Source organism: Lytechinus variegatus, chromosome 6 (assembly GCF_018143015.1).
Source record: "Lytechinus variegatus isolate NC3 chromosome 6, Lvar_3.0, whole genome shotgun sequence".
NCBI lineage: Eukaryota > Metazoa > Echinodermata > Echinoidea > Temnopleuroida > Toxopneustidae > Lytechinus > Lytechinus variegatus.
The window spans coordinates 507,963-579,439 of record NC_054745.1 but is presented as its reverse complement, the minus strand read 5'-3'; the positions used below and the strand labels follow the sequence as shown (position 1 = coordinate 579,439).

The following is a 71,477-nucleotide window of genomic DNA, read 5'->3' as shown; positions in this document are numbered from 1 at the left end:
ACATTACACTTTACAGATAGTCTTACAGTCACAGAACTTACAGTATGTAGTTCCCAACAGGGATAGTAGAAGTAATTATATAATATTGACTGGCCTTGAGGGAGATACCAAATATATTTCCCAAACTAGTCTCATATTGACGAGGGCAATATGGGTCTAGTGAGGGAAATATTTTTGGTATCTCCCGAAAGTAACGCCAGTCAATATTATTATTATTACATGTACCTGTTCAACACTTTCTGGTACATTAAATTATATTGATAGATTATAACTAAATTGTTGGACTTAACTTGGTCAAGCCTCTAGTGTCAATTCTGCACTTTACCATTATGACGTACTTACAAGCGCTCGGATCCAGCATTGTCTTTATTATGACGTATATTGTTAGTGCGCGGATCCTTATGAATCCTATCTCTTTATACGCATCCACAAACGCGCTTGGGATTGATGAGCTCGGAATACGGATATTATGGACCGCTAATTATTGTACGTAGGTGCAGTAAGAAAATTACTCTTTTCAGGTAAGAGGGGTGTACGAATATTATGGTCACTCGTCATTCAGCTGATCGCTTACCGAGCCATTGTGACGTAGTTTGTGTTGAGTTAATCAGTTAGACAGACAAAATACGCGTTTATATCATGTCTCAAAAATGCCTCATTCAGGTAATAATGGATATTATGGCATAGGGAGGCTAAACAAGCAACAATAATGTATGTATGTACATGTTACGACATTTTAAAATTTCGCTTAATTTCACAAAACAGTTATATGCACATCCCGTTGGGTATATGCAAATGAGGAGACTGATGACATCATCCACTCACTATTTCTTTTGTATTTCATTATAAAGGGAATAATCTATTTTTCTCCTCTTTGTCAAGTGAAACAACGATTAATTCCTCCCTGAACATATGGAATGGGTATTGTTTATAAATACTATATGATTCAGTCAAGTTGGTCCTTATTGTCAAATCTATAAAGAATGAAATATTTGGAAGTGATATCATATATGTGCCTAGAGTATAATCCATGCACGATATGTTATACAGGCAAGTGTCAGTCGTTTTTTTTTTCATAGAAAAACGGAATGAAAATGAAAGAAATAAAGAAAATAATTAAAAATAATAATACTAAATAAAATTGTTACAGTACCCTACTTTTTATACAGTGGGTGGCAAAAATAGTCAATCATGACATATTGCCAAATAAAACAACAAGGAATGGTATGGCGCTAATCAACTACAAATTTAAACTGTAGATCGAAGTAAAAAGGGAAAGAAAATAACAAAATGAAGAAAAAGAAGAGAGATAAATACCTTGTCATTTCATTCTCCTTGCATCTCAACAACGGTTCCTCCTGGAAAATTTCAATAAATAGAAAATTACACTAGTTAGACTCGAGTATGAAATATGAAATTAAAGGCCTACATGAAAATTTAAATAAATTTAACAGCTTGTTTTTGAGGTGCTAGCTATTTCTTGGTCACATTAATCAGGAAGAAAGACGTGGTATTATCTCTGACAATGTGGTGAAAGCGGATGCCGCCTTGAAATTTTCAAAGGTCAAATTACTGACGGAGATCACAGCGCTACTCTCTTACATCGTTTATGATGATATACATCTTCTTTTCAACCTCGTGGTGATAGCGGTTGCGCCGTGAACTTAAAAGTTGTATTATTGACGGAGTTCGTTGCGTTACTATCTTACATCGTTTATGATGATATACATCTCTCTTCAACCTCGTGGTGATAGCGGACCCCGCCGTGAACTAAATAAGGTCGTCTTATTGATGGACATCACTGCGCTACTCTCTTACATCGTCTAAGACTAAGATGATAGACATCTTCTCTTCAACCTCGTGGTGTTAGCGGACGCCACCGTGAACTTAACAAGGACGTATTATTGACAGACATCATTGCGCGACTCTCCAGTCTTACATCATACGAGATCAAGAGATCATTCCAATAATTCTAAATAGCTACATGTAGCACTAGCACCTCACATAAAAATACTTATAAAAGATGTCCCGCCGATCGTTTTTTTGACATGTGATCTATGAGAATTATTTTCATTTTATTTTCCTTTGCTCGGAAGATGCGTCATTCGTTTATCTTTCTAATAAAAATCTTTATTTTATTGTAAAGCAGTAACACCTCAAAACACTTTTAAAACATGTTTCAAACGATTGCGCATGTTGGCGACTTCCATTCCAATGCATTCGAGTACGGACATTACTCTACTCCATATTCCACGGACAAATACTAAAGCAGGTGTAATGCTTTTCAGACATGTGCCCCAAGACTCTGGAATGACCTTCCAAGATATATGAGACTTTCTCCATGTTCTCCTTCTTTGGAAGTATTTAAGAAACATCTCAAGACTCAGGGGCCCGTTTCTCAACACCTGGACAAGTTATCCACCAACCACGGAGTTAGTTCCAATCTTACTAAATCCGTTTCTCGAAAGGCTCTCTAACTAAAATACCTTGATATCGATATTATCGGTAAAAAGAGCAGACGAGACGTAGCCTTAGTCACAAAATAGCACAATTTTCAAAAGAAAAAATTACAACAAAATTGCAAATATTGTGATGAATTGGGAATTTCATCTTTAAAAATAATTATAGCACAGGTGTATAATGCACCATACATACTTAGACCATGAAGACTAGAGCATTCAATTGCTGTGAATATGGAATTATGAATAATTGATCTCGTGACTAAAAAATCACATGTGGACGTTGAGATGGGTACCCCCGGGATATCCAATTTTAATAGTTTACGAAAGTAACACCATAACGGTTTTCGTTGTAAAATGATGATAATTATACGGTATTTTACGATTCCAAACATCATCAAAATATAGTTTAACAGTTTTCTTTTAAATCTTAGATACTGAAACTTACGATTTGACAAATTCTATGCATAAATTAGAGATAGAATTTATCAAAATGTTAATAGGGGTCTGAAAACGACAAATACGAGTCCATTTATGGATGGCCTGACGTGGTAGAATCTTTATCGATTAAATTATTTTACCCACGTGATGCCACTACATCATTAAGAAAGAAGTTGTGACAGGTTCGGAGGTGTCATAAATATTTAGTGAGGTTGTTGTACCCGATCTTGGTAAAGAGGGCTTCGTGAAACGGTTAGCGGACAAGTAGCTCACTATCTCCGATTTAGTCAAGAAGTTAGACTTATGACGGTGTTGAGAAACGGGCCCTGCTTTTTAATCAATAATATTTGTGTTAATAATACATGTAGGCTATTAGTTATTATAATTTTTTATTCCATAACTAAAAGCGCTGCCTGTGAAACGATTATATATTGTAAGAGCGCTATCTATTAACTAAAGGCCCTATTATTTAATTATTAATTATTATTTATTATAGTTGTAAATCATTCAACGTAAGGTTACTCTCAATGAAGTAACCTTAGTAAATGATTTTTACTCTCTAGAAGAAGCCTCCTGGTTTGACGGCGGCAGTACCGGGTAGGCCTAAATGTACCATGGGTGAACCACCATCTCCTCCCGACTACCAGCTACCGCACCACTCCGGAGTTCACCGGGAGTTGTAGCCGTAGCAGTAAGCGTAGGCCTCCTTGCAGGCGACAGCCGAGCCCGCGTCCGGCTTGCCTTAGCTTGGCCCATGGCAGTGCCCTGCCGGGCAGTGACTTTCGCTTTTGCGAAGGCAGTGTATACAGCCACACGCGTGTGTCTTTACCATCCAGCCACACGCGTGTGGTTATATCCAGAACACCTATCTGTGGATACCGCCACATGCCGCCAGTAATAACAGTAAAACACGTACCGCGGTATGTAGGTCTGACCGTCTATATCACGATCAAAATAACCTCATTTCTTCATTAAATTCTTACATTCTAAACCCCTTTGATATCTTTAAATCATTTCAATTTCATTTCTCACCGTCTTCTTTCCTTGCTTCTTGTCTTGTTACAAAAGGCCGCCTGTTAAATAGCAAATCTCCACACTTTTTCTACTTGTGTCGATTCTCTACTGAATCTAGGCTATGTGCGCGTACGTACGAAACCCAAACTGTGTATGTCTACTATACTGCGCTGCGCTAACGCTGTATGGGTCTGCCACCGCGAAGGAAGCCAGAATCGACACAAGTAGAAAAAGAGAATTTGCTGTTAAACAGACGACCGTTGTAACAAGACAAGAAAAGCAAGGAGAGAAGACGGCGAGAATAAAATAGAAACGATCTAAGGATATCAAAGGGGTTTAGAAAGTAAGAATTTAATGAAGAAATGAGGTTATTTTGATCGTGATATAGACGGTCAGACCTACATACCGCGGTACGTGTTTTACTGTTATTACTGGCGGCGTGTGGCGGTATCCACAGATAGGTGTTCTGGATATAACCACACACATGTGGCTGGATGGTAAAGACACACGCGTGTGGCTGTATACACTGCCTTTTGCGAAAGCCTAAAAATTACGGCCGAGTTCCTTCTTCTTCAGACTGAAGTCAATCACCCGAAGGTTTTCATTTCTTACTTTACGATTGATTTTGACGTGATCACTCACCTTGAATCTTAGACATGATGATATTCCTTGAAAAAAGAGGTTGATACAAAGTTTTAGTGGCCTAAAAAAGAGCTAACTGTGTCTGCTGAAATCGCAAGTCATGAATGGCGCTGCCTAGCCCTGGCGGCCTAGCCGATCGGACGTCGCGTCGTGTACGCTAACGTAGGCACTAGGTCGTATACGTGTAGCATAAACGCATATCATGTGTTTCTTTGTATTTCAGCCAGGCATGCAGGATTGTTTGAGTGTAGGATATAGATCAGATAAGATCTCTACCATTTCTTGAATACGACTGGCTTTTATTCTACAAATGTGGGTGTGTCCCTGTAGGTGACTTTCAGAGTCAATATGAGCAAGAGAATAAAGGGTGGGGAATGGGGGGGGGGGAGGGGGGGAGGGTTCATAGTAAAGCACTGCATTGTAATTTTTATTGTGACTACCAATGCATTGACTCTTCAAAGAAACAATCAATAGATAATTAAACATAAAAGAAATAAATAGATAAATAAATAAATAAATAGATAAATAAATAATAAATACATACGTACATAAAACAAGATGATGAATGGGAATATGAATAAATAAATACATAAATGAATAAGTACATGAATGAATAAATAAAGAAAGAAAGATCGAAAGAAAGAAAGAATTAAGGGAAGGAAGGAAGAAAGGAAGAAAGAAGAAAGAAAGGAATAAATAAATAATGAATAAAAATTCATAGCTATTTTAGACGGGGTCCACCCGCCAGTCATAAGGACCACTGGTCATAATACCCGCTAGTTATAAGGACCGCTAGTCATAATAGTCATAAGGGTCGCTATTCATAAGGGCTTTGTTCATAGAGGTCGCTAGTCATAATCAACGATGGGGGTCGCCATTCATAATCAAACATGAGGGTCGCTAGTCATAATAAAGGAAGAGGGTCGCCAGTCATAAGGAGGAAAAAGGTTCGTTGATCATAAGGATCGCCATTCATAATAGTGGATGAGTGTCGCCAGTCATAATAGTAGAAGGGGTTCGCCAGTCATAATAATGGATGAGGGTCGCTATTCATAATAATGGATGAGGGTCGCCAGTCATAATAATGGTTGAGGGTCGCTATTCATAATAATGGATGGGATCGCCAGTCATAATAGTGGATGAGGGTCGCCAGTCATAATAGTAGAAGGGTTCGCCAGTCATAATAATGGATGAGGGTCGCCAGTCATAATAATGGTTGAGGGTCGCTATTCATAATAATGGATGGGGATCGCCAGTCATAATAGTAGAAGGGGTTCGCCAGTCATAATAATGGATGAGGGTTGCTATTCATAATAATAGATGAGGGTCGCCAGTCATAATAGTAGAAGGGGTTCGCCAGTCATAATAATGGATGAGGGTCGCTATTCATAATAATGGATGAGGGTCGCCAGTCATAATAATGGTTGAGGTTCGCTATTTATAATAATGGATGGTTCGCAGTCATAATAATGGATGAGGGTCGCCAGTCATAATAGTAGAAGGGGTTCGCCAGTCATAATAATGGATGAGGGTCGCCAGTCATAATAGTAGAAGGGGTTCGCCAGTCATAATAATGGATGAGGGTCGCCAGTCATAATAGTAGAAGGGGTTCGCCAGTCATAATAATGGATGAGGGTTGCTATTCATAATAATAGATGAGGGTCGCCAGTCATAATAGTAGAAGGGGTTCGCCAGTCATAATAATGGATGAGGGTCGCTATTCATAATAATGGATGAGGGTCGCCAGTCATAATAATGGTTGAGGGTCGCTATTCATAATAATGGATGGATCGCCAGTCATAATAATGGATGAGGGTCGCTATTCATAATAATGGATGGATCGCCAGTCATAATAATGGATGAGGGTCGCCAGTCATAATAGTAGAAGGGGTTCGCCAATCATAATAATGGATGAGGGTCGCCAGTCATAATAGTAGAAGGGGTTCGCCAGTCATAATAATGGATGAGGGTTGCTATTCATAATAATAGATGAGGGTCGCCAGTCATAATAGTAGAAGGGGTTCGCCAGTCATAATAATGGATGAGGGTCGCTATTCATAATAATGGATGAGGGTTGCCAGTCATAATAATGGATGAGGGTCGCTATTCATAATAATGGATGGGGATCGCTATTCATAATAATGGAAGGGGTTCGCCAGTCATAATAATGGATGAGGGTCGCTATTCATAATAATGGATGAGGGTCGCCAGTCATAATAATGGTTGAGGGTCGCTATTCATAATAATGGATGGGGTTCGCCAGTCATAATAATGGATGGGGTCGCCATTCATAATAGTAGCAGGGGTTCGCCAGTCATAATGATAGATGAGGGTCGCTATTCATAATAGTAGAAAGGGTTCGATCGCCAGTCATGATATGGATGAGGGTCGCCAGTCATAATAGTAGAAGGGGTTCACCAGTAATAATAATGGATGAGGGTCGCTAGTCATAATAATAGATGAGGTTCGCCAGTCATATTAGTGGATGAGGGTCGCTATTCATAATAGTAGCAGGGGTTCGCCAGTCATAATGATAGATGAGGGTCGCCAGTCATAATAGTAGAAGGGGTTCGCCAGTCATAATGGTAGATGAGGGTCGCTTTTCATAATAGTAGAAAGGGTTCGCCAGTCATAATAATGGATGAGGGTCGCTAGTCATAATAGTAGATGGGGTTCGCCAGTCATAATACTGGATGAGGGTCGCTATTCATAATAATGGATGAGGGTCGCCAGTCATAATAGTGGAAGAGGATCGCCAGTCATAATAGTAGAAGGGGTTCGCCAGTCATAATAATGGATGAGGGTCGTCAGTCATAATAATGGATGGGGTTCGCCAGTCATAACAATGGATGGGGGTCGCCAGTCATAATGGTAGAAGGGGTTCGCCAGTCATAATAGTGGATGAGGGTCGCTATTCATAATAGAACAAAGGGTTCGCCAGTCATAATAATGGATGAGGGTCGCTATTCATAATAATGGATGGGGGTCGCCAGTCATAATAGTGGATGAGGGTCGCCAGTCATAATAGTAGAAGGGGTTCGCCAGTCATAATAATGGATGAGGGTCGTTTGTCATAACAATGGATGAGGGTCGCCAGTCATAATGGTAGAAGGGGTTCGCCAGTCATAATAGTGGATGAAGGTCGCTATTCATAATAGAACAAAGGGTTCGCCAGTCATAATGATGGATGAGGGTCGCCAGTCATAATAGTAGAAGGGGTTCGCCAGTCATAATGGTAGATGAGGGTCGCTATTCATAATAGTAGAAAGGGTTCGCCAGTCATAATGATAGATGAGGGTCGCCAGTCATAATAGTAGAAGGGGTTCGCCAGTCATAATAATGGATGAGGGTCGTTTGTCATAACAATGGATGAGGGTCGCCAGTCATAATGGTAGAAGGGGTTCGCCAGTCATAATAGTGGATGAAGGTCGCTATTCATAATAGAACAAAGGGTTCGCCAGTCATAATAATGGATGAGGGTCGCCAGTCATAATAGTAGAAGGGGTTCGCCAGTCATAATGGTAGATGAGGGTCGCTATTCATAATAGTAGAAAGGGTTCGCCAGTCATAATGATAGATGAGGGTCGCCAGTCATAATAGTAGAAGGGGTTCGCCAGTCATAATGGTAGATGAGGATCGCTATTCATAATAGTAGAAAGGGTTCGCCAGTCATAATATGGATGAGGGTCGCCAGTCATAATAGTAGAAGGGGTTCACCAGTAATAATAATGGATGAGGGTCGCTAGTCATAATAATAGATGAGGTTCGCCAGTCATATTAGTGGATGAGGGTCGCTATTCATAATAGTAGCAGGGGTTCGCCAGTCATAATGATAGATGAGGGTCGCCAGTCATAATAGTAGAAGGGGTTCGCCAGTCATAATGGTAAATGAGGGTCGCTTTTCATAATAGTAGAAAGGGTTCGCCAGTCATAATAATGGATGAGGTTCGCCAGTCATAATGATAGAAGGGGTTCGCCAGTCATAATAATGGATGAGGGTCGCCAGTCATAATAGTAGAAGGGGTTCGCCAGTCATAATGGTAGATGAGGGTCGCTATTCATAATAGTAAAAGGGTTCGCCAGTCATAATGATAGATGAGAGTCGCCAGTCATAATAGTAGAAGGGGTTCGCCAGTCATAATGATAGATGAGGTCGCCAGTCATAATAGTAGAAGGGGTTCGCCAGTCATAATGGTAGATGAGGGTCGCTATTCATAATAGTAGAAAGGGTTCGCCAGTCATAATATGGATGAGGGTCGCCAGTCATAATAGTAGAAGGGGTTCGCCAGTCATAATGGTAGATGAGGGTCGCTTTTCATAATAGTAGAAAGGGTTCGCCAGTCATAATAATGGATGAGGGTCGCTAGTCATAATAGTTAATGGGGTTCGCCAGTCATAATAGTGGATGAGGGTCGCTAGTCATAATAATGGATAAGGTTCGCCAGTCATAATAGTGGATGAGGGTCGCTAGTCATAATAATGGATGAGGGTCGCCAGTCATAATAGTGGAAGAGGGTCGCCAGTCATAATAGTAGAAGGGGTTCGCCAGTCATAATAATGGATGAGGGTCGTCAGTCATAATAATGGATGGGGTTCGCCAGTCATAATAGTGGATGAGGGTCGCCAGTCATAATATTAGGTGTTCACCAGTCATAATAATGGATGAGGGTCGCCAGTCATAACAATGGATGAGGGTCGCCAGTCATAATGGTAGAAGGGGTTCGCCAGTCATAATAGTGGATGGGGTCGCTATTCATAATAGAACAAAGGGTTCGCCAGTCATAATAATGGATGAGGGTCGCTATTCATAATAATGGATGGGGATCGCCAGTCATAATAGTGGATGAGGGTCGCCAGTCATAATAGTAGAAGGGGTTCGCCAGTCATAATAATGGATGAGGGTCGCTATTCATAATAATGGATGAGGGTCGCCAGTCATAATAATGGATGAGGGTCGCTATTCATAATAATGGATGGGGATCGCCAGTCATAATGGTGGATGAGGGTCGCCAGTCATAATAGTAGAAGGGGTTCGCCAGTCATAATAATGGATGAGGGTCGCCAGTCATAAAAGTAGAAGGGGTTCGCCAGTCATAATAATGGATGAGGGTCGCCAGTCATAATAGTAGAAGGGGTTTGCCAGTCATAATAATGGATGAGGGTCGCCAGTCATAATAGTAGAAGGGGTTCGCCAGTCATAATAATGGATGAGGGTCGCCAGTCATAATAATAGATGAGGGTCGCTATTCATAATAATGGATGGGGATCGCCAGTCATAATAGTGGATGAGGGTCGCCAGTCATAATAGTAGAAGGGTTCGCCAGTCATAATAATGGATGAGGGTCGCCAGTCATAAAAGTAGAAGGGGTTCGCCAGTCATAATAATGGATGAGGGTCGCCAGTCATAATAGTAGAAGGGGTTTGCCAGTCATAATAATGGATGAGGGTCGCCAGTCATAATAGTAGAAGGGGTTCGCCAGTCATAATAATGGATGAGGGTCGCCAGTCATAATAATAGATGAGGGTCGCTATTCATAATAATGGATGGGGATCGCCAGTCATAATAGTGGATGAGGGTCGCCAGTCATAATAATAGAAGGGGTTCGCCAGTCATAATAATGGATGAGGGTCGCCAGATATAATAGGATTTATTTATTGCAAACATTTCTTAATTACTTTGGCGCAATCTATCAAAATGTATCACTGCAAGGAAAAGACTCCCTGCAGATTATTCAAATCCAAACGTTAACATATATATATCTCAATTAATTATGATATCAAATTATTTGGGATAAGATTAGATAGGCCTATCCAGCCATAATGATTATGCATTCTCCTTTGGCGACTTGCTGTTTTGAAATTGACTGCGGTATGGTTTCGAAGTGGGAGGGGGGGGGGGGGACTCGGGTTAGGTAAGTTCGAAATGTTTGTGTGTGTTTGTGGGGGGGGGTAACATTGTACTGGTTTATTGAAAAGGAAGGCAAGGGGAGGGATTGAGCTTCTCATGAACCCGGTTTCCTGGGTCAGTCAGAATATCACGGAAAAGTAATATTACATTTCAAGATGTTGAAGGTCAAGTCGCAAGAAAAATGTTGACTTAACGTTAAAAATTTCTTATAGATTTATTTGTTTAATCATTTATCAAAACATTTTTATACAGAATAAAATGTTCAAATAAAACACTGTTTTTCAACACGGTCCTGTTATATCAAGAATATGAAATAACAATAAAAATGCATACAAACTTAATTAAGTTAAAATACTGAATATGCTTAATTTAAAATAAAATTGCAAAAAAAATAGAGAGAGTAGGAAGAGAAATAGTGTGGTTAAGTATATGGCAGAAATAGAGAGAGAGAGAGAGAGAGGGGAAAGAAAGGAGTACAACAGCATAATACAGAATTAACTAGACAGTTAAGTATACAATAAAATATGGATAAAAGGTCAGTCTACTGTTAATTTAAAAATACTTGTTTTTGTACGACCTCTTGAAATGTAGGAGGTTAGAAATATTCTGGAGTTCATTTGACAAGGAGTTCCATGTCTTTATTGCACTAAATTTAAAGGATTGCTTGAAACTTTCAATATTTGGCTTATAGGTAATACAGCATTCAGTGAATCAGCATTACGTGTATCCATGTCTATCAGTAAATAGTTCAATATCATTACAGAGTCTAATAGGGGCAAGTCCATATATACATTGGTAGAAGCTAAAATACATTAAAAAATCCCTCCTTGTATCAAAAGATTGTCATAATTTCAGTTAAATCTGTACAACTAATAGAAAATCATATTCTTTCATTACAATACGTGCCGCTCGCCTTTGCAGTCTATTAAGTTCCTTTTTTTCACTGAACAATTACCCCAAACGGAACGAGCATGATATATACATGACTGATTATTTTTTTCAATAAAGTATTATGTAAGTCTGGTTTAAGAGTTTTACTTAAATGTCGTAAAGCATTTAACTTATTGATCTACATAGATGTTTGACATGAACATTTCATATGAGATTATTATTAACTTCAACACCTAAATATCTTACAGAATTAACTTGTTTGAGTTGCCATTAAGCTTTATATAAAATTTTCCTTTGTTTTTTGAATAACGAGTTGAAATAAGCATAATACTTATTCTAGTAACATTGATCTTTAAACAATTGTTTATATACCACTTATCAATTTCATGTAAACATACCTGTAAATCGCATTGAATTGTTATGTAGTATTTTATGTAGTATGTATTTAAGTTCCTGTTATCCTTTCAGTCATTCACATTCACTTGATTACAAACTCCCCCAATGTCATCTAAGAATCCAAAAACCCCAATGCCATTTAAATCCTAAACCTTGACCATTAATGACCAACCTCCAGTGATGTCAGCTAACTTCAAGGAAGAAGTAGGACTCACACTTCCAGCCCGAGTCACTTGCACAGGGCATCACCACACCCCTTATACCAGAGAAAGTTTGATAGACAGTTACCTATAGACCAATCAGAACAAGTTAACATCCCCCACCTTAAATTGTTACACCCCAAAACTAATGATATAAATAAGACTGCTTGATTATTGAAGAATAGAATACAGAAGAATACTAGACCCACGCTCATCCAGATAGAGAATTGGAAATGTACACAATTACATAATCAGCAATATTGAAATAATTATTTTAATTCATGATATAACATCACTTGTTTCTTACAACATTTTGTTTGACATGTCCGTATGATTTTTTTTTATACAGTATATGCAGGGGACGGGGTGCAATGTATATATTAGAAAATGCAATTGGTTATGTCTTGGGGAAAAGGTGTAGATTGTGCATAATTCCAATATCAAGGAAATCTACTTTGAATATATGCAAAGTCTGGATAGTTTGGACCTAAACCTGTACCACAGTATTTTCTAAAAGCCTTCTTTTTCATTAAAGATTTTTTAAAGAGAAAAATGTCTTTACTCTATATGTACTTTTTTTTTAGTTAATCTTTAATGTGATATGAGAGCTGTGATTGAGGATGGGGTGTGTGTATGTGATCGAGGGAGAGAGAAATTTGTGTAGGAGATAGGGGGGCTTTATTCAAAATTTTTGGTGGGGAAAGTTTAACAAGCTTATCCGCAGTAAAATTTTGCGCTGATTCCAAAAATATCACTCTTATTGACCGTACTCGCGCCATTTTGGCCAAATTTTGACCAAAACTTACCATTTTCACCACTCTTTGAAATATTATCCCTTAACAGAATGCTTTAATTTGTAGCCACATGCAATTAAAAGGGTCTATCTTAAGTAAAAATGCACCCAGATTCCAAATAAAGTGGTTTCATTTGCCAAATCACAATATCAGTGGTCATTTGGGCCTTCTTTTGGCATAAAGTTCATGTCCTTTCTGTCCGAAATATCCTACAAATACTCATCAGAGGTACGATTGGAAGTCTTTAGAAATCCATATTTATTTTGATAACAATCAACCTTATGTAATTCATTCCGTCATTATGACAGGCGAACCCTTTCTACTATTATGAATAGCAACCCTCATCCACTATTATGAATGGCGAACCCCATCCATTATTATTTTTTTTTTTTTTGCAGGAGTTTCTGCATTTATTGTAAAGTCAAAATAAATTTTACAATACATAAAACATAATCGTAATATGACATGAAAGTACATTGTAATGTGACAGATTTATAATAGTATAAACAAAATTTTAGACATGAATACAATAAGGATAAGACAAAGTAATGAAAAAAAAGCAAATGCAGTGGCACACTATATAAGCAAAAAAATGCTTGAGCAATAGCAGCCAAAGGGGGAAGAGCGCTACATGGAAACCTAATATTTTATACTGGTCCGGGTCTGGAAGAAAATGTTACGTCACAAATCATTAGAAAAGGAGAAAGAAAAAAGAAGAAATGAAGAGTGCGTGTGTGTGCAAGTGGGTGAACGTGCAGGTGTGATACTAAGAATACTTCGATAAAAGATATTTTTTCAATGAAGCTTTAAAAGAAAAGATAGATGCAGTGAGTTTTATATCATTGGGCAAATCATTCCAGATGTCTGGGCCGTGATGTCTGATCGTTTTATGTGCGAATATTGTTATCGGGTTTGTGAGGTGGATGTTGGATGAGTGGCGTGTAGGATATGAATGAATGTTGCTGTTGTAAACAAAAATATCTTGAAAGGGTGTAGGTATAGATTTAGTTGAAAACTTGTACATAAAAATGGCAGTTTGGAAAGTATGAATGTCATGAATTTTTAATGTTTTCAGGTTCCGAAAAATTGGATCAGTATGTGCTAAAAATTGCGAGTGAGAGCAAATGCGGAGTGCTTTCTTTTGGAGGCGTAGAATTGAGTCTATTTTGGTTTTGTTGCAATTGCCCCACAATATGTTGCAATATGATATATGTGACAAAATAAAAGAATTGTAAAGCATAAATAGCGATCTTTGGGAAAGACAATATTTCAGTTTGAATAGTATGCCAATACCTCTGGCAACAAGTGTGCTAATATAACGAATGTGGCTATTCCAAGTTAAATTAGAGTCAATGAATACACCTAAGAATTTCGTTTCTTGTTTTTCAGCAAGATGGATGTTATCAATGTTAATGGAGCCACGAAATATATGCTTAGAATTGATGTGTTTAAAGTACATGAAATTTGTTTTGTTAATGTTTAAGGAGAGTTTATTTGATTTAAACCACATGGACAATTTATTCAATTCATTATTGAGTACTGTTACAAGCGTTTCTAAGTTACTGTGTGAAAAAAATACATTGGTATCATCTGCGAAAAGAACATAAGTAAGTAGGGGTGAAGCATTGATTATATCATTCATATAAATTAAAAATAACAAAGGGCCTAAGATAGAACCCTGTGGTACTCCACACTTAACGTTGCAAACTTCAGAAGATTTAGAGTTAAAATAAACATATTGATATCGATTGTACAGATAATCTTGAAACCATGATAAAACAATCCCTCTGATTCCATATTTTTGTAATTTATTCAACAGTATATGATGATCGATAGTATCGAATGCTTTCGATAGATCCATGAAAACTCCGACAGTATGCTCTTTTTTTGAAATGGAATCTGTTATTTTGTCGTATAATTGTAAAATTGCATAGTCAGTTGAATGTTTTGACCTGAATCCGTATTGATTAGGAATTAATAAGTTATTTGTGTCCAAAAAAGAATATAGTCGTTTGTAAATTATTTTTTCAAGTATTTTGGAAATGCTTGGTAATAATGAAATAGGGCGGTAGTTGGCGATTTGGCAAGGGTCTTCTTTTTTGTATATGGGAATTATTTTTGCAATTTTAAGTTGATCGGGGAAAATTCCATTTGTGAGAGATAAATTGAATATATGTGATAGTGGAGAAGCCACAAAATGAATTATTTGTTTAAGTAAATGTACACTGATACCGTCATGACCAGTAGATTTAGTAAGTTTAAATGATCGAACTATTTCTAAAATTTCATAAATATTAGTGGGATTGAAAAATAAGGAATTTTCAGTATGGTTGTCTAAATATTTTGTAAAGTCGTTTGCATTAGTTACTCTTTTAGATGAAAGGTTAGGGCCAACATTGGTGAAAAAAGAATTGAATGCATTAGCAATTTCGGAGGGATCTTGCGTTTTATGCCCGTTTAGAAGGAAATCAACATTATTAAGATCATGCGTTTTTTTACCTAACATTTCATTTACTGTGTTCCACAATGTTTTGTTATTATCTTTGTTGTTTTCTATTTTGTTAGAAAAATACGATTTACGAGCTAGACGGATTATGACTTGCGATCGACCCTCATCCATTATTATGACTGGCGAACCCCTTCTACTATTATGACTGGCGACCCTCATCTATCATTATGACTGGCGAACCCCTGCTACTATTATGACTGGCGACCCTCATCCATTATTATGACTGGCGAACCCTTTCTACTATTATGACTGGCGACCCTCATCCATTATTATGACTGGCGAACCCTTCTACTATTATGACTGGCGACCCTCATCCATTATTATGACTGGCGACCCTCATCCATTATTATGAATAGCGACCCTCATCTATTATTATGACTGGCGACCCTCATCCATTATTATGATTGGCAAACCCCTTCTATACTATTATGAGTACTGGCGACCCTCATCCATTATTATGACTGGCGACCCTCATCCATTATTATGACTGGCGAACCCCTTCTACTATTATGACTGGCGACCCTCATCCATTATTATGACTGGCGAACCCCTTCTATTATTATGACTGGCGACCCTCATCCACTATTATGACTGGCGATCCCCATCCATTATTATGAATAGCGACCCTCATCTATTATTATGACTGGCGACCCTCATCCATTATTATGAATAGCGACCCTCATCTATTATTATGACTGGCGACCCTCATCCATTATTATGACTGGCGAACCCCTTCTACTATTATGACTGGCGACCCTCATCCATTATTATGACTGGCGAACCCCTTCTACTATTATGACTGGCGACCCTCATCCATTATTATGACTGGCGAACCCCTTCTACTATTATGACTGGCGACCCTCATCCATTATTATGAATAGCGACCCTCATCCATTATTATGACTGGCGAACCCCTTCTACTATTATGACTGGCGACCCTCATCCATTATTATGACTGGCGAACCCCTTCTATTATTATGAATAGCGACCCTCATCCATTATTATGACTGGCGACCCTCATCCATTATTATGACTGGCGAACCCCTTCTACTATTATGACTGGCGACCCTCATCCATATTATGACTGGCGAACCCTTTCTACTATTATGAATAGCGACCCTCATCTACCATTATGACTGGCGAACCCCTTCTACTATTATGACTGGCGACCCTCATCCATTATTATGACTGGCGAACCCCTTCTACTATTATGACTGGCGACCCTCATCTATCATTATGACTGGCGAACCCCTGCTACTATTATGACTGGCGACCCTCATCCATTATTATGACTGGCGAACCCTTTCTACTATTATGACTGGCGACCCTCATCCATTATTATGACTGGCGAACCCTTCTACTATTATGACTGGCGACCCTCATCCATTATTATGACTGGCGAACCATCCATTATTATGATTGGCAAACCCCTTCTATACTATTATGAGTACTGGCGAAACTCATCCATTATTATGACTGGCGACCCTCATCCATTATTATGACTGGCGAACCCCTTCTACTATTATGACTGGCGACCCTCATCCATTATTATGACTGGCGAACCCCTTCTATTATTATGACTGGCGACCCTCATCCACTATTATGACTGGCGATCCCCATCCATTATTATGAATAGCGACCCTCATCTATTATTATGACTGGCGACCCTCATCCATTATTATGAATAGCGACCCTCATCTATTATTATGACTGGCGACCCTCATCCATTATTATGACTGGCGAACCCCTTCTACTATTATGACTGGCGACCCTCATCCATTATTATGACTGGCGAACCCCTTCTACTATTATGACTGGCGACCCTCATCCATTATTATGACTGGCGAACCCCTTCTACTATTATGACTGGCGACCCTCATCCATTATTATGAATAGCGACCCTCATCCATTATTATGACTGGCGAACCCCTTCTACTATTATGACTGGCGACCCTCATCCATTATTATGACTGGCGAACCCCTTCTATTATTATGAATAGCGACCCTCATCCATTATTATGACTGGCGACCCTCATCCATTATTATGACTGGCGAACCCCTTCTACTATTATGACTGGCGACCCTCATCCATATTATGACTGGCGAACCCTTTCTACTATTATGAATAGCGACCCTCATCTACCATTATGACTGGCGAACCCCTTCTACTATTATGACTGGCGACCCTCATCCACTATTATGACTGGCGATCCCCATCCATTATTATGAATAGCGACCCTCATCCATTATTATGACTGGCGACCCTCATCCATTATTATGAATAGCGAACCTCATCTATTATTATGACTGGCGACCCTCATCCATTATTATGACTGGCGAACCCCTTCTACTATTATGACTGGCGACCCTCATCCATTATTATGACTGGCGAACCCCTTCTACTATTATGACTGGCGACCCTCATCCATTATTATGACTGGCGAACCCCTTCTACTATTATGACTGGCGACCCTCATCCATTATTATGAATAGCAACCCTCATCCATTATTATGACTGGCGAACCCCTTCTACTATTATGACTGGCGACCCTCATCCATTATTATGAATAGCAACCCTCATCCATTATTATGACTGGCGAACCCCTTCTACTATTATGACTGGCGACCCTCATCCATTATTATGACTGGCGGCCCTCATCCATTATTATGAATAGCGACCCTCATCTATTATTATGACTGGCGACCCTCATCCATTATTATGACTGGCGAACCCCTTCTACTATTATGACTGGCGACCCTCATCCATTATTATGACTGGCGAACCCCTTCTATTATTATGACTGGCGACCCTCATCCATTATTATGACTGGCGAACCCCTTCTACTTTTATGACTGGCGACCCTCATCCATTATTATGACTGGCGAACCCCTTCTACTATTATGACTGGAGACCCTCATCCACTATTATGACTGGCGATCCCCATCTACTATTATGACTGGCGACCCTCATCCATTATTATGACTGGCGACCCTCATCCATTATTATGACTGGCGAACCCCTTCTACTATTATGACTGGCGACCCTCATCCATATTATGACTGGCGAACCCTTTCTACTATTATGAATAGCGACCCTCATCTAGCATTATGACTGGCGAACCCCTTCTACTATTATGACTGGCGACCCTCATCCATTATTATGACTGGCGAACCCTTTGTTCTATTATGAATAACGACCTTCATCCACTATTATGACTGGCGAACCCCTTCTACCATTATGACTGGCGACCCTCATCCATTGTTATGACTGGCGACCCTCATCCATTATTATGACTGACGACCCTCATCCATTATTATGACTGGCGAACCCCTTCTACTATTATGAATAGCGACCCTCATCCACTATTATGACTGGCGAACCTCATCTATTATTATGAATAGCGACCCTCATCCACTATTATGACTGGCGAACCCCTTCTACTATTATGAATAGCGACCCTCATCCACTATTATGACTGGTGAACCTCATCTATTATTATGACTAGCGACCCTCATCCATTATTATGACTGGCGAACCCCTTCTACTATTATGACTGGCGACCCTCATCTATCATTATGACTGGCGAACCCTTTCTACTATTATGAATAGCGACCCTCATCTACCATTATGACTGGCGAACCCCTTCTACTATTATGACTGGCGACCCTCATCTATCATTATAACTGGCGAACCCCTGCTACTATTATGAATAGCGACCCTCATCCACTATTATGACTGGCGAACCTCATCTATTATTATGACTAGTGACCCTCATCCATTATTATGACTGGAGAACCCCTTCTACTATTATGAATAGCGACCCTCATCCACTATTATGACTGGCGAACCTCATCTATTATTATGACTAGCGACCCTCATCCATTATTATGACTGGCGAACCCCTTCTACTATTATGACTGGCGACCCTCATCTATCATTGTGACTGGCGAACCCTTTCTACTATTATGAATAGCGACCCTCATCTACCATTATGACTGGCGAACCCCTTCTACTATTATGACTGGCGACCCTCATCTATCATTATGACTGGCGAACCCCTTCTCCTATTATGACTGGCGACCCTCATCCATTATTATGACTGGCGACCCTCATCCATTATTATGACTGGCGACCCTCATCCATTATTATGACTGGCGAACCCCTTCTACCATTATGACTGGCGACCCTCATCCCCTATTATGACTGGCGACCCTTATGATCAATGTAGCCTCTTCCTTTTTATGACTAGCGACCCTCATCTAGTATTATGAATTCCGACCCTCATTGTTGATTATGACTGGCGATCCTTATGATCAATTACCCTTTTGGTCCATTATGAATAGCAACCCTTATCTTGCATTATGAAAATCGGACCTTATGACCCATGGTCCTTATGACCTTATGACTAGCGACCCCTTTTGCCTATTATGACTAGCGAGCTTTTGGGTATAGGATTTTACACGTTATGACTAGCGGTCCTTATGACCAGTTAGTATTATGACTTATGGTCCTTATGACTGACGGGCTTATCCCATTTTAGACTTAGATCCATCCTTTTTTTCAGTTCATTTATTTCCACATGGAGATCCATGCTGTGCTACTACTTTCTTTAAATCATCCCCTTCATGATGATGAGCAAAATGTCCAATTTTCAGGCCTGACTGTCAAAAAGTGAGTTATATGTTTGTTTAGATTTAAAAAGATTGAATGTTTAAAATGAAGTGTTTTTAAATCAGAATATACTACATAAAATTGCCTGCGCTTTGTACTCGCCGATGAGTGAACATAATCTTTATGATTCGGTGTAAAACAGCCCTTGTTCAACTGACTCTAAAATCTAAAGTGCTAATTTAGCTCAATAACTGCTCCTCGATTTTTTTTTTTCATTATGAAAAATACGAGACATTTGACTTTCTCCTGCTCGTACGCACGGGCGTCCGTCGATATAACACATAATATTTTTATGAAAATATGCACCTTTTTTCTTTAAAGTTGATGGAGAGGGGGGAAAATTAATCGTATCAAGTCGGGGTATTCAGTAATGAGTAAAGGAGAAACTATATTTCACTGATTTTTATGATTCATTCCATTTGATTAACTCATTTATTCGTGTTTGGGGCTAATCTTTCCCTTACGCATTGCTTTTTGGCAGAAGTTCTATGGAAAATGCACCTTTTTTCACACAAACTTTGAGATACTCTGTATTCATCCCCCCATTGCTCGAGAATGAATGGGCAGTTAACGACGGGGTTAAAGATTTATTGAAGAATGGAATGTATATTTCATGAAAATGAAAGCCATTTTCCCATTGAATGTTATCTTCAATACGTGTTTTTTAGATGAAGTCAGTTATCGAATAGGCTCTCCTGGCATTTGAGGTCTCTATCGGTGACGTCACTCAGGATCGTTTATGTTTATTTTTTTTAATACTTGTTATAAGGGTAGGGTTTCACACACCAATATTTGTTAAGGGGTGCATTTTCAGAGCATGGAAAATATATGTTTAGGGGTGTTTTTTGAAACCAAATAAATCATGCATGGTGTCCAATGGTGAATGGAAGTGCCCCCCCCCCTCCCCCGGACAAAAAGTTAACTAACTCAACATGCCCGAAAAAAAAAATTGGATTTGATCTTCCATAGATTTGATAGATAAAAAATGTAGCAAACCTTACAAAGGAGGATGGATCGTGTTACCTCTTCTGACCAGGACAAGGCAGAGATTTTGCAGGCCTTTTTTCGTCTGTTTTCACAAAGGAGAATGTTCATGATATTCCTCCCCTCTCACAGGAAATGCATTATGATTCCCCTCTTGGTGATGTTGAAATAACTTCAGGTGATGTTTTTAAGTTGTTGTCAAATTTGAAGACTAATAAATCTCCAGGACCTGATGGTCTTCATCCTTTTCCATTGAGAGAACTGGGGCCCGTTGCAGAAAGAGTTGCAATCAATCGCAACTCTAAAAATCACGCGCAACTTAATTTCAACCAATCAACAGCGCGCATTTGGGACTTGCGATTGATTTTTTGACTTGCGTTTAAACGCAACTCTTTCTGCAACGGGCCCCAGGCTGATGTATTGGCGCTGCCGTTGTCCTTACTGTTTAACAAGAGTATGAATTGTGGTTTGTTACCCTTGGATTGGAAGTCTGCTAATATTTCACCTATTTTCAAGAAAGGTAGTAAGGCTGATTGTAAAAACTATAGACCAGTGAGTCAACTAGCGTTGTTTGTAAAGTTATGGAGAAGTTAATCCGTGATAAATTGTGTGTATATTTGGTAGAGAATGATTTAATTTCTATGTGTCAACATGGCTTTGTTGATGGTAGATCAACTGTCACTAATCTTTTGGAGGTGCTTGATGAGTGGACACAGGTACTAGATGAGGGTGGTACAATTGATGCCATATACATGGACCTCATGAAAGCGTTTGACACGGTGCCTCATCGGCGTCTCCTTCTTAAGTTGAAATCCTTCGGTATCTGTGGTAAACTCCATAATGTAGTTGTTGGTGGAAAATCGTCATCTAGGGGAGAAGTACTGAGCGGCGTACCGCAAGGTAGTGTGTTGGGTCCGACCCTCTTTTTGGTTTTTGTAAATGATCTGCCAAGTGTTGTTAAGTCTAATATTGTAATGTTTGCGGATGATACAAAGATGTATGTACGTTCTGATAGTGCTGTCGGTGTCAAACAACTCCAAAAAGATATCTCCCTTTTAGAAGAATGGGCTAAAAAATGGCAGCTACGATTCCATCCGGATAAATGCACCGTCTTAAAGCTAGGAAAAAACAGTACAGAAAGGCAGACCCAGTATTACATGAAAGGAGAGTCTAATCTAATTACTCTGAAGGAGGTACAAGCTCCCTTTAATGCTGCTTGTGACACTTGGTCTTTAATAGACAGCTTTGAGTCAATTAATATCCCTAGGTCAATTAATATCCCTAGGTCTTTTTCATGAAAAAGACCTAGGGATATTAATTGACTCAAAGCTGTCTTTTAAAGACCAAGTGTCACAAGCAGCATTAAAGGGAAACAGAGTCCTAGGAATCATTAGAAGATCTTTTGTTCATCTGGATGCAGTTACAATGTCATATTTGTTTAAAGGTCTTATCAGACCCCTATTAGAGTATGGACAAGCTGCATGGTCACCATGAACAAAGAAAGTTAGAAAGTGTACAGAGGCGAGCCACAAAAATGATTCCAGGTTTCAGAAATCTGTCTTATATGGAACGTCTCATGAAACTAAAATTACCGAGTCTTGCTCATAGGCGAAGGAGAGGTGACATGATTGATGTCTACGTCTCATGAAACTAAAATTACCGAGTCTTGCTCATAGGCGAAGGAGAGGTGACATGATTGATGTCTACAAGTACATGACTGGAATATATCACACAACTCCGGTCATTGGAAATAGCGCCATCTGTATGGCGATTAGGAAACAGTTTTTTCGGGGATTCCCCGTGACGCAGCGCAGATAGTGACGACATCGCTCTTCGCCATTTTGGTAATTGGCTGCGTACTCTACAAACTCTTCTTCCTCATCTATTCCGAACTCTGACAGTTCACCATGTTCACTGGTGGTCATTGTTATCATCATCATGGAGACATCCAAATGCTGAGATGTTGATCAAGTGTTCAGAATCAGTCGTTAACTTAAACAACAAGATCTACTGGCATGACTGGATCTAATAATCGAGTTCTGAATTGGACATCGTTCGTCAAGTTCACGAATCACGTCAGGTTGTTGGCCTACGACTGGGCCTGGGAAGAATGATCAGATAATACTACAGCTGCAGGTTATGATGCAGGTGAGATGATCTACATGTTCTTTTTCCATCAGTTGCTGTAATTTGTAATTGCCAACCTTTGTGGCACCTTTGTTTTGTAGCCTTAAGTTAAACCTAAGTTAAAGGGTCTTCCCCAGGGTGACCAGATTTCACAAAATGAAATACGGGACAATCAACAAAAAAGATCAACAAAGAAGGCTACACATAGTGTTACACCTGTGAAATTTATAAAGAATTGGAAGGGAGGGTGTATGAAAGAATGAAGGAGAGAAAGAAAAGATGAAAGAAAAGAGATGAATTGAGAAGAAATAAAAAAATAAGGGGAAAATGAAGAAAAAATTAAAAAAAAATAATAATAAAAGTTAAATAAAAGGATAAAAAAAAGAATAAAAGAGAGAAAAATGTTTCTGTCATTCTTTGAATTGATTACAGAAAGAAAGGAATGGAAGAAGAATACATGTGTGAAAGACAAAATAAGGAGAGAAAGAAAAAGGAGGAGGAAAGAAAGAATGAAGGAAAGAAAAACGTTTCCTCCATTCTTTGAAAGAAAGAAAGAAAACAGTAAGGGATGAGGGAAGGGATGAATTAAGGGAGGGAGGGAGAGAAAGAATAAGGGAAAGAATTAGAAGGGAAAATAAAATAAAGAATGAAAGAAAGGAGGAAAGAGAGGGAAGTGAGGAGGGAATGAAAACATAATGGGAGAAAGAATTAAAAGAAAAGGAAAGGAAGAGAGGGGGAGAAAAAAGTTTTACAAAAGAAAGAATGAAGGAAATAAAAAAAGGAAGAAAAGACGGGTAAGGAAAAGGAGGAAATAAAAACAAATGAACACAGGATCAGGGAAGTTCTGCTTTCCCAATTTTCTGATCAGCGCCTGTACTACTGGTCTCAGCTAATAACTTTCTTAAGTTACCGGTAGGGATGTAAACTGTGAATCGCCAGCGTGCTGCTTTCATGTGGGTCAGAGTGCTGCTCTGAAACTTTCTACAGATATTTTGTTCTTTAGAGTAGGATCCAATAAATTCCAAGCTCTGGTTATTCTTAGAAAGATTTTTTTTCCTTCTAATTTTCTAAACATACATGTAGGCGATAGTGTATTGAATAAGTTGCTGGCTTACTACATGTATGAAGAATTTTTAAGTTAAAAGTTCATTAGTTTTAATGACAAATCCAGATCAAACAATCGAATTGTTTTTAAATCTTTTTCATATCAACAATGTTTGTAAACTGTTGCAAGAAAATCAGTGTCGTCAAGAAACTTAAAAAGGTTCTTCCAGCACAGGCGCTATCCATGTTGTATTGTGCATTAATTTTACCGTATCTTAATTATCAGATTCTTGCATGGGGAAATGCCTCTCAAACAAGACTCAACAAAGTATTTCTACTTCCGGCCACGCGTTTTAAGTTGGGCCCGCAAATAGGTGGTATCGTTACATTTGCACGACAAGCACAGAAATAATTAATGGTATAAAACTTGAAATACATGTGCTACATGGGTATATTTGGTATCATATTAAAGGGAATCATTATACCAATTACTTAAAAGAAAAAGAAATACTTGAGATTACTTCGTTTACCAATAATTAGCAGTTATGTAACATCGATTGGCCATTTTTGCATGGTGGTAGACGAGGGGAGCATGACGAGGGGAGCATAAATTTTCACTTCATTAAGAAACTAAATGTGTAACATCACAGTACCTAAAATATGTAATAGTTTTGGAGCTCACTAGCTTATTCTTCAGTCATAAGTGGGTCAAATTTGAACTTTTAAGTTTAAAGGGTACCTAATTAAGCTAATTAGTTTAATTAATTGATGTAAAACATGAAATTAACATGATTGAAATTGTGACTGTCTGATGTATAGGAAATAAGGAGAGATAAAATACAGTTGTGGGTTACACCTTGAATAAAATTTAGAAGCTGCATAAATTTCAGAAAGAAAAGCACAAACTAATTAAATGCTTTAGAGATAAATCAATTTATTGTTTTAATAATTATGACCTCATGGTTTCAATATTGAGAGCGTAGACTGATAGTGATAACTTTGTGTCAGAATCTTCAGATTACTCTGGTAACATAATAGATACAAATACACCTTTTATGCAATTTTAATTAATGAAAACTTGTTTGTTGCAATAAAGTCCTCATCTGATTCTATTTACTTTTTTCTTAATGTTACATCACACTGCTTCTATAAATCAGTAAATGACACATATTTGGCTGGCACAAAAGTGTTCAGAGAATATTTTTCCAAATTATAAAAAAAATAAACAAAAAACTACTTGAGAATGAAACTGGTACAAAGATTAAACAGAGGCAAATGTACCCATAGAAATATGTTCTGTGCATTGACATTCAATTGACCCAGTACCAAGAGACCATGTCCTGCAGAATGTTGAGCAAGAGGGTATATTTAAAATAAAATACTCTAAAATAACAAAGTATTTTTGCCAGGTGTCTGGATTTATTTATAACTTGTCAGTTGTTTTTGTTGACACTAATTTTAAATAAGCTTAAGCAGTAATGAGAACTTTTCATTGTGCATTCACATTTTTCCTATATTTATATGTTAAACCTGACTCTCAGTTGTCAACCTGTGGTCCACCGGTCTTTGAGCCAAGAGGTGACAAATCCCACAATTTGAGTCAAATGAAATAATTTTTAATTCATAATAACCACAGTAAATATATTATAATATACTGGTTAGTGTTTGCAAGTGTATTTATGCAACTAAAGGCAATACTAATTAATGTTTTAGGGGTAAATCAAGCATCGATACATATTTACCCGCAAAAATTGTGATGTGAAATTTGGTCTTAAAAGATGATTGCGCCCATTTATTTTGGTAGAGTTATCCCCAACAAGTTATATATCACTTGAAAGGTCTCACTCTAAAGAATTGAAATATGCATGTTATTTCCCTATAGGGTGTAAAGTTTATCCGATTCTCAGATTTATTGGGAAGTATGTTTTTTTTCAGTTTTCCACATATTTTGACCTTTAACTTTTTATGACATTACCCTATGCCTTTTCTGGTTGCATTTTTGAATTCCTCAGACAATTTCCTTTCAGAATATATATACTTTTAAAGGATGTCAAACTTAAGAAAAAAATACAATTGTATAAAATGGTGCGATTTTCGAAGAAAATTTGAGTTGTAACGGAAATGGGCCCAACTCAAAACGCATGGCCTTCCGAAAAAAGTACTAGGATAATATGTAATGTGCCCTTTAGATATATGGATTGTTTCGTCCGAAACGTATCCTTAAAGTCATTGATTTTGAACGTTTACAGTTATTCCAATTCATTTATCAGCTAGATAGAAATAGTGTACTTAATGACCTACAAAAGAAATTTATGAGAAATAATACCTTGCATTCATATAATACCAGACAGTCAAATGACTATCACTTAGTAATTTCGAGCAAAACTATATTTTTCACAGGACCCAAATTCTGGAATTCTCTGAACAGAATAATAAAAGAGGTATCTACCTTGAATCAATTTAAAGTACTCATCAAAAAATTCTTCTGAATTCTGAATGATTTTATATAAGGAAATATCTACAGTAGCGTTGATTATTTTTAAATTAGTATGTAATTCGTATTAGCAAAAATGTGTCTGTAGGTCTACTGCTCGGTCTTGTGTAATATACATAACAGCACAAGTATTTTAATACACTCTCCTCTTATTTCTTCCAGAATTTGTGTGGGTAGACCTATTGAATGAGAATGGAAATGGAAAAGAAAGATAGAAGGTAAGGATGAGTTGAGGTAAAAAGAACGCAGAGAGCTAGAGCGTAAGAAGAAAGTACATCACCATATTCTTACACTATAATGTAATATTATAATAATACACATTAATTCCAAACTGCATGGATCCAGATTTAACTTACCAGATCGACAGTGGTCAGGGACCGACCAAACTCTGGACCTACTTTCAAAACCCAAAAAAGATTCAAATTGAAGAGAAAGAAAAAAAAACTCTTACTGAATCCCAAACTTGGAACAATTTTACCAGAGACAACGTCATGGAACCTTATGAACATCAAGGTCTACATGTGGGACTAGCATTGTAAATGCTATATTCTGGCAAAGGAAAGTACAGTTTTATTGTCATAGTCTTAGAGAATACATATTTCTCTTATGTGAAGCATCATGGCCCAGTGGATTAGTCTCCAGACTTTGAAACAGAGGGTCGTGGGTTCAAATCCCAGCCATGGTGTAATTTCCTGCACTCGACCCAGGTGAGGTAAATGGATATGTAGGAATTAATTCCTCAAAAGGCCTTGTGCACTTGAATAGGTATGTAGTCTAGCTTATACAGGTAATAATAATAAGCAGTGCTCGCTGAGAGAACAGTTTTCGGAACTGAAGTGACTATCATCAGAGCTACCAAGTCTCACGCATTATGCGTGAGACTCATGCATTTTGGACTCTTGTTCATCTCCTCAAATCTCTGTCTCACGCAACTATCACAGCCTATCTCCATATACATTGTACACAATGTCTGTGATCTCACTCAGATTCACAGAAAATCTCACGCATAGCTGGTCTTTGAACTTGGCATCTCTGTATCATGGGTAAATATACCGTTATTATCATCATCATTATTATTTTTATGTTGTAGTGAATGCCAGTATTTGTTTTCATTGTTGACTATATTTACATGAACATTCTGCTGACAAACATGGGGTGTGGATTTAATGGGCTGTTTTTTGTCTCATCGACTAGAGGTGAAAGCGAGACTAGAAAAGGATACGAATGGCGTCTGCATGTTGTCTGTCTGTCATTCCTCTCTTGCAACATATTATTTTTTTCAGTTCCGTCACCGAAGAAGAATTTTTGAGATTGGCCCAGCTCATTCCACCGAGGTACTATTCAGATTTAGGGATACATTTGGGAATCTCATCTGCTGAACTTGATCATATCATTGTCCAACATTCATCGAATTACAAGGATGCATTGATGACAATGTTCACACGGTGGAGAGATGAACAACATCCAGATGAAGACATCAGAGCTCTTCTTGCAGAAGGATTAGAAAAGAGTGACTTAGGGGGATTGTCCAAAGAACTTCTAGCTGGGAATCTAATCCAGAAAACAACAGGTAAGATAATGATAATATCTAATACACAACATGAATATACATCAATTGGTTAATTAAATTTGTTCATGTCTTTTTGTTTTAAAAATAAAAGGTATTTTACGTATGTGGATCAGTATGGTAATTGGTTTGCTTGCAAAATGTGTATAAAATGCCTTCTTGAATGACGCACATTCATAAGGATTTTCAATGCTATTACAATTGGTCATTTTCCAGGCGCGGATCCAGGAGGGGGCCGAGCCAGCCCCAGCCCCCCCTATTTTTGACAACCTGCCAAGAAAAGTGTAATCTTTAACTTGATAGAAACTATGAAAAGCAGAAAGAAAAGTAAGAAAGAGTTATCATACCCATGATGTGTAATTTACAGCCTCGTAACGGCCGGCCCGACCCCGAAAAGAAACAAGAAAAATTTGAGGGGAAGAATTGGAAAATAGACTTTATAATTATATAAAAATGTTCAATCGCGCTTTGCGCTCGCTATGCCTGAGTAATGAATCCCATTCAAGAGGATTAAATGGCACATATTATATCCGGTTCTGAACTCAATTGCAAACAATATTTTAGCTCACACATCAAACTTTCATTATTTTGTTACATTTACACAAATATATCAACATCTTCACCTCGCGTTGCGCGCTCACATTGTTTGATTTGTGAGTTACATATCCTGATTGGAAATTCTTACAAAAATTTGGTGAAATGCTCCTTTATAATGTCAGTATATAAAAAATAAGCTCATGCTTCGCGCTCGTATTTAATTGTTTGAGAGACACAGCTATTCAGGTTGGAATATAAAAAATTTTAGCTTGTGTTTCGCACTCTCATGATTTAATTGGTGATACTTGTATCCTCTGCATTAATTACTAAAACAGTCCTTATTGAGTCCCTTTTCACATTCCTGTAATAAAATTTTGACTTGCTTGCATTATTTAGTTGGATACTAATTTTTTTTTCATGATTATAACATCTCTTCAGGTCTTCGCGCTTACATTATACATTAAGACCACACGAGATAACTTATCTTGTTAAAAACTAACATAAAATATTATACTTAAACCTTCAATCTTTAGTTAGGACTTCCCCCTGAAAAAACGAACAAAAAAAAGCAGATACGAGTAAAATGTTGATGAAAATATTTTTTGCCCCCCCCCCCCCCATATTGACGAAAGCTGGATCCACTCCTGTTTTCAAACGTGAGTGACACAGCAATCAGAGAGCGTTAAGGGCTCATAGCGTTATACTTATAAGGTTATGAATCAATCATGACTTTTATATTATATACAATGTAGGACTGGCATGGGCCACTCCCAGTTTGATATAAATTTTACAATTTGTTTAGTAGATCTTATGATTAAAAAAAATGGTGTGTGAGTGACACTACAAATTTTGGACGTGGGTTTCTGACCATTATCACTTATGATTGGATTCATGCCCAAGTAGTTGTCCAGGAGTACTGTGAGTACCCATACATGTACGTAAATAGTGTACCTATGTAACACATATATAGCCAAAATCAATCAAACCTCTATGGAAAATGGTGCCCTCCTATATACCGTGAGTGACACGACATCCAAAACGTGAGTGACACATGACAAGTGCAAAAATACAACATTTATCTCAACTATGAAAGTATTTTTGGCATGATGTTCAAGAGTAAAATACCATCAACCAAAAAACAAGATTAATTTCATAACAACTGTCCTCTTCAAAGTTGATAATATGTCATCCTGAATTCTTGGTTTATGGTCATATTTGCCTCTCAACTCACATTCTCTATACCATACTGCATCATTGTCACACTCGGGCTTCTACCACTCTCCTCTTTGAAGGAGGAGGAGGCACTTGAAGGAGGTGTTATGTGATCTTAGTATTGATTGACATCAACTTTAACATTCTTTTTGTGGCTTGATGTCATTCATAACTCTCTCCCTTTCTGGGTATGACAGTTTAAAGGTTTGTAACTCAACATCCACAATTGATAATATAATTTTTTTCTTGTAAGGAAGGGGTATTCTCCATAGTCACATCATCTGGCATGGTCTGGTAGCCAATGATGTCATGTATAACATGTCATAATCCAAATTTTAATGTAAAATAATTATGCATTTTTTACCCAAGGTGTGCCTCTCCTCCATTTTGAAAGTGAGGACCTTTTTTCTTTTTTTTTTTTGTTGCTTTTTGCTTGTCTAATATTCATCTGGAAAGTGTATTGTAAAATCCTGGCCCAGCCCCTTTTTGATATATTGCCATCTTTATGTCTTGTATTTCTTTCTTTTAAATGCTAAAGATGTCAGACAAACAACTGCAACAACTTCAAGAGCATCAACTTCAACAGGAGCAGTAGACATGTCAGCATTACCACAGTATGTAAACAAATCAATACTTAGTTTGTTTACAAATTGGGGATGTGACCAGATCGTTTGTATCTTTAAAGATCTCTCTGTCTTTAGTCTGCTAGAAAATATTGGATTAAGAAAATATACACCTATCTTGATCATCGGACATCATACTCTGGAATATTAAGATAAAGAAATAAGGGTTTTGTGTATTTTTGATAGAAAAAATCAGTGTTTTTCTCTGGAAAAGGTCATTTACTATAAAACAATCAAAGACACACTCTATAAGTATTATAGAATATTAGTTTTCAGATGTGCTGCTACTTTGGTTAACAGTTTATGAAGCACCGTACCAAAAATTCTCTTCCACATGTTCTAGTCTATTAATCCTGCCATGTAGGCCCTCTTTGTTTCCCATTTGTTTTGATAAACTGTGAAGATAGTGATGAATGATGAAAATTTTTTTCTGACCTTTGGCCAGGTGTTGTATGTATACATGTATTGCCATTAGTTAAATTAATGTGATTATTATAAACATTTTTAGAAGGGATTTTGTTAGACTTTTGTGTCACTTTAGAGGGGATGAAACAATTTCTTCCATAAAGTTGATAAATAATAATTAGAAAATTAAGGGATGGGGACTCGTCCCCCTGCCCATGCTATCAACACCCTCAGAAAGAAAATTATTTCAACTGTTTTTGTATATTTGACTAGAGAGTCTTTGCAAATGCTGCCTGACAGTTTACCTCCAAGTGAAGTAAACTGGACAGTATTTGGAATAGGTCATCATTTTCATACTTGGTGCTGAATAATGCTTTACAATCATATAAGCTCTCTTGCTATTTTTCATTCATTTTACAGTACCATCAGTGAGAGAGAATTTTTGATGTTGTCAACAGAGATCGGCCCAAGTTACTACAAGAAAGTTGGCATTAACCTGAATATCTCCATTGTAACCCTTGATAACATCAAGGAGCGTACCCGAGATAACTGCGATGCAATTATGACAGTATTCACAAGATGGAGGGATAAACAGCTTCCAGACACAAACATCAGGGCTCATCTTGCAGAGGCTTTACAAAAGAGTGGTCTAGTGTCACTGTCTCAGAAACTGATTACTGGAAATCTATTAACAAAGTCAACAGGTAAGGGTAAGAAGGAAGTTAAGATGGCTGCCTTCAATAAATCATTCAAATTGGTTATTCTTAAAACAAAATAATGCGTACCTTTTCAACTAGTGGCACTATTTCATTGACCTGCTTGACCGGGTTCACATTTATTTATTTTATTAATCAAGTATTGACAATAATACTTGCTTCTTTATAGAGGTAGATTATAAATGGTGATGTTTCATCAAAATCACTCCTAAATTGAGATGCTGCCAAGCTGAAAACGATTTTGGTCCCATAGGACCGTGCCCGATTGAAAATGCATGCATTATACAAATAAACTGACATAAGTTGACCATGATTTTTTTTTAATTTATGACTGAAATAATATCACCCACGATTTCCAAAAAAAAACAAACACAAGAAACCAAAAGCCGAAAAACAAAGAAATACATAATTTTTATGTACATGTCTATATGGACATCTGGTGATCTCTCACAGCTTTTCATGCTATTAAAGGGGGTGGGGGGATGGGCTCCGATTTGACCGGGGCAAAGCTTGAGTTGTTGTGGATCACATTTGACACATTTACAACTATGATCTACGACAATGATCTGTTTAAGTTTCAAGGTCACATGTCCTGTTGGCCTAGTAAATGACATAAATTGATAAAAAGTGTACAATTTTCCCCAAAAGATCAAATCTGGCATTGATTTTATATACAAAAGTATGCATGAGACGCATTAACTAAAAAAATTACCCAAATTTGTTACAAAATAGTAAATTACTAAAATGCACTCAGACACGCTCTTGTATGGCCTATATTTAGGGCCACAGCCACTCAAATAACATTTTCAGGAGGCACGGTCTTGTTTTGGGTCAAATCTCAATAAAAACTGGTCTGAAAATGCTATGGAGAAAACACTGCTTAAAATTTCCTGAGGTCACTTTGTGATTTTGATAAGAAATTGAAATACATGTATTGTTTACAGGCTCATGTTAATGTGTTGTTTTGCGATATCAGCACCAAATTTAAAAAAGGGTGATGATTGTCGCTGAATTTCCATGAACATCAATTTATGCTTTGAAGCATACAGTACATTTTCTATTGAAAAGTTTAAGAGAATGAAATTAATTTTTAACGATAGAACCTTGTGCTTAATATAGAAATGTGTCTATAATTGTTTTATGTGACTTTAAAGTTAAAAGATGTGACCTTTTTTCTAGGTGCACCTGCGACAATTCCAGTATCAGAGACCAAACCACTTACCCCTGACCTGATTAAGAGATGTAAAGATGAGCTCCAAGACAAGTACAGGACTGATTTCTGTATGATAAGAGCTGATCCACTAGATCCTGATTCTATTGTGCCATTCAAAGATATGTACACAAGCCTTTTCTTGGAAGAAGAAAAACGAAGTAAAAGGAGTCAACTTGAGTACAAGGATCTCTTTAATCTCAGAATCAATGGAGTGTTCCCCAAACGGATCATGATCCAAGGAGAGGCAGGGGCTGGAAAGACCACATTCTTGGCTAAGATTGCATGGGACTGGATAAACGATAGTCCAGATCTGTCAAAGTTTGTGTGGGTACTCATTATCCCTCTGCGTGAAGCCAAGCGATACACAATTGGTCAGATTGTTAAGTCTTATCTCTCAAAGGACAACCCAGCAACAGCCTGTCAGATCACCGAGTACATCCGTTCAAATCCAGATAAGGTATTCATTGCCTGTGATGGATTAGATGAGTTTAGTGGCAAGGTTGTACAGCACTCTGAAACCAAGCAAGGTTCAGAAGGTGCTCAGTCAGAGTTCAAAGTTGGATCAGAAACAAGTCCAGCAAGTATATCTATGCACACAAGAACTAACACTGAACTAAATGTTCGTTCTTTGGAGAGAGGTGATATCACAGTTGAAGATATTCTTCGCTCAGATGAACTTCGTACTTGCCCTGTGATGGTGACAAGCCGTCCATGGAAGGCCAGAGAAATAAGAGAGAGCAGTAGTTTAAGAAATCAATACACATTCATCCATGTCGAAGGCTTTAGCAGAGAGAATGCAAAGGTTTACATTTGCAATTACTTCAAAGACACTGAGGCTACAGCAGATGAATTCATCCAATTGTTTGAAAGCAATGATATCATATCAGAGAATATGGCACCATATCCTATCTACATTTCTATGCTCTGTCACATGTGGAGAGAACTTGATGACAACAAGAAAGAAGAGTTGAAGGCTTTTCAAACATTCTCTGAAATATTCTGTGAAGTGTTTGAATTCCTAAAGGTGTGTTATGTCCAGAAAGAGATCCAAGATCTAAGGAGTCCATCATTTAATACCCATCGCTCTAAAATTGAAAAACTCTTGGAACCAGTTGCCAAATTGGCATTTACTGGACTGCTATCGAACAACCTTATTTTCAATGAAGAAGATCTTGAACAGTACTCAGACTCTGTGAAAACAGCATGCAAAGTAGGGGTGTTGTCACAGGAGAATAAGCTCTCATCCATTCATGATAAGAGCAGACCGTTCCTGCAGTCAACATTCTTCTTTCCTCATAAACTATTCCAGGAGTACATGGCTGCAGTCTATCTTGCTTCTCTCTATGATTCAGATCGCAATGAATTTAAGAGGCTGATTGAGGAAGTAGTGATCCCTAGGAAGAAAGAGTTTAGGTATCTCCTGTACTTCACTGTGTCACAGGACAAAATGATTGCCAAGTATATCACAAAATGTCTGTTACAACAGTACACCCAAAGCCAAGATTGGAAGGAGATGAATTTCTTGGTTGATGTAGCTTTTGAGAGTCAGGATGAAGATACCAATGCCATGCTTCGGAATTCAGTATCATCTCTGTCCATTGATGTTAAAGACACACACACTATAGCTGGTTATGCATCCACTGAGATATATTCAAAGGCGGTAAGTTGGATACAAAGGAAAAGTACCCTGATATCATGCATGTTTCTATTTTTTCAATACAGGAGCACTCCTTCAGGAGTTATAGCTAAAACTCATCAGAAAAATCTTATTAGTCTTGAAATGGACTTACATAAAAACAAAAATCCTAAAACATTCAAACATCCATCTTTCAGTTTGTTTTACATTTATTGATATCAGTAATACATGTACATACATATTGGAATCTTGAATGGGACTGAAATATTGTCCATCTTAGCATGTTATATTATTATTATACTGGGTGATTTCAATAAAAACTTAACATCTTGAATCCCCAATTTACAGAAAAATACATCACAAACATGTAATTATTAAAAGTGGCATGAAAGAGTATGTTCTTCCAAATAATTTGATACCATATCTATGGGGTATGTGTTAATGCTTGGATTCTTCGCAGTGATGTAAATTTTTATTTGTGCCAAAGTAAAGCATGACTGCAATGAATGAATCCAGATGTCAGTGATGTCATAATCCTACAAGGGTTGCATTAAATTCAAATTCAAATAATTTACATTATAATTGTTCATCTTTTAAACACTGTTTATCATCAGTTCTCAATTTAACTGTATTGACAAGGGATGTACAAATATGTTTACTAACTCATGTAGGATTATGGCATCATAAAAATCTGGATTCATTCATTGCAGTCATGCCTTTTGGTGCAAATCAAAATTTACATCACTGCAAAGAATTATCTTCATGTGAAGACATACCACATAAATGTGCTATCAAATTATTTGTAGGAAGATACTCTTTCCAGCCGTATGTAATGATTATGCCTCCATGCACGGCTGTACGCAGGAGGGTTGTAGTTCCCCCCCCCCACACAAATTTTGAAAACTTACATTTTTTACTGAAAATGTTCACAAAATTCACCAAAAGTACGCACAAAATCCTTCAATTTCACTTGACTAAATGTAAAACGCCCCAATGCAAGCTTGGTCGTTTTACTCCCAAGCTTTTCATTTTTTTGTTTTAGGTTTACGCTTGCTGCCCCCCCCCCCCCCCCCCCCCCCCCTAGTGAAAAATCTCTGCATTCAGCCATGTGTTTATGACATATTTTTACCTTAAATTTGAGGTTTCAAGTTTTCACATGGTATATTCTTTGAAATATTCTTTGCCTGTTTGAAAACAAGCTTTTCAATACTTAGGCATTGATAGTTTGTAAACATTGTGTATAAGGGTGGTCCTTTTCAGCCCATTCCAAGTTTGCATACATGCAGCACTGCTACCACTTCTTATATTCTGCACTGCCTAGCATGTCAACCCCTTTGATCATTCTCCGAGATCTAACCAAGCTCACCAAATCATAACATCGCGCATGTTCGGAAGGGCAAAAACAGTATTTGACAGTAACAATTCATTTCAAGTGTGATAAAGGAATATGCACAATGATAGAGACAACAAGTTATGTATGTTTAATTGATGCTCAATTTTAAAATATTGCATTCTTGATGTCATTCCTTTTTATTATGGGCTAAAGTTAATTCACCGGACCTTTTTGAATGAAAAAAAAAATATTTCTACAAGTAATGTTCGCTTTTGCAAAGTATGATACACTCGTGGTTTGCCCTTCTATCAAGTTGATGCAATGATCATGAAAATAAAAACCAAGACTTCATTTTTGATGGTTTTTACCCTTCTGATCATGACCAGGTTAAATAATGAGTCCTGATAGATCACATAAATTTCCCTGCTCAGATCCTGGATGGTAAAATGAGGGTTATCATGCTAATGCAGAAATACAGCAGTCTTGCAAACTTGGAATGGGCTGAAATGCACCACTTTTATGTAACAGGGTGTGTATTCAAAACCACTGAAGTGAGACCAGTGAAATTTTCATAGAAGTTAGATTATGAAATAAACTTTCTACTCCTCTACATTTGATTGAGAATACTACCACATTTTAAAATAAAATCAGCCCTTTTTCAGAGGGACATTTTTGGGAGATGCGCCATATAGTTATATTTTTCCTATTTTTGTCTAGCCTGCATAGCAGAGGGAGACTATAGCCATGTACTTTGTACTTGAGGCACTGCTTTTCTGCTAGCGGTGACGTCGTCAACATTGAAATCTTGACCAATGTTAGGTTTTTGAAATATACCTTTAAAAAAAGTATATGGACCTAATTCATGAAACATCCACATAAGGGTAATCGAGTATTACTGAATATATTGCCTGAGTTTCAGGTCACATGACCAAGGTCAAAGGTCATTAAGGGTCAATGAACTTAGACCATGTTGGGGGAATCCCGGGGGGGGGGGGGCACTTCCATTCACGAGTGGATACCATTCGCGACCATTTTAAAGGAATGGATCATCCTGAAAAATGGCAAGTTATAGAGAAATGTCATTTTCGCTCATTTTGTGTGCAATCTCTCTATGGGAAATGACTTTTTCTCAAAACTGGATTTTACATTCCTCTATTTCGCAAGCCATACATGTATCTCAAATTTATATTTGTCGGTTTTCTCTGAGCTTGGAGTATGTTGTAGCTGAGATCGTAAGCTATCGCAAGTGTGGTCTTCGTTTTCCGATCAGATGCTGGGATCATGCCCGTATTTCACTTGCAAAATTGGATTTGAGATCCTCTTAATTTGCTTGTGTAGAAAGTCTATGGGATACAGTGCAGCTCAATGGTTAAGGCATCAGACTTGCATCCTTAGGGTCCACGGTTCGAACCCAAAAGTGAACATCAATTTTTTTTTTCTTTTCAACATTTCACAAGTGTTCCTTAATCACCATTACAATTTATATTAGTTTAAATATCGCACAATAAAGTAGGTTAAAATCGTTTTTAATAGGCCTATAACATGTACAATGTGTATCGCCTACACCTACATGTACGTGTATTTCACGTTTTCTCATTTCCCTCTTTTCAAGAGTATTCAACATGTTCTTTTCGTAATAAAAGTTTAGTTTCCAATATGAGCATCGTATTGTTCTCAATAAAAATGGTGATTGTATTCATGATCCTGAAAATCAGAGACGGATCACCTAATTCGTCCTCATGACGAATTAAAATTCTAGTTTAAAACTTAAAATTGCTATTGGAAATGAAATATAATTTTTCATTTTGAATGAAAACAATAATTCTGAACCCAATGACAATCAATTTATTAAAACAAGAGAGAGACATGAGAGCATTGTCTGCTGAGTATCTCTAATAGGCCTACTATCAACCTGGTTATTACAATGTTTTAATTTGTCATTAATGTGTAACAGATCGTGCTTATATTTGAGTACAAGTCTTTGAAATTATTTTTTTCATTTGAGATGAATACAGGATAGACATATTGAAATAGGCTTCATTAACTGTACACAAAATTGTAGATACCACTATACTATAATTTTATACTTTTGCAGAATACACAATTTTAAATTATTCAATGGGGCAATCTCAATATCACATAATGCAATCCAATAGGAAATATAATTGTGATGTATGGCTTTACAATGTACTTTCAGATCAATATGAGTGTTGGTTTTATTGGATATCCTTGCTGCGGACCAGGTATATCAAAAGAGGTTGCAGTGATGATATGCTCAGCACCGTCACTAAGCGATGTTAAACTGGAGGCAAGGTTTCACCCTACCTTCTATGAAACTCTTGCCAGAGAAGGAAGGAAAGCCGCAGTAAGTAGAATTCATCTTAAAGAATAAGATGGTCATGTTGATGTTAGAATTTATAAGGAGGAAGAAGATGATGGGTGATGATAGTAATAATGAGAATGACAGTGCTAAAACAATACTGATAGTAATTTGTAATTCTAAATTATCTAACACTGTAATCGTAGTCCTGATATAAAATTTATATGATTGCAATTTAAGTTGCCTACATCATAGTGATTTATTATGCCAGTCTTGTGCAGTGACGTTCCTAGATACATGTAAGACAAATTAAATGATTAAAAACCAATTTGGAAAAAACATTATTTTTTAATATAAATCACAATTTATTGATAAAAAGGGACACAATTACAATAACCCCAGGTTATCGGTTTTAGACGAACAGTATACAGGGCAACATACAATGAATATAAATGTACATAAGGCGGCTTGTCAAAGGTGTGCGTGCGTCTTTACCTTTATATTCCACGGCGATCCCGCTCAACGTTCCATTGTCCATTTTTCTTTCCTACGGGTCAGTGCTCTTGCCATTCAAGACGCCACCGTTCCCTTTTGCAGCGAAAACGGAAGCGTGCGCTTTGATCTTTTCTTTTGACACCACCCAGTTGTCTCTCCGATAAGATGTTTCTGCATGAGCGCCCTCTATGTCCACGATATCGGCATTTTAGGCAAACTATTAAACGCCCGATCTCTAGTCACTGATCTGAATATTGTTGTGTCCTTGTATCGGTGTGCGTAGTCCAGTGGGGTATATATTTTCAAAAGTTACGCTTTCACATGTTTTGGGAGAATTTTTCGTTTCGGGTTTCAGTATATGACAAATTTCAATTAGATTTAGATTTCATTTCTTTAATAGAACAATTAAGCTTTAGCCCTTAATAGCACGAGCATGTTGTTTTATTTTGAAGAACATACCGTTAACATATTGAATTTCTGAAAGTAAGTGTTCAGGCGAGGGTAAGATTTTTTTTCATCACACTGAGCCCACACAGTCAGCATTGTCGGGTGAAGAGGAAAAATATGGAATTGTCCTTAACATCTTTGTAAACGAAATGCAAAAACCCACGCAAAAGATACAATATAAATCATACCTTGGTCCAAAAATGATGGCATTTAAAGATATACATTGAAACGCTACCGTGACAAAAAATAACAATAAATACATAAAATGCAACCGTTTTTTTTTCTGGAAAAAAGGTTGAAAACTAAGGGCAGCGTTGAAATTCAAATTTGAGCTTAACATAGGCCTATGTTTAATTTAGCCCTCTTATATATATGTTCACTAGCGTACCTACAGGGGGCAGACTCCCCCCCTCCCCCTGACGAGTCACAACCCATGCAACGGACCTATCCCTGCCCCCCCCCCCCCCCCGACGAGAAGTTGAAGACCTTTTTTTTTGCTTGTCAATTTGTTTTAGTTGTGAAATGTCCTTTATATCCTGTTGAGGACTCTTTTAAGGCGATTTTGCCCCCCCCCATTGTGGAAAATCCGAGGTACGCCACTGCATTTGTTTAAACATTGGAATTCTAGAAACCTATATATTCGCACATAATACAGATGCCGTGCAAAACAAACGAATAAAATATCATTAATTCGAACTTTAAAAAATAAATTGGATGCTCAAGCTGTCATATCGGTAATTGTAGCTTACATGCACAATTCTTGAATTTCATTACCCGAAATTCAGAACAAAAAGTACTTTCGTTACTTTTTAAGACCATTACAAAAATCTTTACCTTCGAACGAAATCAAAAGCACTTAAAAATAAATATTGAAATTATCAAAGTTGAGGTAGTCTTGACCATGAATAGAGTTGAGTGTTTATAAAGGAATTAAGCGTCTTCTATTAATCCCATTCTAAACTTTGAATGACCGATGAAAAATATCGCGTGAATTAAAATGAAACTTAACACATTGAAGTGACTCCGACATGACACTGGACAAGAAATTCTATACTCTATCTTTTTACCTGTGATCCGTCTTTATTCTCTTATATAAATTTCCCCTGTGATCTAGAGTGCTCTGTGACCTAGTGTTCTTGATTACCATCCAGGAGCCACAGAACCGAAGGGGATCTGGGGCTGAGGCCTCCACAAGTACCATAATTTTATGCATGGTGACCCCACCCCTTCAAACCAGTCCGCTCGGGGGGAGGGGACTTAATTATTTCTTTCAATTTTCCTGTTCTACATACAATATTCAATTTTGTCAACTTAATACTGATGGTTCCTTTTTTTTATCCAACTTCATTTCTTCCTTTGAATTTTTATAAAACTTTCTATACCTATTTTCTTTTAACCTTCACGTTTGACTTGAACAATACGTGTATATTGCCGTTGATTTCTTCTTCCTATCAAATATCTGAATTAATCTGCAATGTGTGTCTGTCAAATTATTGCAAATTAGATTCCCAGTGTCTAAGGTAAACATAATTTACCGACGTAACACGAAAGCCTCTTTGGCCTAGTTTCCCTTCCAACTTTGTACCTCACCTCTTAATTGTATAGCTGCATTCTGTATAGCTTGCATATTCAAATGCGCACCAAAATAAATCAACGTACAGGAATGGTAATACCTCGGTCATATTTGCTTTACGGCGGCCATACAGCGAGTCGAAAACAACCGCTTTATTCATTTTGTTCAAATTTCCTATATTTAGCTGGTACAAAAACTGTTAAAATGACTGTTTTCGACTTGCCTTAGAACAAATGTGACCGAGGTATTTAGCATACTAGATCAACAAGGATGGAGTGCATGCTGGTGTGGATCCTGCCGGAGTAACACAATACAATCCAATAAGCGCCGTATTTATTTTGAACAATAGTTGGGCTCTCAAAAGTATTGTGGTCTATTTTGTGACCTCTACTAAAAGAAGTAGTGGGTCTATACGGGGGTCTATATTCTGCACATGGAGGGTACAGTTATGTAGTGAATCCAGGGGGGGGGGGATCCGGCCCGTGTGCCGGCCCCCCTTTGAGAGCCATTATCAATTTTGTTAATGTAAATATGCCATTTTACACAAGTGTGCCCCCTTTGAAACTCACAACATGTATTTTAATGAGAATATGTCGTTCATACCCAAATGAGAACCTTCACTTAAGCCTGGTAAACACCCCTTTTCAAAATATATTTGGTTATTAAAATCCCGGGGGGGGGGCACTTCCATTCACGAGTGGATACCATGCGCGACCATGGGGTCTCGAAAAGCACCCTAAACACGTAATTTCCATTTTCTGAAAATGCACCCCTTAACAAGTATTGGCGTTTGAAACCCTACCCTTTACAAGTATTGGAAACAAAACGATACTCTTGGCAAATGTTCCCTGAAATGAACCCCTAAACAAGTAAAGGAATGTTTTATTGTTACGGGTCCTTCGGTCGTCGGCTTGACCTTATTCGGTTTAGAACGACCCCACCTTCGATCTACACCTCGCGCAAATCGGACCCTAAACACGAAGTGTTGGGGCAAAAAAGACATCCTTTATAAAACATTCTATCTTTGTTTTGTTATCCCCGCAAATTCGACCCTAAACACGTAATTTTTCCTTGCGAAATAGATACCCTTTTTACATTATTTTTGTGTTTTTGACACCCTTATCACGTTACGTACGTAAAGTGCCCTATCGTGAAAAAGACATCCTTTTTACGTGTTTTTTTGGTCGCGCATGGTATCCACTCGTCAATGTAAGTGCCCCCCCCCCCGGGATTAAAATGCACAGAGAGATGGTAGGCAATAAATATAACTCGAATGTTTACATTAAGAGTAGACCTATCATGCCTATAAAGAGGGAATTTACATGCTTAATTAAAAATGTGTTGATAAAATATCATTCGAACGTTGTGTTATAATCTGCTTCGCCAAGCAGGTTTTATGTAATATTGCTCTTTATAAAGGCAAGCATTAAACTACATTAAATGTCGAAATGTTGACAAATATATTAGAAACCATATCAAAATGCACATTACGAAAAGAAACAAAATCAAGGTTCTAGTATGGGGACAAAACGAGAACAAGAGAACTACCCATTTGATGCTAATTGTAATTCCCCGAAAGCCGGACGTTGAAAATGACATGGGCCAGTGCATTGCAAGCTGTATTTAACGGCTTACCCCATTGTCAAGGTAGATTTAAATTACCCCATTCTTGATTGCGGAGATTACCCTATATTCTCGAACATATAGAGGTGGTCTGAGTGGTGGCGGATTTCAATAGAAAGATGACCTCTTGATTGGTATAGAGGGGTATGTCACGGGGAGATTATCACTTTGTCAGCGCTGGTGACTGTCTTGTTACTTTGATGTTCCCCGATGTGCCTTCTATTCGAAAACCGTGTTTGCAACTAATCCCAATTATGAGAATATTTGGCATCAAAATGAAAGCCTAACTGCACCTTTTTCATAGACTTCGTTTGAAAATAAAATACGTTTAAGGTAAAATTGGAATATAAGAAGGCGCTTTATAATATGTAAACCAAATATTGTCACTTTTAAGCTTTATTCTTTAAATCAAATGTAAAAATAAATGTAAAATAATCTCACAAGCCTAATCTAAATAGTGCAAGCGCGAAGCGCCCGCTTCTTTGATTTTTTTATTTCATGTATTTTGTCCTAAAATAGCATTCTGGCAATGCTTCTGATCCTAAACGAGATGAATGAATTTAGTACGCATTGATCGTTCTGATAAAAAAAGGAATCTGTTAACGGCTGCTCGTAATTATCTGTAAATTAAAACGTTACATATTTCAACAATTAGATAATGCGAGCGCGAAGCGTGAGCTGAAAATATTTACTTTTCTACCTGAAGAATGGAAGTTCTAAGCAATTTTTGTAATCATGAAAAAGGTACATACATAACTAAGTAATCGATGCGAGCGCGAAGCGCAAGCGGAAAATTTGAGATTTGTAGGAGAATTGTGAGTGGATATGGATCACATTTAAAAAGGAACATATATGATTCATTATTATTACTTTGAGTTTTGACATAGGGCCGGAAAATTCTAAGAACAATATTCCATCATATGAAAATTATGACTGTCTTCCTATTTCTCTTCTTATCAAATCGCGAGATGAAACTTTTTGATATTCCATTCTGAAAAAGGGACAATTTATCATTAAATTAATTTATTAATCTAATAAGCCTAATCAGAGCGCGAAATCTGTCAATATTATAGCACTTCTATAATTATGAATAAGATGCATGAGTTGATATATTTTCAAAAATCAATGTGCGCGCAAATCGCCAGCCGAAAATTGTTGATAAACTGTCATAAAATGGAGATTTTAATTAGTTTGTAATATAATAAATATTGAAATTTTCATAACTCACCAATCAAAATGCGAGCGTGCAGCGCTAGCTAATATGTTTTCACAATCTGACATGAATAGGGATATTTTGATAACTAAAATGGAATACAGGAAAATAATAGGTACCTGACAAATCAAATTTTGTGAGCGCGCAGCGGGAGCAGAAAATGTTAATATTCAGACAATAATTTTTTTCAGAACACTTTTTAAAAATGAAAGTTCGATTTCCGAGTTAAAATATGTTATGTATATTGACTTAAAAATTTGATATTTTAAGTTCCATATGTGTAAATCACCTAAAAGGCAATGCGAGCGCGAAGCATGAGCGAAAATTTTATTTAATGACATGAAAGAATTCTTTTTAATTGTTTTCCCCTCATCTTATTTATTCAATCGTTGTCCTCCTCCTATTTTTTCCTCCTCTCTTTTCCTTTTTTTCTTTCTTTCACTGTTTTTTTTGCTCCGCCAATAGAGGGAGGGGCGGGCCCCTTGCCCCCCCACTAGATCCAACTCAGGAACAATCTAACAGAAAGTACTAAACAAGCAGATTCAAGAGAGAAATTCAATTTTTTTTTTTTTTCCGGGGGGGGGGTAAATAGCCTTTCCCGCCGCATGTGAAGCCCCCTATCGTTTACAGCCTACTGTGAACTGTGCTACTACTTTAATTTTTGGTGAAATTCATTCTCTCTTTCTATTTGTTCCGTAGCGTTTAGATACATGTTTTGTGCTTCACTTGTAAGTGGTATACAAATAATGTAAATTCCTATTAATGGCGTGCGCTTCCCGATCTCCTTATCGAAATCAATATTAATGAAAGAGCACAATATTGTTCTCGCTCTAATGGAGGGGGGGTATCAGTGTTCTATCAAGCAAAAGACGTAGGCCTATATGTGCATAAGTTCATACCATTGGTGTAATGATAAAGAACCTGATGAATTCTGTTTTTGTATATCAACGTTATCATAAAGTTAATACAAATGACAATCAATATGATTCAGACGTACACCGCTTTAACTGATATAACATGCATCCAGAAATCGAAATGTCCGATGAATTCAAAACGTACGTAGCAGGAATGCCATGCAATTCGGATGTTACAGCACTCTAAAATTAGAATAATCTCGTATTACAAATGTCAATTTTGCTAAAAATGCACATAAACTCATAACTTGATAGACTCTTGGGGATGATATCGTTGATATAAGAATCGCATCGACCGCGATATGCAATCAATTTTTATACTGCATCGGACTTGACACCCGGGGGGGGGGGGACTTCCATTCACGAGTGGATACCATGCGCGACCATGGGGTCTCGAAAAGCACCCTAAACACGTAATTTCCATATTCTGAAAATGTACCCCTTAACAAGTACTGGCGTGTGAAACCCTACCCTTAACAAGTATTGGAAACAAAACGATCCTCTTGGCAAATGTTCCCTGAAATGAACCCCTAAATAACAAGTAAAGGAATGTTTTATTGTTACGGGTCCTTCGGTCGTCGGCTTTACCTTATTTGGTTTAGTACGACCCCACCTTCTACACCTCGCGCAAATCGGACCCTAAACACGAAGTGTTGGGGCAAAAAAGACATCCTTTATAAAACATTCTATCTTTGTTTTATCATCCCCGCAAATTCGACCCTTTTTTTAAATCTAAATATAATATATGTCTTTCAGGATCATGATATGAAAACCCTTTTATAACAAACATGATAAAGGAAACACGCGTCTCAAGTTATACATGGTTAATTGCCTCAAATATACCAATCATCTTCGCTTGTTAATGTTTACATTATCACTGATATTATTATTCATGTTATTCGTATTATCATGTCCATTAATATCACTTCAAAGTTCTAATTATCACCATCATCATCACTGTTATCATCATCATCATTCATTCATTATCTATTTCCAATCGTTCTCCAGTATCAATTTTATAGTTTATATCATTAAAAAATATGAAAGATAATAGTAATGATTATGGTGATGTTGGTAATCATGAACATTATATCCGTTCTGTGAGATAATTTATGCGATTTTACACGCTAATCGCTCCTCGATGATGGTGAAAGAAATCTTTTAAATAGCACAACAGAAGTCGGGATGGTAGTTACTGCATACACGTACTTTAATACACTACATTATTACAAAAGATTCCCCATCGGGCGGGCCAACGGTCTTTTGAAGTAGGTTTATCTATTGAAATTACGACAATAATCACGACAGCGGATATTGGGAATTAAAGACTGTGAGCGTCTAGCTCTCTCATTGTTTTCTGTGGCGAACCCGCTGAGCATGCTATTGTCAATGATTCTCTACTATACGGGTGAGTGATCTTGCTCTTTCATGATCATAGGCCTGGGCAATGACTAAGAACAGTTCGATGAGTATCAATGCCAAGCAATCCTGAAAGGTCAATAATGTTCAATTCTCTTGATGGAGAAGTTTATATCATGGCCCTATTTGCTTTGGCTTTTAGGCCAGTAAGTGTACTAACTAATATTAGTTATAAATAAATAATCACGTTCCATCTATTTTAGAGTAATGATCTAATGCTAATATATCACTCTACATATCTCCCTGCAGCTTGCGGCCCCATATCTTCACCCGTGAAGTACAGAATTTTGAAGCTTAAATTATTGAACATAATGGCATCCTAGTATTGTAATGATGTAATTACTGCAATATAGATAAAAACATTAATTTAATTCTACTCATTGATTTTACTTTAGAACAAACTCACCCCCCCCCCCCCTCTTCTATTTCTTCTGTTTCTCCGTCGTTATTCTTCTTTTCCACCTTATTATTCTTCTTGTTCTCATCCTTCGCCCCCTTCTTCATCTACTCTTCTTACTCCTTCTCCTTTTCTTTATCTTTTTTTCTTCTTCATATCCTTAGTCGTCTTTCATTATTCTTTTTTCTCCACCTCATTCTTTTCTGCTGCTTCTTTCTTTTCCCACCTCCCCCTTTTCTACGTCTCCTCTCTTCTTGTTCTTCTGCCCACCTGCTCTTCTTATACGTCTCCTACTGCTTTTTCTTAGTTCTTCTTCTTTTTCTTCTTGCATCCTTTTTTTTCTCTATCTTTGTTTTTCCTCTCCGTATCCTTCCTCATCTCTCATTATTATTATCATCCCTTTTTACTGCTCCCCCATTCTACATGTACGTCTGCTTCTCCTTGGTAATTCTCAGTCTTCTCCTCCTCCCACCCCATCGATTCATGAAGATGAAATTATAATGAAATAATAGAAATGTTAACGAAGATAATACTTATAATAGAGAAATGAAGATGATTGCGATAGTAACAGCGGTGATGACGATATCGATAACTATGGGAGGTTATAGACCATGAACAGCACAAGATATCAGGAGCAATTTTAAATATGATTACATGACGATTTCGATACGAAATATTTATCATAAATCTAGATCTAGTACATTAATGTGCACTTCAGGGGCGGATCCAGCTTTCGCCAATAGGGGGGCCGATAAATATTTTCAGCAAAATTTTTCTCGATTGGCCGCCATAATTCTATTTTTTGTTGGTTTTTCAGGGGGTAGTCCTAACTGAAGACTGAAGTTTTAAGTAAATGTTAGTTTTTATTGTTATAAACAAGATAAGGTATCTCATGTGGTCATAATATAAAATGCGAGCGCGTGCAAAAAATTCGAAGATTCTGAGCAGTTTTTATAATAATGAACAAAGATAAGTATCCAACTAAACAATGCGAGCGCGAAGCGCGAGCCGAAACGTGAAAATTAAGGGACTCAATTAGGACTATTTTTGTCTCACCTGCGAAGCAGAGTGAGACTATAGGCGCCGCTTTTCCGACGGCGGCGGCGGCGGCGGCGGCGGCGACGGCGACGGCGGCGGCGGCGTCAACATCAAATCTTAACCTGAGGTTAAGTTTTTGAAATGACATCATAACTTAGAAAGTATATGGACCTAGTTCATGAAACTTGGCCATAAGGTTAATCAAGTATTACTGAACATCCTATTAAAGTTTCATGTCACATGACCAAGGTCAAAGGTCATTTAGGGTCAATGAACTTAGACCATGTTGGAGGAATCAACATCGAAATCTTAACCTGAGGTTAAGTTTTTGAAATGTCATCATAACTTGGAAAATATATGGACCTAGTTCATGAAACTTGGACATAAGGTTAATCAAGTATCACTGAATATCCTGCATGAGTTTCACGTCACATGACCAAGGTCAAAGGTCATTTAGGGTCAATGAACTTTGGCCGAATTGGGGATATCTGTTGAATTCCCATCATAACTTTGAAAGTTTATGGATATGATTCATGAAACTTGGACATAATAGTAATCAAGCATCACTGAATATTTTGTGCAAGTTTCAGGTCTCATGATTAAGGTCAAAGGTCATTTAGGGTCAATGAACTTTGGCCGAATCGGGGGTATCTGTTGAATTACCATCATAACTTTGAAAGTTTATTAGTCTAGTTCATTAAACTTGGACATATGAGTAATCAAATATCACTGAACATCCTGTGCGCATTTCAGGTCACATGACCAAGGTCAAAGGTCAATGAACTTTGGCCGAATTGGGTTTATCTGTTGAATTACCATCAAAACTATGAAAGTTAATGGATTTTATTCATGAAACTTGTACATAAGAGTAATCAAGTATCACTGAACATCCTGTGCGAGTTTCAGGTCACATGATCAAGGTCAAAGGTCATGTATGGTCAATGAACTTTGGCCATGTTGGGGTTTTTTGTTGAATAACCATCATATCTCTGTAAGTTTATTGGTCTCGTTCATAAAAAGTGGACATAAGAGTAACCATGTATCACTGAACATATTGTGCGAGTTAGAGTAGTATTCAAAGTCAGCACTGCTGCTATATTGAACCGCGTGATGCAGGTGAGACGGCCAGAGGCATTCCACTTGTTAGTGATTAGTGAAGAGGATACAAGTATCACCAATTAAATAATGAGTGATATTCCGACCTGAAAACTGGACGGTCTAAGTGCGTTTTTATTCAAAATTAAAGAACAAGCTTGTTTGCATGTCTCAAACAATTAAATGCAAGCGTGAAGCACGAGCTTAATTTTTTGATAAACTGACATGATACAGGAGCATTTTGACAAATTTTGGAAAGAATTTCCAAAGAGGATAGGTTACTCACAAATAAAACAATGCGAGCGCGCAGCGCGAGATGAAAATTTTGATATAACAATTTGTGTAAATCAAACAAAAAAATGAAAGCTTGATGCGTGAGCTAAAATATTGTGTGCAAATTGATTTCAGAACTGGATATATAAAGTGCCATTTAATCCTCTTGAATGGGATTCATTACACAGTTAATGCGAGCGCGAAGCGCGAGCGAATTTTTTTTATATAAAGTCTGTTTTCCAATTCTTCCCCTCAACTTTTTCTTGTTTCCTTTCGGAGTCGGGCCGGCCGTTACGATGCTGTAAATTACACATCATGGGTATAATAGCTCTTTCTTACTTTTCTTCCTGCTTTTCGTAGTTTCTATCAAGAAACGGTTTTTTTTCTGCAGGTTGTCAAAAAATAGGGGGGCCGGGGCCGGCTCGGCCCCCTCCTGGATCCGCGCCTGCACTTATCTTTGTAGAATAATGAAATCGCCGCTCAATATCGATAATTCTGATGATCGCTAAAACATGTGAGGGTGCCGTGGCCGAGTGGTCTAAGGCGCCTGGCTATACATGGAAAGTCCGGGGTTTGATCCCCGGCTACGAAACCTGTGCTTTTTTATCCTGCATTAAAATAAATGGAAATGCTTCACGCATTATTTGTAACTAGGTGTGTACTTGTTTTTTTTTTTTTTAAAAAGCATACGTGGTACAGTGTGTTATAATATTGCCTCAAAAATACCTGACATTTGATGGAATTCTGTGCTTATATCGCTCATTTCTCAGCACTTTTACGATTTTCTTTCACAGGGCTATTTGGCAAATATTTTTCATTTATACAAACAAACACTTCGTTGGTAAAATTCATTGCATTCTGATCGAACTAATTTTCTGATCGTTACCACAATTGGTATTTATCTTTAATTCCGAACATTACGTTTAATACGTTAAACCAATTAAATGAAGTTATACTTTAGTCTGTTATATGTTTTTATGTTGTACACTCATGCCCCGAGAGGGGATCGATAGTGTGAATAAAATGTAAATCTAAATCAGGGGTGGATCCAGCCTCCGCCAATGGGGATGGGGGGTGATTTCATTTTTCACCCATATTTTCCCCGATCGGCCGCCCAAGGTTGATATTTGTTTATTTCTTTGAATTGGTTGTCCCAGTAGCGTAATGATTATTAAAGTTATTTTCTAAGTCTTCGCCTCATCTTATTCACTCGCCTTCCTCCTCTTATGTTTCCCCTTCTTTTTCTCCTCTCTTTTTCTTTCTTTCCCCCTTTTTTTGCTCCGCCAATAGGGGGGGGGGGGGCGGGCCCTATGTAAATGTAAATCCAACCAAGAATTGGGTCTATACAACATAATGTCTAAAGGTCGGGGGCGGATCCATGACAGGGGGAAAAATTAGGTTCGCTTTCAAGGGGGGGCACTCTTCTGTTTTGGCTGCATTTTGCATTACAAATTTTAACTGTGCCTCTCATAATGGGGGGGGTAGAAAGGTACCGGAAATTTGAGGATGCTGATTCATTCATGGCATATAATATTCAAATAGACGACCACTATTTTGTAAATATCCAGTCCACGCGCATGCGTACTCTCATTCCGAAGACGCAAGTCATGAATTTTGGGGAAAATGTTTTTAACCCCCCCCCCCCCCCACCTGATCACGAATTCTGCGAGAACACAACTCTGCTTTCTCATGAATATTGATTTCGATGCAGAAGCAGCAATCAGGATGCGCACGCATTTGGTCAAACAACGAAAAAAAAGATTAATATTAATCGATGACAGTCGTTTTTAACACAATCGGACATTGACGTCGAGGGACATGGAATCGCTTATCTGGAGAACCCCTCTCAAATTTCCGAGTTTTTTCCCACTCTTTCAACTGTATTTCCACCATTTTTTTTCTCACCCTTCCTCTTTTCCATCCCAATATTATTTTCTTATTTCTCTCTATTTCTCCTTCCTTTCCTCTCCCTTTGACTTCTTAGTTTTCTTTTTCCTCTTTTCACAATCTCTTTTGGTCCCGCTTCTTTACAACATGGAGATAAAGAAAATTAAGAGACAATATGTTATCCTGGGGAAATTGTTGCCCGTCAAAAATTTTAAGAAACTATTTAAAACAGTTTCTAATAAATCTTTGATCTATCTATGCCTAATAGTGTCAAGCTGTTCCGGTCATATTTATCTTATCATTCTATTTCCTTCGGTTTTTTTGGAGGGGGGGGGGGGCTCTCGACACTTGTTTGAGATGCGAGTAATAATTAATATTCTAAGTCGACGTGAATTCTACGAATGGCTTGGGCCTACGAAACGAAAATATGTGGAATCTTATTTTCCCACCTAAAACATCATGAATTGACTCTCTTCCAATTGCAAAAAAGAGGTTTTCATGTTTATTGCAGCAAATTCGTAAGATCAGTAACGATTTATGACATGTGCGTGATTTTTGATTAAGCTACCGTGGCTTTATGAATGCACCAGAACTTCCATTATAGATGCGAACCACAGTTCAGAACAGTGACGCGAAATCTCGATCCAACAGTCAATATGAACATGATGAAGGCACACATTTGTTTTGGTCGTAGAGGGAGCTATTTAGAATAGATTCTTCGGCCTTTCGACAGAAATTAAGACTTGCAGGAAAGACGAACAAAAGAACGGTGGCATCAAAGGGCCTTTGATGGCGACCGTTCCTTTGAAGAGAAGGGAACGTTGGGCGGGAAAGCCGAAGCGAAAACCCGGATGCGGGAAGAACGATGAAGAACGGTGCATGGACTTTTGACAAGCTACCTAAACAAACATAAAGAAAACGATAATATGCACATGGATTATAACAAGTCATTTCAATTCAATTCATAACAAATTTCATAGTGAAGTAATGCACATGGATTATAACGAGTCAATTCAATTCTTAACAAATTTCATAGCAAAGTAAGGAGAAGGGGGAGGAGGAGAAGCTAATACGTGGTTTAACTTATTTCGTTCTAATTTCTTTTTATATGAATTCATAATTGTACAAACATATTGATATGTCAAATATATATAAATTATGCAAAGTATATGAAAAAAGCAAGAATGGTTGAAATTGAGTATTCATATCTTAAAGAAGAATCTTGGGGGCAAATGGGAGCTTGAAAAGAGATCACGATGGGGAGAATGAGGAAGCAATGACTGATGGGAAGAAAGGATATCGAACATAGTATGATAGAAAAGAGGAAAATGGTTGAGGAGAATAAAGAGAAAGAAGAGAGAGAGACAAAGGGAGAAATATAGGTGAGAGGGCAAAGAGAAGGGAAAAGAAATCAGTCCTTATGCGGTAATAATCTTAAAGGTATTGTTTAACTTTGTGAGCAGCCAATTTAAAAAATTCTCAAACCAAGATGAAACATGTGTGCAAGTGCATGTATTTGAACTAATAAACCCTGAAAACAACCATTGAGAATTAAAAGCTAAAACTACAAGGCAAACCCCAATTTTGTAAATAGGCGTCTTATAGACGCCTAAATAGTACACATAACTGTATGGGATGAAAGTGACTAAGATGGTGTTTCCGGTCACTTTATATTTCAATTTTGGAATCAGTAAATAATGATTTTCGAATGCAATTTTTCAGGGCTTCATTTTTGTAACATATCACAGACATATGTGACAAGTGTGACCTTCTAGCTCAGATTTTTTAAAAGTCAAACCAATGTTAACCAATCACTTTAACAGCGTAATAATGCCAGGAATATTATCAATCTATCATTTCTAAAGAAAGCTAAAACAAAGCAAATGTAGCATATAATGTCATTGATGGTTTGGGATGGAGCTTTGCTAAGACCAGACATATCAAATGAGGTACAGTGTAGTAGTACTAATTAGCACCAATCTCTAAGTAATGTTTATTTTAAAAATGGGGCCAATCTTTCAACCTAGCTGCTTTTATGAGGCTCTTGGTATTAAAAAATAGATATAAAGAAACGTTTTAATAGATTACAATGGATAGTTGATGGACAAAGACATTGTACATGTACATTTAAGTGCAGTAGTGTAGCGGTTCTGACCTTCGCCTTGTAATCAGAGGGTCGTGTGTTCGGAATACCACCATGGTATGGCGTCCTTTGGCAAGGCGTCAATCCACAATTTGCCACTCTTCACCCAGGCATTAAATGGGTACCCGGTAGGATGCGAAAGCCTATAAATAGTATGCCTAGCAATTGAGTCTTGGAACTCTTGTTGGAATGCTCCCCAGGGAGTGGAGAAGGTGCATACATTGTATGCGGACCTGCAAGGATCCTTTGATCTGGGTAATATTTCTGTAAAGTGCTTAGTGACATTGTTCCGTTGTGTTAAGAACTGTATAATGCAAAATATTATTACCAAATATGTATTAACATACCCTCTAGATTGTTTTAAATAACAAACAAAAGGTGCATTAAAGGGGAAGTTCACCCTGACAAAAAGTTTATTATAAAAATAGAAAAAATAATAAAGAATATTGCCGAAGGTTTGACAAAAATTCATCAAATAATTAAAAAGTTATTAGAATTTCAATTATTTGATTTGTGACGTCACATGCGAGCAGCATTCCTACAAAGCGAATGGTAAAAAATCAATGAAATGTCATTTTCTCAGAAAATTGAAAATGGTTTTCACTGTAACTTTTGTATATCAATAGACAAATCATTTCACACCCGATCATGAAAAGAAAACAAAATTAAGTCATCAGGAACCATACAAAATTTGAAATTCATACATTTTATATTACATAACACATGGGGCAGCTGCTCGTTTATGACGTCACGAATCAAAAATTTTGAACTTTAATTACTTTCTTACTCTTTAACGGATTTTCCTCAAACCTTCACCTATATTTTTTACTATTTTTTCTGCTATTTTCACAATAAAGTTTTCTTCAGGGTGAACTTCCCCTTTAATATCCTGGATATTTTTTTTGTTTTACATGTACTGCACAGGTTTAGTGTCCAGCTAATTCTGTTATGAAGTTCTGGTTATAATCGCTACACAGGTTTACATAATTACGGTAGGCCTATATATTAAGTAACTGACCAATGCCGATTCATGATTCTTTTCATACATCTTTGATAAATACTGATGTATGTACAAGGAAGAACATAGCAAATGTGTTTAAAGGGGAAGTTCACCCTGACAAAAAAATGATTAAAATAAGAGAAAATATTGAAGGTTCAAGAAAATCCATCATAACGAATAAACAAAGTTATTAAATATTTGATTGATGTTATATGCGAGCAAATTCTTTTCATGTTTGGTGAAAATAAATCATCACAAACCATTAAGATACTATTTATGCATTTTATATTATGTATTATTTTGGGCAGCTGCCCTTTTTATCGAAAAATGTAATCGTGGATAATTACATTTAAGAACAAATTTTTGTACTACATGTACATGTATGTAGACAATATTATCTGAGAGTGCTTATAAATAAAGGAGACTAAATGAGAGATTTTAAAAAATCTGGTTAATGCACAGGTATGCTGTCATTTAAAATGTGTTATACTTTCAAGTGTTTTGACGCAAAAACATCTAATTGATGCAAAAACATGGAATCGTTTTCAACTTTATAAAATCCATATCTTCCTAGACATCTTTTAATTAATAATACTTCATAATCATGGAAGTTAAAAAGGGAAATATTAGCTTTAAAAGTTACATGTAGGAGAGAAAGTAGATCATTGAATTTGTGCATGTGGTATTTGTATGAGAGTGATATTGAATGACAATGTCCATGATACATGTGTGTATTACAGTATAGGGAATATACATAGAGTGAAGGTAATGAAAAATGACCAGATGGGTTGGATTGAGATGGTTTGCAAGGTGAAGGCTTCTGAAAAGGCTTCACCACTACGCTTCCACAAGAATAAGGCAGTTTATAATGCCAACAGTACATGACCAAGATAAAATGATTTTTAAAAATTTAATTCTTTCAATATTCAGAGGTTTTAGTATTAACATAATACATGCACTTAAACAGAAAAGCTATATAATGAAAATAAAGTGTTTGGATATGGTTGATGTAGAAACATGGAATCTTTTTAAATTTATCCATATGTGATTCTTCCTAGTCATCTCTTATGATAATACACATGTAAGATATAAAGAGAAATATCAGCTTCAAAAAGGTGGGAGAGAAAGTAGATCATTGAATATCAGAGGTGCATGTGGTATGTGTATGAGAGTGATATTGACCATGATACATACAATGTATACAGTACAGTGAGAGCTACATTGAGTGTATACATGGAACATAATAATAGGATGAAATGAACAATGACCAGGTGGTTTAGATTGAGATGGTATGCAGGGTAAAAGGTTACTGAAAATACAATACAAATGGGAGTAACAAATATATCATAGAGTATCTGGGATATTATGGTCTTCACAAGTATGATCTTAATTTGATCATTTTCATGAAATCTCAGAAATTGTTGAAAGTGATGCTGTAATGTAGAAAAGGGTACAGAGATTACCTGTAATAATTCCTTCTTTCACATTTCATAAGTATTAAAATGTATAGTCTTATACTAAAAACACATCAACAGAAAAGCTCTGGAGCCTAAACAATTATGACTGCTAAAATGTTATGTTGTGATGCAAACATTAGCCTTAAAACATTTTTTAACCAGTTTAACTTGAAGCATTACAGCATGATCATACCATCTGATATGTACATGTATGTTTAATGATCAATGTTTGTACACATGTAGGTCCATACTCTTCAGATTTGGAATAATAAGCCTCTATCATCAGCCTCTTCACATCACCTAGTAGGAGCTTTATGCTCCCTACCTAACCTGACTAACCTGACACTGAGAGGAGTTTGTGACCAGGAGGAGTTCTGTTCTCATCTGAATGAGAAGGCTTCAACCTTGAAGGTATGTCTGCCTCTAATTTATTCTCACATCATGTTTGAAAACATGAAATAATGAAAACATGTCTATCTAATTTTATTGTGTTAAATACATTAAAGAACATATTTTTAATACTATTTAGGGGTGTTCAGTAATAAAGGAGGCTAGATGAGTAAATGTTTTGGAAAATTGGCTCTAATGCACAGGTATGGTGTAATTGAAACAATTTGCATGTCCTCAAGTGTATTTGGTTATGATTGATGCAGAAGTAAGAAATTGTTTACATCTTTGTCCGTCTGTGAGTTTAACAAGACATCTCCTGATGAAATTGGTATACATGGAAGATATAAAGAGAAATATCAGCTTCAAAAAGGTGGGAGAGAAAGTAGATCATTGAATATCAGAGGTGCATGTGGTATGTGTATGAGAGTGATATTGACCATGATACATACAATGTATACAGTACAGTGAGAGCTACATTGAGTGTATACATGGAACATAATAATAGGATGAAATGAACAATGACCAGGTGGTTTAGATTGAGATGGTATGCAGGGTAAAAGGTTACTGAAAATACAATACAAATGGGAGTAACAAATATATCATAGAGTATCTGGGATATTATGGTCTTCACAAGTATGATCTTAATTTGATCATTTTCATGAAATCTCAGAAATTGTTGAAAGTGATGCTGTAATGTAGAAAAGGGTACAGAGATTACCTGTAATAATTCCTTCTTTCACATTTCATAAGTATTAAAATGTATAGTCTTATACTAAAAACACATCAACAGAAAAGCTCTGGAGCCTAAACAATTATGGCTGCTCGCTGCTAAAATGTTATGTTGTGATGCAAACATTAGCCTTAAAACATTTTTTAACCAGTTTAACTTGAAGCATTACAGCATGATCATACCATCTGATATGTACATGTATGTTTAATGATCAATGTTTGTACACATGTAGGTCCATACTCTTCAGATTTGGAGTAATAAGCCTCTATCATCAGCCTCTTCACATCACCTAGTAGAAGCTGTATGCTCCCTACCTAACCTGACTAACCTGACACTGGATGGAGTTTGTGACCAGGAGGAGTTCTGTTCTCATCTGAATGAGAAGGCTTCAACCTTGAAGGTATGTCTGCCTCTACTTTATTCTCACATCATGTTTGGAGAACTTGGAATAGTGAAAAAGTGTTTATCTAATTTTATTGTGTTAAAGACATTAAACAACATATTTCATGCTACTTAGATACATGTACATGTATATTGTTTGAGAGTGTATACAAATGAAGGAGACTAGATTAGATTTTTTTTAGATTTAGTTCTAATATGCTGTAATTGACAAATTTGTCATACCTGTATCTTCAAGTGTTTGGATATTTCTTAATGTAGAAACATGGAAACCTTTTTAACTTTATCCATATATGTGATTCTTCCTAGTCATCTCTAATATGATAATACACATGGAAGATATAAAGAGAAATATCAGCTTCAAAAAGGTGGGAGAGAAAGTAGATCATTGAATATCAGAGGTGCATGTGGTATGTGTATGAGAGTGATATTGACCATGATACATACAATGTATACAGTACAGTGAGAGCATGGAGCTATTAACAGAGAAGGAGAACCATCTTCCAATTCCTCTGTTAATCCTTTGTTATTGCTTCCTTCGGGCGAAGGAACGATATCTAACATCAATCGGCGAGCCGCCAGGCCAAAGTTAGAGCACGCTTACATAACGCGATAAGCCCCCTCGTAAAATCTGAGGTCAGAGATTTTTTGAAGGACCCTGCGAGGCACCGCCGTAAACAACGTTCTCCCACATAACTTCCCCCGAGCTCAGTTTTTTTTTCAAAATTGAAACACGACTTGCTGTTCTTCTAACATCCATATCTCTTCGTACGGATTCCTGATGTACGTCTTTTATGTATGGTTGAACTTCTGAGATGATCCCCTTTGCATACATACCAAATACGTTGCAATCTGAATTGACTCAACAAAATTACAAACGGAGGAAGTTGGAGATTGGTCATTTTAAGTATGTCTGTTTTTCTTCCATGGTTAAATCTTTTCCTACCCGTACCTGTTTTAGAAATTATAATAAGATGAAAGAGCATATTTTGAGCTAAATTTTCATGCCAAGATCATTTGGGAGAGTACAATAGAATCGATAATATAACGACGAATCTGCGGGGCATTTCTCTGGCGATTGTCGCATCGTGGAGTACCCTCAGGTGCCCCACGCATTCCTATTTGTGTAAGTTGAAAGTGAGTGTAATGAATGACGGGAGCCGTGCTCGCTCAGCTCTTGTCTCTGTATCGTTTATGGAAAATAGCAGGGGCCGCGGAGCGAACAGATTTAATTTACAAACCAGTAAAAAGGAGAACAAAGTATAAAAATTGTTATTCTACATAATAAAGAAATTAAAAACAACATGTTTGGGACCACAAAGAAGTAACCCAGTTCTATGTCAGGACGATTCATTTTAAGTTACAAAGTCATTTGGAAAAAATTACAAGCGAAGTTTTACAATTTTTAGGACCAAAAATAATCATGATTTAAAATTATTTTAGAGAACAAAATAAAAGATGATTACAACTATTGAATTCATATCTTTAGTTTAATCTAAAGAAAAAAAAGGCTTCCAAAATATAAAGTGTCCGGACACCTGACCCCCCCCCCCCTCATTTCTAAAACATTCTATTTCTGTTCTAGATATATTAAGAAACACCGAATATCATTATGATTTTTGTTAGATTAGGAGATTTTTTGTTTGTTTAAGATTGTACTTTTTTCTTTCTTTCATATCCTTTTTCTGGCATCATTCTATCCTTCCTCTTTGCCCCTTTTTTTATTCCATCCTATCTTTCCTGATCTTCTCTCTCTGTTCATTTTTCTTTCTTTCCTTGTTTGTCTTACTCTCCGTCCTATTTTAAATTTCATTTTTTCTTTCCACTTTTCTTTGCTTCCTTCTCCCTTTTCTTTTCATTCTTTCTCGATCCTTCCATTATTTTCTTTTTTAAATTCTCTCCTTAATTTTTTCCTCCCTCTCTTTCATCCTTTCTTTCATTCTTTATTATATTTTTTCTTTCTAATTTGTGTCCTTTTTTCTTTATTTCCCTCCCTCCCTTCCAGGGTGACCAGACGTCCCGTATTTCCCGGGATTGTCCGTATTTTGCTCCTTTGTCCCGGCGTCCCGACAAACCCTTCCCGGGACGCCTTTTTGTCCCGTATTTAAGAATATTGAACAAAATGTAGTTAATGCATTTAAAAGTGGTGATTTTTTCATCAAATAACCAACAGATGACGAAGCAGAGATAACAATGAAACTAATTTGGAGATGTAATCGGTGGAACAAATTATTTAGTTTTCATAACTAGATCTTGTTGTTTCAGCTTTCGTTTTGAGTCTTGTTGTGTATGATGCCGCTGTTTCATCTAATTTTTAAGTTTGACAATGTTTCACTTTAAAATTTCACTCATTTCTAAATAATGTTAGTTTTTCAAAATTCTGAAAATATATTAAAAAACACCAAACTTCATTATGATTTTTGTTAGATGACTTGATTTTTTGTTTGCTTGAAGTTTGAACTTTTTTCCTTTTTCTTTTGTATCATTCTTTGTTCATCCTTATATCCTTCCTGCTTGCCCTTTTTTGTTCCATCTATCTTTATTTCCGATCTTTTTTCCTGAACCTTTCTCTCTCTCTCTGTTCATTTGTCTTTCTTTTCTTCTTTCTGTTACTTTTCTTTATCAAATTTCCATTCCTTATTTCCTGAATTCATTCATTCTTTATTTCCTTAAACTTTTCTTTGCATCCTTCTCACTTCCTCTCCCCTATTTCGTTCTCTCCTTCCATTATTTTCTCTTTTTGTCATTCTCTCATCTCTTCCTTGTTTCCTCCCTCTCTTTCCTCCTTTCTTTCATTCGTTATTTTATTTTTCCCTCCAATTCTTTTCCCTTATTATTTCTTTCCCTTCCTTCCTCCCTTCCTATTTTCTTCTTTCTTTGTTTCTTTCTTCCAAAGAATGAAGGAAAATATTTTTCTCTTCTTTGTCTTTCACACATCTATTCATCTTCCCTTCCTTTCTTTTTTTGTCTTTCTATATTCATTTCAAAGAATGACGGAAACCTTTTTTCTCTCTTTTATTCTTTCTTTCATCCTTCTTTTATTCTAATTTTCTTTAATGTTTTTCTTTTCATTTTCCCCTTCAGTTCATTTTTCCTTTCCTTTTCTTTCTCTCCTTCATTTACCCTCCCTTTCAATTCTTTATATTTTTCACATGTCTAACATTGTGTATTTTTTTGATCTTTTTTGTTGATTGTCCCGTCTTTTTTTCTTTCAAAGAATAAAGGAAGCATTTTTCTTTTATTCGTTCTTTCTTTCCTCATCCTTTTTTCTTGCTTCTTTTATTTCTCTCCCTTATGTTTTCTTTCAATCAGTTCTCAATTCAACTCTTTTCTTTCGCCTTTTCATTCCCTCCTTCATTCTTTCGTTCACCCCCCCCCCCACCTTCCAATTCTGTACATTTTTCCCCAAGTCGAACACCGTGTAGCCTCCTTTGTTGATCTTTTTTTTAAGACCTGGCTCGGTCGATCCGCTCATGCAGCGTACTTTGTCGATTGTCCCGTATTTCTTTTTGTGAAATCTGGTCAGGCCTGCATTCAGCTGGTTCCAAAACCAGATTTTCGTCTTCGAAATCACGACGTTCGAAATCGTGAGCCGCCATGTTTGCATAAAATTCGTGAAGCCGATGTGAAATGCATTATGGGTGAAAACACTACTGCGCAAGCGCAAACCCGAGCTGTTGATCGCGTCGATCAACTTTCCTTATCTGATTTACGAGCGGCCTCTGTAATGCGCCGTGAGGGACCCTGCTGGGAGGGGATTAGCGGTGCCGCGCATGGGGCAAAGCGTTTGAGAGAGTCAGATCTCCTTCTGTTAATAGCTCTATGGTGAGAGCTACATTGAGTGTATACATGGAACATAATAATAGGATGAAATGAACAATGACCAGGTGGTTTAGATTGAGATGGTATGCAGGGTAAAAGCTGGAATGGAAAATGGATATGAATATGGACATACTGTTTTCTTGCTGATTCACTTATTGTAGAAGATAAATACCTGCCTTTAAACTTGACATCAGTTTCAAATTAATGTTTTTCAATCAACAAATATCTGTTGGCAAGACAATAAATATGTTTTTGTCCTGCTCAAACTATTTTTTGTGAGTTGGTGTCTGATATATCTGTAGAATATACATCTCAATGGCTTTATAGCACTCATAATTTATATTGAAAATGAATAGTTTAATGTTGTTTTACCTTTAAATTTTATGTGTGTAATGAAAGATATAAACCCCTCAAAAAAAAGTTCTGCAACTCAAGTTTGAGTGCTAATAAATTTCTTAGTGTGCCATCATGTTAAAGTGGTGTCATTGGAAAGTATGAATATTCCTCTTTACGATATGTGTCATTTGGATTGCTAGTGTTATCATGAAATACACAGACAAGATAAATATGCAACAATGTAAGAAATGAAATGTTGCAAAATTCGTCGTTTCCAATAGCGAATTTCCAATTGTTTCGAGGATGGACCGAGTGCATTCACTGTCACCTGCATGGTGGAAATTCTATAGAAATGGAGACTCTTGTTAGAAATAAATGCATTTTCCAACATTTCACTTCTGACTTTTCTCAAAGTTCAAGGTGATTGCATATTCCATGATTACATAATCACAGCAAATGGCATGTCATAGTATTAAGAGGAATAATTCAGCTTTCCAATGATACCAGTTTCATCTTTTATACTTAAACCAAAAAGATATCATCCCCCAAAACTGAGTTGCAAAACTTTTTTTGAGGGGTTTATGTTTGTGTGTTGAATGCATGAGACTTGTCAACAATCTCATCCATTGACCTAGAAGAAGCACTGTGTATTAAGCCCAATCTTACTGACTTCGAGTTATTATACTACGTTAATTCATTGGGTTATGGGTGTTTGTGTGTTTTAATTGCTTGTTCGCTTTATTTATTTTGCTTTATAGGATATAATTTATGAATGGTTTTTCAATAAATTCTGTTTGAAATAGAATAGTGGATATTGACAGGCTGCAAATTGGATTGAAGTGTTAGTACAGGATAGTTTACTACCCTGGTATTTAAATATCAATTTCAAATTTATTAATTCTGTTTGGTAACTACTAGGAGCAAAATTTGTGTATTCTAGATTAATTTAGTGCCCTAAAATGAATCACAGTCTTACTTCCTGGATGTTTTACACTATCGACTTCAATTATGCTGAATAGAAATTAGAATGAAATCCAATATATTTTAGAGAAAGTAACCACATGTATTTGTAGAATTTTCAAAATTGTGAACTTTGTAAAAGAAAAATATTCATGATTTTCTACAAAGACAATTACTATACATGCACATGATCTGTATTAATACATGGAGTTATTGATGTTGAACTAATGGTGCAATCCATTATGCTATACCAACCAGTAAACTCCAGAAAGTAATTTACATTCCATTTGTCTAGTAGATGTTTACAATTATTTTGTACTTGACCTTGTAGTCAACCAAAGTCAGAAATAGTCAAATGAAGGGGAGCATGTACATGAATGTAATTAACATGATAACAAATGTGAATGGCTTGTACACATTTTAGGGAATCTCCCTGACACTATTACATAGTGTATACAATTGGGATGAAAAATTAAACTTTAGAAAATGAGACTCTATCCTGTGGATAATGACATGTGAACTTGGAATTTTATACATCTCTGTTAAATGTTGCGAATTACTGTGTACATTTACTAAACATCTAGACAGGTGTCATCTTGTTTATTTTCAAAAGATAAATTTAACATTCTATCAAATAAACCATCTAACCTTTAGAGAACATTAAGAGTTCTTTTTACACTGCTTCAAGGTATCAGGAATGTTTATTATTAATTGCTATTGCCCTCACTGACATTTTGGTGTCTAATTCAGATATTAATTCTTATTTTTTACATAATGAACATAATTTAATCAAAGGGATATTCTTAAAGTTCATTTTGGGTCATTAGTTATTTAGTGAGTATCAGAAAGGGAAACATTTCTTAAAGAGACCCATATCACATTCAACTTTAAATTTAGATTTTATAACAGTTTACCATGGATAAAGGATTGATGATGCAAAGTTTGTCTAACAATGTAGAATGATAGATGCATATAGAGCTATATTGTAATAGCTATTGTAATAGCTCTATGATAGATGTAAAGATAGAGAGGACGCATAATATAATTTTTTGGGAGACTATTTGATATTGAGAAAAAGAAAGATGGAGGAGTAAGGATAGGAAAGAGTGGTCGAATTTTTAAATTTCATGTATTCTGTTTGATGAAATGATGAGAACAGGGGGGGGGGACTTTCATTGACGAGTGGATCCCTCCCCCTCCATTTGTGAATTTGCATCAGGCAAATTCCATGTAGAAGCATTGATATGTTAAATTTATTGAGAAACAAAAAGTTCAATTTTAATGAAATTGCTAAATGTTGGAAACAATTTAAAAATGATTATAACTTGTAAAAGCTGAACATTTAATTCTATTCGAACAATGGAGTATTAAAGCAAGAAAGTGATTGATACAGTAAAAATAATGTATCAAATAACATAGATGGTCAATTCTTTTAATGATAAAAGATGTGAAGTGTTGTGGCAAGTTCAGTTCTTGAAAGTAGGTCATAAGGTACACATGTAAATTGTATTTGTTTTCTACATGTACAATGTAAGCAAAGGTTATTTGTGTTGAAAACTCAAAATAATGCAAGGAAATATTGAAGTTCTTTGACATGGTTTTCCATGAATTTCAGATGGTCAATTTTTAGACAATAACAATCAAGAAATTTAAGAGGATACATAACAGTACAAAAAGGACACAAAACACCAGTTAATCATATTGAGTAATTTCATTGTGATAAACACTATATTTACGTTGCATTGTCTCTCTCTCTCTCTCTCTCTCTCTCTCTCTGTTCTCAGATCTTCCTCCTGTTCTCTTTCTCATCACTATTTAAAAATTTGCGTCGGTTGAATTTTCTTCTAGAGACGCAAGAGACATTTTCTGTTAATTTGAATTTGAGGATATCAAAAACTTCATGCTCCGCACACGAGGGGTAAACTCCCCCCTCCCTGCATCCTCCCCCCCCCCCTAGGGAGCATGCTTTGCATGCTCTGTAAGTGTTGGCAACCTTCGCGTGCATTAATCAGCCCCCTGTAAAAGTCCAACTCTATGCATGGTACAATTTTGAGCATTATGAAAATGAGAATAAGAAATGATTTGATGAATTACTATTTCCAATGATGCTTCTATACTTTCAGGGTTCATTCCCTCAGATCAGCAAAGGAAATTTCATATTCAATGAAGAGCCTCAGAAGGATCTTCAATCATTCCTACAAGCAGTCAGTGACGAGTTAGGTAGGTGAACTAATAAACTTATTAAGGTAAAGGTGACCTCTTCACTCAGGCTGATACAACCTAGATATGATCAATGTATTAACAGTTCTTATACTGCTCATTAATTTGATCATTACAATGGGCCAACTCATTTATAAACATATGACATGAAATAATTGTACCTAAACAGGTCATGAAATGGCTTTGTAGAAATGCTCCGGGCATACAATAATTGTACCTAAACTGGTCGTGTAAATGAAATAATTATTTACAATACTAAGTATGAGGAACATAATTATTGTATTTAAACTGATCATGAATCAGCTGTATGTGCAATATTGATGTATGTATGAGGAAAAAAATAATTGTACCTAAAGTGGTCATGAAACTTCCTTTTATATAATACTTAGTTATGTGTTCGAGGAAGAAAAAAATTGTAGCTAAAACTAGTAAAACCAAACAATATTGTTCATAAAACAGATGATGGCAGGTTCGAATCCCACTGGTTCCAAATTTTTCTGACTTATGATTTATGATTTTCATACAGATCGAGCATACTGATCTTATGATTTTCATTACAGATCGAGCATACTGATCTTAAACAAATAGGAGTAATGCCGAAAATTTGTTAAACAAATTATAATTTCCTCCTATAAAAGCCTCTTAATTTACTAGATTTTTAACAGTACTGATTTATATGTACGAGGAAAACACATTTATATGTAGCTAAACTGGTCATGAAACAACAGCATTTTTGTACCAGACTAATTTATTTGTAAGAAGAATGAAATAATTGTTCTTAATCTGGTCATGAAAACATGTCTTAACATTTTTTATTTATGTGTATCAGGAATACCTACCTGGTCATGAAACCGCTTTTAGTAATTTATATGAACAAGGATTCTGGGCCAACATCCTGTTGAATTAATCCTGTATTTTTGCCTTTTTTCTAAATATCCCTAGATTTTTTCAGCCAACAGTTCCTCTGTTTGGACTTTCTTTCTTAACATGAGTACTCTGCTGCTGGCGCCTCTTCCTCAGACAAATATTTTGATGAACGAGATTCCTTTGCCATGGACTGTGTCATGTACAATGTTTTATCATTAGCAATTATACATGTGCGTTTTGATGTCACTGACGTCTGCACAATACGCTGCCATAGTAACCAGTGATGCCGGATGAAAGCCTTGGAATTTTTAACTAAATATACCACCTTGGACTTGATTATTTAGTGTATGTATTGGTGACATAGTGCCAAGAAATCCATACAAACATATAACAGAGTATCCCAACCATCTAGATGGTATAACCAGTTTCATTCTACTCTAATGAATAGAACCATCTTATTGGTCTACATGACAGTCACTAGATCCTACAATGGTGTGTACATGTACATATAACAGAGTATCCCAACCATCTAGATGGTATAACCAGTTTCATTCTACTCTAATGAATAGAACCATCTTATTGGTCTACATGACAGTCACTAGATCCTACAATGGTGTGTACATATAACAGAGTATCCCAACCATCTAGATGGTATAACCAGTTTCATTCTACTCTAATGAATAGAACCATCTTATTGGTCTCCATGACAGTCACTAGATCCTACAATGGTGTGTACATATAACAGAGTATCCCAACCATCTAGATGGTATAACCAGTTTCATTCTACTCTAATGAATAGAACCATCTTGGTCTCCATGACAGTCACTAGATCCTACAATGGTGTGTACATAAACCCATTTCAGTTTTATCCCTGGAACATTATTTTAATCCTAAAATGACTGTGGAGCTCGTTCTATCCCAGAATGTTTTGCAATAAATTTATAATGTGAAATGCTTTCAAACTGATATTCAGGTCTTTTGGTTAAAGCACCATTATATGACAGCTAATAGACTCAACAACTTTTCAGCATAGAAGATTATGCAGTCACCACCTGTCCATGCTAATTTTCATTTATTTACCAAGTACATGACGTTAACAACATGAAATCACCTTGCTATGCAAATATGAAGTATTTTTGAAAGCTATTCCAACTATTTTCACATTATTCTTAACCAAAACCCATGTTTCATCTATCAAATTACATCAGTTTGATGTGTTATCAAGCCAAACTCTTGCCAGAGGTAATACTGTTTTATTCTTCCTGGAATCCTATTATGCTGTTATCTGAGGCAGAAGATCTAACAACTATGCTGTAGAAAATGAGAATGTCCTTGTATTATGTTTATCATAAAGGAGAAAGTCACTCCTTCAATTCTATTATGTTTATCATAAAGGAGAAAGTCACTCCTTCAATTCTAGTATGTTTATCATAAAGGAGAAAGTCACTCCTTCAATTCTATTATGTTTATCATAAAGGAGAAAGTCACTCCTTCAATTCTAGTATGTTTATCATAAAGGAGAAAGTCACTCCTTCAATTCTATTATGTTTATCATAAAGGAGAAAGTCACTCCTTCAATTCTATTATGTTTATCATAAAGGAGAAAGTCACTCCTTCAATTCTATTATGTTTATCATAAAGGAGAAAGTCACTCCTTCAATTCTATTATGTTTATCATAAAGGAGAAAGTCACTCCTTCAATTCTATTATGTTTATCATAAAGGAGAAAGTCACTCCTTCTATTATGTTTATCATAAAGGAGAAAGTCACTCCTTCAATTCTATTATGTTTATCATAAAGGAGAAAGTCACTCCTTCAATTCTATTATGTTTATCATAAAGGAGAAAGTCACTCCTTCAATTCTATTATGTTTATCATAAAGGAGAAAGTCACTCCTTCAAGTCTATTATGTTTATCATAAAGGAGAAAGTCACTCCTTCAATTCTATTATGTTTATCAAAAAGGAGAAATTCACTCCTTCAATTCTATTATGTTTATCAAAAAGGAGAAATTCACTCCTTCAATTCTATTATGTTTATCATAAAGGAAAAGTCATTCCTTCAATTCTATTGTGTTTATCATAAAGAAGAAAGTCACTCCTTTAATTCTAGTATGTTTATCATAAAGGAGAAAGTCACTCCTTCAATTCTGTTATGTTTATCATAAAGGAGAAAGTCACTCCTTCAATTCTATTATGTTTATCATAAAGGAGAAAGTCACTCCTTCAATTCTATTATGTTTATCATAAAGGAGAAAGTCACTCCTTCAATTCTGTTATGTTTATCATAAAGGAGAAAGTCACTCCTTCAATTCTATTATGTTTATCATAAAGGAGAAAGTCACTCCTTCAATTCTATTATGTTTATCATAAAGGAGAAAGTCACTCCTTCAATTCTATTATGTTTATCAAAAAGGAGAAAGTCACTCCTTCAATTCTATTATGTTTATCATAAAGGAGAAATTCACTCCTTCAATTCTATTATGTTTATCATAAAGGAAAAGTCATTCCTTCAATTCTATTGTGTTTATCATAAAGAAGAAAGTCACTCCTTTAATTCTAGTATGTTTATCATAAAGGAGAAAGTCACTCCTTCAATTCTATTATGTTTATCATAAAGAAGAAAGTCACTCCTTCAATTCTATTATGTTTATCATAAAGGAGAAAGTCACTCCTTCAATTCTATTATGTTTATCATAAAGGAGAAAGTCACTCCTTCAATTCTAGTATGTTTATCATAAAGGAGAAAGTCACTCCTTCAATTCTATTATGTTTATCATAAAGGAGAAAGTCACTCCTTCAATTCTATTATGTTTATCATAAAGGAGAAAGTCACTCCTTCAATTCTATTGTGTTTATCATAAAGGAGAAAGTCACTCCTTCAATTTTAGTATGTTTATCATAAAGGAGAAAGTCACTCCTTCAATTCTAGTATGTTTATCATAAAGGAGAAAGTCACTCCTTCAATTCTATTATGTTTATCATAAAGGAGAAAGTCACTCCTTCAATTCTATTATGTTTATCATAAAGGAGAAAGTCACTCCTTCAATTCTATTATGTTTATCATAAAGGAGAAAGTCACTCCTTCAATTCTAGTATGTTTATCATAAAGGAGAAAGTCACTCTTTCAATTATATTATGTTTATAATAAAGGAGAAAGTCACTCCTTCAATTCTATTATGTTTATCACAAAGGAAAAAGTCACTCCTTCAATTCTATTATGTTTATCATAAAGGAGAAAGTCACTCCTTCAATTCTATTATGTTTATCATAAAGGAGAAAGTCACTCCTTCAATTCTATTATGTTTATCAGAAGGGAGAAAGTCACTCCTTCAATTATATTATGTTTATCATAAAGGAGAAAGTCACTCTTTCAATTCTAGTATGTTAATCATAGAGGAGAAAGTCACTCCACCATATTTTTTCAAGCACTAGTAAACCAAAATGGAGAAAGGGATATAGTAAAAAAGAATAAAAGAAATAAGTTTATCACCAGCAGGGGTTTCAGCTGTGTAGCTCAATAATAAACCCTAAAATACAAATGATAAAAGTATGTCATCTTTCAGTTTGTATTTTCATATTGTTACCTTTGGTGTAAATTTTTTACATGTATGGATTTGATTTTTATTATGGATTCAATTTACAGAAGCAATTATGCTTAATTTGACTCTTCCACAAGTATAATTCCTATTTAATGTAAATTATTTTGTATATTTATATATTTTTAAATTGTAGTAATGAAGTTGAATTTGAATTTCAATCTTCTAGAGTCAATAAGATATTGTAGACAGATGATCTCTAAAGCAGCTTTGATTGTAAATACAAATGTTCCAATAATAATGACTTGTGAATACTGAATGTAATTATTGTGGAACTTTTATACACATGGGAATGAATTTTAGAATAAATATTACTTTATTTTTTCATGTATATTGTGTCTGCTCTGAGTTTGTCATGGGATAAGTTTGTGTGAGTTTGTGTGTGCACGTCATGGTCTAGTGGTTCTGACTCGCCTTTCAAACAGAGGGTCGTGGGTTCGAATCCTAGCCATGGCATGATTTCCTTCAGCAAGAAATTTATCCACACTGCTGCACTCAACCCAGATGAGGAAAATGGGTATCGGCAAGAAGTAATTCCTCAAAAAGCTGTGCGCACCAGAATCGGTAGACTTGCTTAGCTGGGGTAATATAGGAGTGCCTTGAGCACCTAGCAAGGTGTATACGTGCGCTATACAAATCCTATATTATTATTATAACATTATTAAATACATCTGATTTACAGTCTTGACTACCTTGTCTGTGAACTATAGTGCGGTAAGAAATAAAAAGATATGAAGATGTGGAATGGAGGAGAGGTATGAGGGTGGGGTATGTAATAAGATAGAGATGAAGATGTGGAATGGAGGGAGAGGTATGAGGGTGGGGTATGTAATAAGATAGAGATGAAGATGTGGAATGAAGGAGAGGTATGAGGGTGGGGTATGTAATAAGATAGAGATGAAGATGTGGAATGGAGGAGAGGTATGAGGGTGGGGTATGTAATAAGATAGAGATGAAGATGTGGAATGGAGGGAGAGGTATGAGGGTGGGGTATGTAATAAGATAGAGATGAAGATGTGGAATGGAGGAGAGGTATGAGGGTGGGGTATGTAATAAGATAGAGATGAAGATGTGGAATGGAGGAGAGGTATGAGGGTGGGGTATGTAATAAGATAGAGATGAAGATGTGGAATGAAGGAGAGGTATGAGGGTGGGGTATGTAATAAGATAGAGATGAAGATGTGGAATGGAGGAGAGGTATGAGGGTGGGGTATGTAATAAGAAAGAGATGAAGATGTGGAATGAAGGAGAGGTATGAGGGTGGGGTATGTAATAAGATAGAGATGAAGATGTGGAATGGAGGAGATGTATGAGGGTGGGGTATGTAATAAGATAGAGATGAAGATGTAGAATGAAGGAGAGGTATGAGGGTGGGGTATGTAATAAGATAGAGATGAAGATGTGGAATGAAGGAGAGGTATGAGGGTGGGGTATGTAATAAGAAAGAGATGAAGATGTGGAATGGAGGGAGAGGTATGAGGGTGGGGTATGTAATAAGATAGAGATGAAGATGTGGAATGAAGGGAGAGGTATGAGGGTGGGGTATGTAATAAGATAGAGATGAAGATGTGGAATGAAGGAGAGGTATGAGGGTGGGGTATGTAATAAGATAGAGATGAAGATGTGGAATGGAGGGAGAGGTATGAGGGTGGGGTATGTAATAAGATAGAGATGAAGATGTGGAATGGAGGGAGAGGTATGAGGGTGGGGTATGTAATAAGATAGAGATGAAGATGTGGAATGGAGGAGAGGTACGAGGGTGGGGTATGTAATAAGATAGAGATGAAGATGTGGAATGAAGGGAGAGGTACGAGGGTGGGGTATGTAATAAGATAGAGATGAAGATGTGGAATGAAGGAGAGGTATGAGGGTGGGGTATGTAATAAGATAGAGATGAAGATGTGGAATGGAGGGAGAGGTATGAGGGTGGGGTATGTAATAAGATAGAGATGAAGATGTGGAATGGAGGGAGAGGTATGAGGGTGGGGTATGTAATAAGATAGAGATGAAGATGTGGAATGGAGGAGAGGTATGAGGGTGGGGTATGTAATAAGATAGAGATGAAGATGTGGAATGGAGGGAGGTATGAGGGTGGGGTATGTAATAAGATAGAGATGAAGATGTGGAATGGAGGAGAGGTATGAGGGTGGGGTATGTAATAAGATAGAGATGAAGATGTGGAATGGAGGGAGAGGTATGAGGGTGGGGTATGTAATAAGATAGAGATGAAGATGTAGAATGAAGGAGAGGTATGAGGGTGGGGTATGTAATAAGATAGAGATGAAGATGTGGAATGGAGGAGAGGTATGAGGGTGGGGTATGTAATAAGATAGAGATGAAGATGTGGAATGGAGGAGAGGTATGAGGGTGGGGTATGTAATAAGATAGAGATGAAGATGTGGAATGGAGGGAGAGGTATGAGGGTGGGGTATGTAATAAGATAGAGATGAAGATGTGGAATGGAGGGAGAGGTATGAGGGTGGGGTATGTAACAAGATAGAGATGAAGATGTGGAATGCAGGAGAGGTATGAGGGTGGGGTATGTAATAAGATAGAGATGAAGATGTGGAATAAAGGGAGGTATGAGGGTGGGGTATGTAATAAGATAGAGATGAAGATGTGGAATGGAGGAGAGGTATGAGGGTGGGGTATGAAATAAGATAGAGATGAAGATGTGGAATAGAGGGAGAGGTATGAGGGTGGGGTATGTAATAAGATAGAGATGAAGATGTGGAATGAAGGGAGAGGTATGAGGGTGGGGTATGTAATAAGATAGAGATGAAGATGTGGAATGAATGAGAGGTATGAGGGTGGGGTATGTAATAAGATAGAGAAGATGTGGAATGGAGGAGAGGTATGAGGGTGGGGTATGTAATAAGATAGAGATGAAGATGTGGAATGAAGGGAGAGGTATGAGGGTGGGGTATGTAATAAGATAGAGATGAAGATGTGGAATGAAGGAGAGGTATGAGGGTGGGGTATGTAATAAGATAGAGATGAAGATGTGGAATGAAGGGAGAGGTATGAGGGTGGGGTATGTAATAA

At 36.7% G+C, this 71,477-nt stretch overlaps 1 protein-coding gene across 4 annotated transcripts; it reads left to right on the top strand.

The window, feature by feature from the left end:
* Positions 1 to 22,707: 22,707 nt before the first annotated feature.
* On the top strand, positions 22,708 to 65,044 carry LOC121416774 (NACHT, LRR and PYD domains-containing protein 12-like). 4 transcript variants are annotated; one of them, XM_041610245.1, is made up of 11 exons: positions 22,708 to 23,058; positions 26,738 to 26,793; positions 27,859 to 28,145; positions 30,430 to 30,505; positions 31,340 to 31,623; positions 32,815 to 34,508; positions 38,015 to 38,182; positions 55,355 to 55,522; positions 56,464 to 56,631; positions 63,872 to 63,968; positions 64,911 to 65,044. In XM_041610245.1, the coding sequence occupies exons 2-11, from the start codon at positions 26,762 to 26,764 to the stop codon at positions 64,952 to 64,954; spliced, it is 3,018 nt and encodes a 1,005-aa protein (XP_041466179.1). In that variant the 5' UTR covers positions 22,708 to 23,058; positions 26,738 to 26,761; the 3' UTR covers positions 64,955 to 65,044. The 4 variants fall into 4 exon arrangements, with proteins under 4 accessions (XP_041466179.1, XP_041466183.1, XP_041466180.1 ...); XM_041610249.1 differs by lacking the exon at positions 26,738 to 26,793; XM_041610246.1 differs by lacking the exon at positions 55,355 to 55,522.
* The last annotated feature ends 6,433 nt before the right edge of the window (positions 65,045 to 71,477 follow it).

What these genes read in the sequence shown, in the direction of transcription:
- LOC121416774 (XM_041610245.1), top strand. Translation starts at nt 26,762, where the DNA reads ATGAGAATGGAAATGGAAAAGAAAGATAGAAG. An exon ending in ATGGAAAAGAAAGATAGAAG is followed by an intron (nt 26,794 to 27,858) that starts GTAAGGATGAGT and finishes TATTTTTTTCAG; the next exon opens with TTCCGTCACCGAAGAAGAAT. An exon ending in GACATGTCAGCATTACCACA is followed by an intron (nt 30,506 to 31,339) that starts GTATGTAAACAA and finishes TTCATTTTACAG; the next exon opens with TACCATCAGTGAGAGAGAAT.